This window comes from Oryza brachyantha, chromosome 11 (genome assembly GCF_000231095.2).
Source record: "Oryza brachyantha chromosome 11, ObraRS2, whole genome shotgun sequence".
NCBI lineage: Eukaryota > Viridiplantae > Streptophyta > Magnoliopsida > Poales > Poaceae > Oryza > Oryza brachyantha.
Window position 1 is genome coordinate 12999884 of NC_023173.2, and position 60948 is coordinate 13060831.

The following is a 60948-nucleotide window of genomic DNA, read 5'->3' on the forward strand; positions in this document are numbered from 1 at the left end:
TACTGATTTATTGCGCAATTATTGGAGGAGCTAACGTTAGCATGAGAGGATAGAGGAAATGCTGACGGACGAGACCCACTGGTCCGTGAGACAAGAGGGGAAGAGGGGCTGACAAGGGGGCCCACGGGGAGAGAGAAAGAGAGATGAAGGGAGCTGATGGAGCGGGCCCCACTTGGCGGAGAGAGGGGAGGGAAGGACTGACGGGCCTGGCCCACTTGACAGCGGGAGAGAGCAGAGGAGGGAGGGGGAGAGGTGAGCTCTGGCCGCGTGGCACGGGCGAGCGGTTATCGCCGGTGGCAGTGGCCAGCGGGTGGCGGCGCGGCGGCAGCGGGCGACAGTGACGACCGGCCGACCGGCGGCGACGGCCGACGGTGCCAAGTGGCGAGCGGTGGCGCAGCGCCGCGTGAGACAGAGACGGCGAGGCCGAGCGGAGGCCGCTTGGCGCGCATGCGCGCACAGCGGCGGAGTGACGGCGCGGCAAGGGGAGGCGATGGGCAGGCAGCGAAAGCCGGTGACACGGCGCCAGGGACGAACGACGCACGACCGAGGCGGTGGCTAGGCGTGGCGCACGACGGGCGGCGTGACAAGACTGGGGATTCACGGGCATCGCTAGCGACACATCAGCGACGGCGAGGCGGAGGGGATCACGCCGGGACCGTGCGTCGATAGTGAACGGCGGCGCATGCGCACGGCGGGCGGCGACGGCCGAATGGGAAGAAGAAGGAGGGAGGGGAGAAGGGGACACTCACCGGCGGCGTGGAGGGCAGCAACGAGTCGGATACGGCCGATACGGGGAGGTGGCAATGCCGGCCGAGGACGACGGCATCCGGCAGAGGGTGGCGAACGACGGCCGGCAACGACGACCGGCGGTGAGGAGGTGGAGTAGAAAACGGTGGCGGCGACACCGAGGCGATGCGCGGGGTGACCGGCGGTGGCGGCGCGGGGTGGCTCCGCGACGTTCGGCAGATGGGAGAGACGCACGGCGGGGGCAGCGTCGGTGGTGCGGCGGAAGTTAGGCGCGAGGGAGAGGCAAAGGCGGGCAGTGGCGCAGCTCAGGGAGGTTAAATAGGAGCGGGAGGCAGTGGCGCACGCGCGAATGGCGGGGAGGTGGTTGGCGGCGGGCGCGGGGAAAGCGGCGTGAGCGGCTGCGCCCAGCCGTTGCGGGTGGCACGAGGGAAGCGGCGATGCGTGGCGAGCGGCGCGGCGGGAGAAGCGGCACGAGCGTTGAGCCTGTGCGAAGAAGCGGCGGCGGTTGTGGCCGACATGCGGCGCGGCGTGGGTCAGAGCTTGTGCAGCCAGCGACACGAGGTGAACGCGGCGCATGACGAGGCGGCGCAGCATGGCTCGGGCGTGGCCGGCGCGACGCGACGGCGAGGGAGGCGTGTGGCAGCGGCGACGCGGCGAAGCAGCGCATGGTGGCACAACGCGACGGCGCTAGCGTCGCGGCGAGCGCGAGGCTGAGAGCCGGCCGGGACGCGACGGCACGGCGGCGCGGACGCGGTCAGTGGTGGCGAGGTAGAGCGTCAGCATGCGTGGGTGGAGGGCGGCCGGCGTGGCGCGAGGATGCGGCTCAGCGACCGGCGGCAAGGTAGAGCGACGGCACGGGCGCGCCATCGCAGCGGCGACGCGACACACGGCGACGGCGACGGCGAGCGTGTAGCGGTGGCAATTCGCAGCCGGCAACGTCGCGGTGCGGGTGCGAGGGCGGCCGGCAGCGAGGGAGTGGGGCAGCGGTGGCGAGCGAACGTGGCGTGGCACGATGGGCGGCGCGAGCGCGGGTGGCAGGGTGTGGCGCACAGGCGCGGCGACGGATCGCCGACGCGTGTCGGCGTAGCGGTGACGTGCTGGCGCAACGCGGCTTGGCGACGGGATGCGCGTGTGGCTCTGGCATGGCTCGGCCGGGAACGTCGTCCGGTGGCAGCAACGGAGGGCGGTCAGAGGAAGAGGATGGGGCTGACAGGTGGGGACCACCTGTCAGTGGCCCGGAGGAGGAGAGGGAGGCCGAGAGCAGGCCGAGCGGAGGGAGCGGGCTGGACGGCTGGGCCGGCGGCCTGCTAGCCTAGAGGAGAGGGAAAGGGAGGAGTGGGCCGAGGGAGATGATGGGGACTTCGAGCGCGTGTTGGGCCGTAGCTCGGGAGATTGAGAACAGAACGCGTACTCGCAAAACAGAACAAAAATGTGGACGAATCAGAGATTCGCACGATGAATCAGATCTGAAACGCGAAAACTGTGAACGGTTAGCGGAACAACGGAAGAAGTTAACGACCTATTAAATCGGGATTTAACGACTCGCTAAACTGGAAATTAAACGACTTTAACGTTAAACCAATCTACGTGTATGGAATTGAACACCGCTATAGATCAATCTCACGCTAGCTAATTAGATTGGAAAATCTAAGCAATTACACGGTAGATCAAAAATAGATTGATTCGCATGAGCAAAAGATACGCGAACCTGAGATTGGGTGGGGAGATCAGCGACGGATTGCTGTTGTTCCTTGCTGTTTGGCTAAGAAACTTAAACAATTAAACGGTGGATTAATTTAGATTGTTTCGCAAGAATAAAATATATGCGAACCTGAAGATCGGCGACAAATTAGATCGGCTTTCGCTGCTGCGAACAGGGATGCAGTAGGGCTGCTAGCGGCTTGCTGCGCAGCTGCTGGATAGAGGGCGGCACAGCTGTATCGGAGGCGCAAGAGGCGGCTGGAGGTTTACAGGAGAGAGAGATGGGGAAAAGAGGCAAGGCTGGGGGGTATTTATAGGGGGAAGCTAGAGATAAATCTAGTTATCCATCCCCTATTAACAAGGAATAGATAAGGTTTCAAAAGAGATAAGAAATAAAGTTCTAATTAATTGGAATTGATTTTTTGGTAGAGATAGAGATGGGGCTGCATGGTTTGGAGGGGAGGGAGAGGAGTGAGGCACTGCATGGGGGCAGGGGCAGGGGGGAGACATGCGACCAGGGGCAAGGGGGAGATCGCACGAGGGGAGGGGAGAAAAGGGGTTCGGCCAGGGAAAAAAAATGAAAAGAGAAAAAAGAAAAGGGAAAAAGGGAGAAAGGAAAAAAAGAAAAAAAAAGAAAAAGGAAGAGGAAAAAAAAGAAATTTGCTCCAATCATGCCGATTTTTATTAAGTTTATTTGAGCAATTTTTATTGACTGCAATTCAAATCTAAATCTCGTTAATAATTTAAAATGCTTTCGGGACATTTTAGAACATTCCGAAAAGCTTTCATTTAATTAAATTAAATTTATACACTGCTTTTCTCCCGAACTTTAATTAACAAATTATTTTTAATGTATTATTTAATTAATTCTTGTCTTGGGGAAAACTCAGGGCGTGACGGCCGCTCACCGCTGCCGCGCTCTACAAGGACCGCCCCAATCACGTCCAGATCCCATACACCACCCAGTTCTCCGGCCTGGACACTACACGTCCCGGACGGTAGACCGTTACATAGTATTTCCGAAATTTAAAATTTCAACATTAAATTTAAAGTTAATTTTAAGATTATTTTATCACGGATGTTTTTCAGTTTTTGTTTTTAGATCAATAAAAACACGTATATAGAAATTTTATTCATGAATTATTTTTCATTTGTGAATATGTTGTTTGCCTTTTATTTTCTAAATTCCAAATAATTACGCCTTGTCCTCACCCCCAAGGCATTATGTTTGCATTATGGAATATAAATAAATATTTCTAAACGATAGGGATAAGTTTAGATGGGTCTTTTTTATTTGTCATCCTACCAATTACTCCCTCCCGTTCGGTAAATTTAAGACGGATTTTGGATAAGTTTGAGAGCAGATTTTAAAAACTTTGACTATACATAAATTTTAAAATATTTACTTTATAAGAACTAAAACTGTATGTATAAACTAATCTTAAAATATATTCCTTCCGGTTTGATAATTCTCGTTGTTTTTGATAATGACATTGTCTTCTAAATCCATTTTGACCATGATTTTCTATTAAAATATAAATAAATTAAACGAATCTTTACCTTTACCAAAGTATTATATGTGCCACATAGATACATATTGTCCTAATATTTTCAAAGTAAATATTTTAAAAGTCATTAATAGACAATTTTTAAAAACTTAACCATATTCTGATCTAAAACAACCACAAGCGCTCAACATTGTCATCCCCGGTTGGTTGGCACCCTGCCACTGTGCCCTGTCACAAATGATCGTTGACACCATCCACATGTTCAGTGTCATAAGTGATATAGACGGGTTTTAAAAATTATCATATTATATTTATGCTAATATAAAATAAAACAAATGAAATACATATTTATATCTAGCATAGGCTCTAAATATTGTATGTTTATAACACTTGGGTTATAATGATATCATATATGTTTATATAGCAATATTATATAGATCGGTTCTATGTTAACACTGAATGGTATAAAAAGTTTTAAGAGGTAACAAGTAGCTCTTTTATTGATATGGCTATAAAGACATGCTCTCTCCGTCCTAAAATAATTTCAGTTTTTAGTTTTTTATATAATGCTGGACTCTTCATCTTATTTAAAATCTTTTTATGATTAATATTTATATTTTATTAGATGATAAAATATAAATAGTATTTTACGTGTGACTATTTTTTTTAGGTTTTTATGCCATAAAAAAATAAGTCTTTTTCGACGGAGTTAGCACGCTGGAAAGGTCGTCGTGGCCATCTTTGTGATCGCATTTTTGCCTTGGAGTCATATCCGTTCGCCCCCAATTGATTTCTCGTATCCTTGATCTTGCCGATCTTCTTTTCTTCTGCTCTACAATTTCTATTCACCGTTTTTTTTTTCCAATTCGACACCAATTTCTGATAGATCAAATCTTGTTTTTTTCTTTTTTGTTTTTCACCTTCTGATATACGGGTTTTTTTTTCTTTACTGTTTTTCAGCTCTCCTACCTCGGAAGGTTATATGTACCCTCTTTTTCTTGTAATAAAACTGCCTTTTCTATTTCTTCTCTGATCCTCTATAGTAGCATTGAACACCAGCGATTGTAATTTAACCGCACAGTATACAGAGAAATGGAGCGTGAGAATGACAGCATTTACATCCACGAAGATTAATTTAGTCACAATTACAGTCTGGTCGCTTAATTGCTTTATTGTTGCAGATTTTGATCGCTAAGCATATGGGTCTGTTTGGGAGAGTTTTTCTCAGAAGCTGCTTCTGACAGAATTTGTCCCAAATAGTCTACGGCTTATGAGAATCTGTAGTTTCTGAAAAATGAACTAAGAATTCAGAAACTGGAGAAGCTGAGTTTAGGAGCTTTTTGATTCTCAGAAGCTGGCTACCAAGCAACAGCTTATCAGAATCTAAAATTTCCTCAAACAAAGCCTATATGTCTTTAAAAACATTGTTTTCTCTACTACGGATGTGCTTGGAAGGAATCCTGATTTTAGGATTAGTGTTTCTGATTATGATTCTCCATGAATCAGATTTAGGATAGAATTACAATCAGTTTGTTTAGACGTTTGGCTAGAAACAATAATCTTGGATTCAAATATGAGTTTTGAAATAAATTGTACTAATGTAAACTTCCCTGGTATAGCTAGAGAGTTGAATTTTTATATATTTCTTCATGTGGCCTAATGTAAACTTATGTAATTATTATAAGTAGATATTACTATGTGTAGAATTTTGTACATTTAACTTGTGGAAATAAACTTGTACTTCGATAAGGTTAAACCAAAAAAATACTCGGATTTGTATGAAATAACATATCCATTACATTGGTCCACTCATAAAGATATAATTTTTTATGAGGGGAGGGGACGTGGGAAAGTGGGTATACCCCAGTGGTATAGTTGGATAATTTTTTATTGGAATATAGGGGTATTTTAGTATTTCGTTGGTTAAATTCATGCGAGAAACTGAGTTTTGGCTAGTTCGTGTTTCCTACGTATGAAACATAATACCGATAATATGTGTTACAGTGGGTGAAAGGGAAATAAAATGAGCCTCATAAAAGAAGAAGATAATCATATAATTCGTAGGAAATGATAAGTCAAAAAACACGATGTGAAACAAAGCTTATGATGATGAAAACTTAGGACCCGTTTGGCACAGCTCCAGCTCCCAACTCCAACTTAACTGGAGCCGAAGTTATGCCAAACGGTACAGATTCTAATTTTTTTGGAGCGGAGTTGGCGGAGCTACTCCTAAAAAATGAACTACAGGGGTGGAGTTGGGTTTTTGCTGCTCCACAGCTCCACTCCACGCTAAAAGACCCACTGCCCTTTATTATTTTATTATAATTACTTGAATCTGTCACTCATGCTACTATATATTATTAGTAAATATTTATATTGGGTTAACTATCATATAATATTTTATAACCATATAGTTGGGTTGTTGAAGTTCAAAAGAAAAATAATTAGTATTTAATTACATGAAAATAAACATAATTAAATTATGGTTTAATCATGATTACACATAATTCGCAAGGCTATTATTGTCAATCTACTTCGTACTCTCTTTTAGTAGTTCTGGAGCAAACAAAGCTAGCCAAACAGTTTTGATCTGCTCTCCGGCTCCCACAAAAGCAGCTCTCACTGGAATTAGAGTTTAGAGTTAGGATCTAGAGTTTAGAGCCGTACCAAACGGGCCCTTAGATAAATGGATCTCTCCTTATAACCGTGAGATCCTTTTCTGCGACCCCTTACTATTGAAACTATCATCTATTTGGTATTGAAAACTAGAGGCCCCTGTTAGACATTCTCCCACTAAGAAACCTCTCGACAAGCGACAACAAACCCACCGGAGAGCTTTCAAATGTTTTGTATCACACGACAAGATCGTGATATCATCATCACTTCCACAGGGCATTTAATTAATTGCCATTGGCTACAGTAGCGTGTTTAATGATTTGCCCCTATGGGTTAAGTGCCACATCCAAAAGTATCAGATCATTAAATATCTCCACTTCCACTGTGGCATTAAGGGGGTGTTTGGATACTCCCATCTTCTTTTAGTCCTTGTCACATCGAATGTTTGGACACTAATTAGAAGTATTAAATATAGACTATTAATAAAACCCACATTATATTCTAGACTATTTCATGAGACAAATCTATTGAGCCTAATTAGTCCATAATTAGCGAATATGATGCTAAAGTAAACATTTGCTAATCGTAAATATTTGTTAATCGTGGATTAATTAGGCTTAAAAAATTTGTCTAATAAAATAGCCTTTATTTATGCAATTAGTTTTGTTATCAGTCTAAATTTAATACTCTTAATTGACATTTAAATATCCGATGTGACAAGAGACTAAAAAAAAGTCCTGGATCCAAATAGCCACTAAGGCTATAATTTATATTCCAAGGTCAGTCTCAAAACCAATCATAGTTGGTTGTGGCCTTGCTCCCTCTGTGAGTAGCGATAGTACATGGTGCACTAGTCATGGATTGCAACCAATGGCAATATGCACGTGACGATGGCGACTCAGGTGGTATAGATGGTAGTGGTGAAGGTTAATCGGGCACGATATGACGAATAGATATTTACGTCAATACTTAGATCTCCTTCAATTTCATCCTGCTAACCTAACTAGTATCCACCCTAGCCTCGAGTGACTATAGTGTCCTGCTCATCTTCTCCGTCTCCGATAGCTCGCACTACTACCCTAGCCTCCTAACCACTTTAGAAATAATTCTCCTACCATCACCCCCATCTATCACCTCTTCCACCCCAATGGCTCCACCGGTAGCGTCACCTATTCATAGTCCTTCGATCTACCGCCTTCACAACTATCTCTCTAAGCCTCGAACCAAACCACGCCTTTCCTCACTCTTCTTAGGCCGCGTTCGGCAGCCGGATAAGATATATTATCTCTCGTTTTTCGCACGCACGCTTCCCGAACTGCTAAACGGTGTATTTTTTGTAAAAATTTTCTTAAAAAATTATATTAGTTTATTCCATATTTTTTTAATAATTAATAATTAATCAATCATATACTAATCTATTACTACGTTTTGCATGCCGAATAAGTTATCTTATCCCACTTTCTAACCAAGACGGCCTTATTCCAGAACTCTAATCTTATCAGGCTTGGTAATGCGACCACCCCAACATCTAACTGAAAACTTATAAACAAAATATAAATTCCACGTGGCGTCTCCTCATTGGTCAACATATGGCGCCCGCACCTGGAAGAAACCGGCCTCCTTTCCCGCGCTTTTAGCCGTTGCCTCGCCCTCCCAAATCGCTCGCTCCTTAACGGGGAGAATATCACCAGTGCGCACCTTTTTCACTCCACCCCCTACAAAAACACGTAATACCGCAAGTAGCCCCATCCGCACGGCGGCCCAGCCTGGGAGAAACGGCCAAACGGCGGTTTTCCGCAAACCCCCCTCCCGAAAAATATATTCGCATTCCAGCCCTTCTTCCTTCTCTCTCTCCTCCTCTACCCGATCCCCAAATCCCCCCCAAACCCTAGCTCGCCGGAGCAGCGGGCGACCTCGCCGCCGGGCTGCCTCCTCGCGGTCGCGGGCCCCCCTCTTTCTCTCCCGTGTGATGCCTCTGGGCGCTCGTGGGTCGGTGTAACTCTTCGCATGGCGTCGCCGCCTCCTCCCGCCGTGGAGGCGCGTCTCGCGGATCTCTGCAAGGTAGGTGGTGGCGGTGGCGGTGGTGGTGTTTGGGTTGGATCTTGGTTTTTGCCGGTGGTGGGAACTGGCCGAGCGCGTGGGGGAGTTATGGTTTCGTTTCGTGCAGGAGCTGGGAGTGGACGAAGGCGTCGCCGGGGAGGCTGCGGCGTTGCTGGAGGAGGGGAAGGGCGCGCTCCTCGCGTCGCCGTCGTTCGGGAGCAGATCGGTGAGGGGGGTGGTCTCTCGTTCTGGGGGGGGGGGGGGGGGGTGGTCCTCGCGCGGTTTGTTTTGCCTCCCCTTCCTAAGGTTAAGCTTGGGTTCTTGCAGCCGGGGGATGTTGAGAAGCTGTGCTTCGCGTTCGTGCTGTACTGCGCCTCCAAGCTGAAGGAGGCGAAGGCTGGCTCCCGCGTTAGGCTGTGGGAGATCTTGAAGGGGTGCAAGCTCAAGTGGGTGATGTTCTGCTGTAGTGGATTTTGAGATGCTGTCTAGCAAAATTTTAGGGCTTCGTTGACATTGGGTTGGGTTTTACTTCTGTTTGGTGTGCAGGTGCCATGATTTCTTAAAGGAATCGCAGCAGCTTGCTCTGAAGGTCGACCAGGTCTTGGGAAGCCGATATGGGTTGGATTGGGAAGCTCGGCTAGAGGTGGGTTCGCGCCAGGGCCCGCTTTGAACCGGTTCAGATTTTTCAGATATGCTAACTTGTTTTTTATCTGCATTGTTGTTTCAACTTGTGATTCCAGCTCAAGCAATTGGATATTTTAGTAAATCTATTGGCAGATGCAAGCAGGTAAGCAGAATTAAGTGTGTTATGCCCGGTTGCAATTTGATTACGGAACTGTTCTTTGCATTGGGATGTGAAGCCCATAAGTTCATTAAAAATTTGACACAGATGAATAGTTCATATTCTTGATATCTGTTTATTTGCTTTATATGGCATGAGAAATTTTACCCTTAATCACACAATATCCCAGGTTCTATCGCAAAGCATTTAATGAGCTATTCTTGAGCTCCAGTCCTGATCAGCAGCCTCGATTAACTACAAATATTCCTGATTATATCCGTTTTGGGTGGCTGCTCTTCTTAATGCTTCGCTCAAAATCACCTGAACTGTTTAAGGACCTGGTATCCTGCATCCATGGACTAGTTGCCATATTGGTCAGTTCTCTTTTCTCTTTATGCGTTTTGTTTTTTTTTCTTCTCCTTTCCTTTAATAACGGAAGCTTGTGTTTTTGGTTAACTGACTATTTCAACCTCTATTAGCCCATGTCCTTTATGGAGATTAACTTGTCAAAAACATTTGATTAATTACAGGCCATACTTTTAATTCATGTGCCTGCTAAATTTAGGAGCTTCACAATCGAAGGTTCTTCCCACTTAAGTAATAATTCTCAACTTATTCCAAATTATTCCTTTGACTATTTTACTTTATTTGGCATTGGTGCAGCTTATAATTACATTCCTTTTGTTTCAATTCAGTCAAACAAACTGAGAAAGGTGTAGACCTTCTTGCATCACTATGCCACAACTATCATACCTCTGAAGACCGATTGAAAGAAATGATGGGAAAATCTTACAAAGTGATAGAGGTCTTTTTGAGCAGGAAAGTATTGAGTGCTTCTGAGCTCAAAACAACAAATTTAGATAAAATAGATACAGGCATGACTCGAACACTTGTGCTCTCTCTCATGTGTGCGCATGCACATGCATGCAAACTGAGTTCTTGTTATCTGGCATACATTTAATTAGCTAATTCTTGTTTCGTTGTTATGCTAGTAGATGGCCTGATGTATTTCAAAGATCTCGTCGATGATGAGTTTTTTCCGTCAAATTTGGGAAAACTGGAGAAGCTATGTAGTACCACTGGCTGCGAAGGGGAGCTTGATCTGGAAATGTTTTTGATCAGCAATGACTATATACTCAGTGCTGAAAACCCATATGGTGGTTCCGCTAATTTAGGCTGCTCAAAGGTATCCATGATGATTCATAATCCTTTCAGTAACCTACACACTGTTTTCTTTTTGCACATTACAGATTTCCTTCTCTCTTTTGCAGCGCATCTTTGAAACACTAGCCTCTCCTACAAAGACAATAAAGAATATGTTGGCTGCACCTAGTTCCCCTTCATCACCTGCCAATGGGGGCTTAATCAAGATTGTGCAAATGACACCAGTTACTTCTGCCATGACAACTGCTAAGTGGCTACGTGATGTGATATCTTCATTGCCTGATAAACCTTCCTCTAACCTTGAACAATTCCTTTCGTCCTGCGATACGGATTTGAGAACTAATGTAATAAAAAGGGTAAGCATAATCTTGGAAGCAATTTTTCCAACCAAGTCTGTAGATCGGGGTGCTTCCATAGGCCTCAATTGTGCAAATGCATTTGATACTCCATGGGCAGAAGCAAGAAAAATGGAGGCTTCCAAGTTGTACTATAGGGTGCTGGAGGCAATCTGCAGAGCAGAGTCACAGAACAACAATAAAAATAATTTAACTCCATTGTTGTCAAATGAGCGTTTTCATCGTTGCTTGATTGCATGTTCAGCTGAACTAGTATTGGCAACACATAAGACAGTCATCATGATGTTTCCTGCTGTCCTGGAGAGTACTGGTTTAACTGCATTTGATTTGAGCAAAATAATTGAGACCTTTGTGAGACATGAAGAAACACTTCCAAGAGAATTGAAAAGGCATTTAAATTCATTAGAAGAACAACTTTTGGAAAGCATGTCGTGGGAGAAAGGTTCATCATTGTATAATTCACTGGTTGTTGCCAGGCCATCACTTGCTCAGGAAATAAACTGCATTGGTCTTTTGGCTGAACCGATGCCATCTCTTGATGGCATAGTAGCATGGCAGAATATTCACTCTGAAGGCTTGACAACTGCTCCCTCAAAAAGACGGCCTTCTGCTGGTAGGTCATCCTGTCTTAGGCTAGGTAACAGATGTTGCCTTATTTGGTTGCACAATGTGTTGCTATTGCATTTTCTTATGAATCTGGTTGCAAAATATTTTCTATTACTCACCTTAACATCATGTTAGTTGCAGACTTTTAGTCATAATTGTGTGTATTGGTAAATGTTAATCATAATTGTCATCACCAGCATCACCATTCTTGTCACCACAAGGTTTCATGAGTTCGTAGTAACTATTAGCATTGTGTCTATGAGTTTTAGGTTAGTGTGATAGTATATGCAATTCTGCTAATTGTTTTTAAGTGCAGAAAGAATCAATATGTGATGAAAAGTATTGTCAATAAAATTTTAAAAAGTTCCTATATGTTACAAAAGCTCCTTGTACCGAGGAAACCTCAGGCTCCTCTCGACTTATCAGCTGTACTATATATACATTATAGCCTAGTAACAAATTGGTCCTTGGACATAGTCATGCATCTACTAATCTTGAGCTGGAGAATACCACAAGCTCAGTTTTGCAGGCCAGCATACATCATACTTTGTTTGATATCAACTGTAGTGTGTTTGCATTGAAAGTAAAACTGATGCATTCTTGTCATGCATAAGGAATGCTCGAGACAATTTGGATAATTTAAGTGTTTACTTATGGAACTAAAAAATTTATAACCGTATGAGCTATTAGCACTTTGTTCGAAACAAGAAATTTGTATGTAAAGTATAACCTCTTTATTTGCTTGTACCTCTGCTTGGATATTTATTTCTCAAATGTATCTTTTGTAGATGTCAACTGTGATCCTCAATCACCAAAGAGATTATGCACCGAATCTAGGAACTCATTGGTAGAGCGAAATTTGCAGACGCCACCTCCAAAGCAAAGCCAAACAGGCTTAAGTAGCTTGAAAGCGAAATACCATCCTCTCCAGGCAACATTTGCAAGGTTTGATCACCTACTTCAGTTTATGCAAATGTTTGAGCATACTATTTTTTGCTAACCTGAGATTGATAATTTCTGAAGATACTGTTTCACTAACCCATATCTTTCGCAGCCCCACTGTCAGTAATCCTGTTAGTGGGAATGAAAAATGTGCTGTAGTAGGGGTACAGATCTTCTTTTCCAAAGTATGGCCCATCTTGTAATTAAAATTTAGATTTTCCATTGTTTTCTCTGTTTATCAAATATATAATTTTGGCCTAACAATGTGCAGATTTTGAAGTTGGCTGCTATTAGAATAAGAAACCTATGTGAAAGGCTCCGACATGAAGAGCTGACTGTGAGCGTCTATAATATATTTAAGCAGATTGTTGACCAACAGACAGCTTTATTTTTCAACAGACACGTTGACCAAATTATTCTTTGCTGCCTCTATGGTGTTGCAAAGGTATTAATTGTCCTTAAATTCCGATTGGAACTGAACTTTTATGTTGATTGAGGAATATGCCTATCTTTTCTGCCTCTAGGTCCTGTAGTTTCTCGTACTTATGAAACTGTAAGAAAGATAAAATAAGAGCTGAACTTTATTTCAGGCAATAAATCATTGTTGTTCCAAGATTAATCTAAAATAATATTTTTTTACTGTTCATTAATAAAACAATTAATTAAACTCATGTTTCTATAATAAACCTGTCCCCTAAAACAATCCGAGGATGCCTATTGAAAGATTATTTAGGTTTCTGAAAAGTTTGTTTGGATTACATAAGCTTCTTTTTTTCTTCCTTTTTATTTGGGTTGACCATGCCTTTTCTGGCAGGTTTCTCAATTACCCTTGACATTCAAGGAGATTGTCAATAACTATAAGAGGGAACCACAATGTAAACCTGAAGTTTTCAGAAGTGTCTTTGTTGGGAATACAAATCGCAATGGTGTATGTATTTCTTACTTCCAATATCTGGTGATTTTCTTTTTCTGATAATTCTTTCCCAAGCTTCTGATTTTAACTTTGTTTTTCTTTTCTTTTGAAATTTCGTTGATATTAACAGGGATTAGGATCACGCCATGTCGATATCATTGTTTTTTATAATCAGGTATTTGTTCCCACAGTCAAGCCTTTGCTGGTGGCTCTAATGCCTTCTGGTACTCGTCCTGAAGACAAGAAGAACACTAATAGTAGATCCTCTGCTCTTTTTCTCAGTTTGAACATGCTAATTCTTCACTTAATTCCTCGAATTGACTTATGTCTAATTATCTGATTTTTAGGCCAACTTCCTGGATCACCCAAGCCATCTCCTTTCTCAAATTTACCAGATATGTCCCCAAAGAAAGTTTCATCTTCGCATAATGTGTATGTCTCTCCTTTACGACAAACTAAGGTGTGCATTTTTCTTCTTACTCTGTACTTTGATTGCTTTGCTTTGCTTTGTCAATTCTCTTTGCTCAGTTAAATTCTTAATCAGATGATTTCTAACCAATTGTCCTTTTCTTTGTTGTCGTTGTGCATGATCTTTTATTCTTTTTAATGTATGCTTGTCTATATCAACTACAGATGGATGTGTTGCTTTCACCAAGTTCGCGGAGTTTCTATGCATGTATCGGTGAAAGCACTCAAGCTTTTCAGAGCCCGTCTAAGGATCTGGCTGCTATAAACAACCGCCTGAATTAGTATGTCAACTTCCTCTGAAAATGATGCATTGTGTCTCTCTTACAAGAAGCTATGCTCACAAGTCACAACCCTAATAGAAATCACTCAATTTCATCTCAAATTTGCAGCTCCAGCAGGAGAATCAACACACGAATAAACTTCGACATGGTGAGTGACTCAGTGGTAGCTGGTAGTCTGGGCCAACCCAATGGTGGTTCTGCCTCCTCGGATCCTGCTGCTGCATTTAGTCCCCTATCAAAGAAGAGCAAAACGGACTCTTGATTTTTAAATATAAATGGGTCCATCCTGCTGTATAGAGTTCATAATCCCACAGGTCGTTTCCTCTGTTCTTCTGAATAAGTGGATGAAGCAAAGTTCTACTCGACTGTAAATGTATAGGCTGTAGCAGTGTAAAAGGTGGCTGATTGTCTAGAATTAACTACTGGGGCGTATCATTTCTTTCCCCAGCTGATTGATGCATTAGGGTGCAAGCCCATGTAAAATGCTAACTGAACTTACTTTTCAGTGTATAATTGTGCTAATGTCTCTATAGCAGACCCTTCATTCAACTTGAGAATAGCAGGCGTTTGCACAGTATTGTTCTCAGCAAAAGAAGCACTTCCAGTTCCAGTGGGATTTCTGTCAGTTTTTGATGTATGAGAGTTGAAAATGCAGTTGGTGCATGTGGATATTGCTAGATTCTTTTAGGGCTAAATGATCATGCGCAACAGTAAGCAATTTGATACTCCCTCCATCCCAGATCCAGATTAGAAGGGATTTTAACTTTCTATTTGCAATATTTGACTACTCGTCTTATTAAAAAAAATTGAAAGTATTATTTATTTTTATTATTAAAAGTAGTTTAAGTATTACTTATAAATTTTTATATTTGCACTAAATTTTTGAATAAGACGAATGGTTAAAAATTATAAGTGAATAGTACCCGTCCATATAATCTGGACGGAGGCAGTAATACATAGCTGCATCCTGCATGTAGAACATGTTAGTCTGACCAGTAACAAGCATTTTTAATGGCCTCGCTTAAATTTTCGATGGCATCCATAATAGTCAATTTGATATTAATTTACGCATTGTTACAGTCGTTCTATAAAAGTAGGCACTATCTTTTTAAGTAATAAGCTTAGGTCTTTCCTAACCCAGAAACTATCGAAAAGTTTTGATACTTATCATATCATATAGACATTATACGTAGAAACTATGTATTCAATGAATAATATCTTCAAATTAAATTCTCATTCAATCATCTCTTTACTCTCTCCTTTTATTCACCTATTAACTTAGTTTTTGTTCTTGGTTCTGGTGTAGAGGTGATTTCTTGTATGAGAAATAGTTTTTTCATCTTTTTTTCTCTCTTCTCGTTAACTCTCTTCTCACGTAAGATTTTTGCTTATGTGGTAATATATTTAATTAATGCTATGGAAATGGCCTCTCGACTATCACTTTTTTTTCTTAAAAAGGTACTCCTTGATTCTAATCTCGAGTATTAAAACCTCAGTCAACTTTTTAAAAGCCGTTTACTTTAAACAAATCAGTCTCCATGTCCTCTCTCGTAACTTTTTACCGCTTCCATACTTAAAAGAGCTTTAGCCAACCTCGTTTGCTTGCTGCTCTATCTATCACTAGCTACATTCTCGCCGAAGATGCTTGAAGTAGTCTTTTAAGAGTATTCCCAACAACTCATCTATCTCATCCTCTTTCTTGAAATAGAGGATGAAGACTATAAATTGAGCTCCAACAGAACGGCTATCATATCATCTATTTTTGAATATCATCTATATTATGAGAGAGAAAATTCATATTTGGATGATCTCTTCATCCTCCAAATAGATATAGAGGATGTTATATATAGATGATCTGGTGAAGTACAAAGAGATATGGAGGATGAAAATATTTTAGATAATCATCCAAATGAATATATAGATGACTAAATTTAGATGAGCTATTGGGATGCTCTAAGTTTGCTTTATGTTGTTTTACAACTATATATCTTTCTCTGTGTTGACTGGCTGCACAACTCCCTATTCACACGGATAGTTCCATGTGTGATCCGACTGCTCCGTGTTTCCTTTATGAAATTTTTATTGATTTTTTTGCATGTTTTCTGAATCATTAAATTATGTTTTTTTATAAAGTTTTCATATAGAAGTCACCATCTTATATTTTTTGAACAGATTTTTAACTTTGTAGCGGTTAATTTTATTATTTATACCATTAAATAACTATTGCAAAAATTAGTTCATCTCTCAGCATGAAAAAACACAACCTAAATGTTAAATTAAATATTAGCTATTGAACATTTGGAAACAAGGGTTAGTGAAAAAAAAAAGGTCAACCCTTTACTAACTCTGCTATAAGAAGGGGTGAGGTTGAGAGTGATGGAAGAAGAAAAAAAAAGTAGAAGCTCACGCAAACGAGGCATCGTATTAGTAAATGATAAAATATATATTAGCTAATGAACACTTATAAAATAGATTAATATATTTTTAAAATAACTAGTAGACAAACATTTTTGTAAAAGAAAAACACTTTTTAACAGTTTGAGAAATGTAATTGTGATAAATGAAACCAAGAGGAGTTTTCTTTCTTTTTATTTTTTTCCATCGCCCATGAAATGGAGGCAAGCTTTCTAACTTCATGGCTACTCATCTCCCCATAACATGACATTAGAAATCCCTTCCAATTTCTGTAGTTCTCGAGTGTTTTTCCATATGGATTTGAGATGGCAAGACACTTAAATCCTATACTTTTTCTATTGATGTGTTTTAGAAAAAGTGTATTCCAAAGAAGCAATAAATGTTTCTCATGTGACAATACAATAATGGTGACATTATAAAAAAACATAGAGACATCACATATTTATATATGATAAAAGAAAATTAAATAATTGTAGTTGATGTTCTTATAAATTTAGCTCGAAGTTTAACTAAACTAGTAACGCTCCTAGATTGTAATGGGTCACGACCATAGGACTGAGATAGGCCCATAAGATTGAGCATAAATTATGAGGATTGATCAATAAGATGTCGATAGGTTGGGAGAACAAATTATGAAGAAAATTGGATACTGCAGTGGTTATGCACACGTAGGAAAGAGTGAATAGATGACGCACTAGTCATGTTGGAAGTAGCCAAGTAGGGTAGGAAGCGAGAGAGAGAAATGGGCGATTGGTAGGATGGTTTACCGAAAAAAAAAGTCAACCGATATATTTATTACTTTTTCGTCTTCATTAACCATCACTATTTTATCACTATTTTAACTTGATTATTAATAATATTTAAGTGATCAGTGATGATTAATGAAAATTATACTATTATATATTTATACGTCATATATCACCAATATAACATATTTTCGATATGCTCAATATTTTTTTCAAAAGACAAATGGTCAAAATTACCAAATGAACAGTAACTGAGTGTCAATTATTTGAAATCGCAGGAAGTAATAAAAAGAATTTTATATATATATATATATATATATATATATATTCTTAGCTATCTAGGTTAAAATATAAATTTCAGTGAAAACCTTTTTCTAATTTAAAGTAAAAAATTAAATTTTGGCTCGTAAGTATGTAAGTATAAGTACGAGTGAAACGATTAGGATGAAAAACTATGTTGCTTTTAAAAGTAGCAGACAGGCGCAGAGATATGGTAATACTTCGTGAGCATGATGCTCTTTTTAATTTTTGTTTATTCGTTAACTTTTAGACATACATATAGCTAATCATCTTATTCTTATTCATCTTATTCTTATGGTAAATTATAAGTTATCTTTTAATAATAAAATAGATTTAAAAAATAATTAATAGTTATATACTATCTTCGTTCTAAAATAAATCATTTTTTAGTTTTTGATATAGTGATTTCACTTTTTATCTTATTTAAAAAGATTTTACGATTAATAATTTTACCGATAGTACATAAAAACATATAAATAGTATTTTATGGACGTCTAACTTTATTTTTTAAAGTTTTTGATAAGACTAATGGTCACGCTTCGAACGCAAATCAAAAAATAATATAATTTTATTCGTTGTAGTACGAATGGCTACTTGCGTTTTATACTGCTCACACGTTAAAAACAGTAATGTACACCCGTCGCGCGCGTACGTGGACGAGGCGGACCCCCCCCCCATGCCACGTGTCCGGAATGATGTCTCCTTCTAGCGACTTCCAGCGCGCCCGCCTCCCGCCACGCGTCTCGCCGGCGCCACCTCGCTCCCGTCCCTTCCAGGCGCTTCGCCGCCGCGCGCCAAACGCCCCCATAAATGGCGCGCCGCCGTGTTCCGCTGGCGAACCAGAACACCCCCAACCTTCTTCTATCTCCTCTACGCTCCAAACTCACTAGCTGCTCTCTCTCTCTCTCTCTCTCTCCATGATGATGTCCTTGATGTCCTCGCGAGCCTCTGCCGCCGCCCTCCTCCGCGCGGCGCCGTCCCGCTCCGCCGCGACGTCGGCGGCGAGGGCGAGGAAGCCGGTGGGGGAATACCTGCCGGTGTACGTGGCGCTGGGGATGGTCGCGGCGTCGGTGTCGCTGGGCCTCGCCACCGCCAGGCAGCAGCTGGCGCACGCGCCCAACGTGCGCCTCGACAAGAAGAAGCGGGAGGCCGTCCCCGAGCTGTCGGCGCCCGACATGGCGCTCGACGAGGCGGAGCGCTTCGTCCGCGGCTCGCCGTTCCGCAAGGTGGCGCACGTGCAGGACGACCGCTCGCTCCGCGCCGGCGTCGCCGCCGACCCCGTCGCCGCCGCCGACCGCCCCGCCGCCAGGAAGGCCGTCACCCTCAAGGACGCCGGCGTCGAGCCGCCGGGCATCGAACGGGGGAGGGAGGAGATCCTCGAGGTCCTCGGGAAGAAGACCCGCACCGCCGCCGCCGCCGCCTGAAGCTAATTAAATAAAAGGCGTCGTTTTTCTAATCACAGTTAATTTAGTCGCTTAATTTTAGGGAAAAGCTACGAAACGGCATTCCGTTCGGACGGAGCGAACGGAACAGTTAATAAATAATTAACTTAGGTGTGCTAAGCGATGGATAATGAGCCACCGATGTCGCGTTTCTGAGTTTTTCCTAATCTATCCCGTGCACACGGTATCTTGTGCTGTAGTCTCCCTTTTATTTTATCTTTTTGGGTTTTCTCTTGCGTAATTTAGGTTTAGTTTTGTTAATTACTGGCTGCTTTTGTTAAGTGTTTTTCTGAGTCGGCTGTAGTTTTATCAGGTCGATGTGTTGTGTTTGGGATCAAAAATGTACATGTGTATCCAGAAGGGTTGTGACGAAATAAAGTAATAGTAATAATGATAATAATAATAAATGATGTAGAGCAAAAAAAATTCCTCTTACGGAAAGCCTGCTGGTTATAAATACATATATAAAAGTTTTCTTCGTAAATATATAAACTTATATAAAAAAAGCCTGAACATCTGTTAAATCCTATATCCTCAAATATGTAATTGGATTTTTGTTTGATGGCAAGTTACGTCCTCGAATCTATAATCGGATTTTAATAGCAAATTATATCCTCAAATCTATAATCGGATTTTATTTGACGATAGTTTGAAAAATCGTCATCCTCAACAGGTAGGTTGAAAACTAGTTCTAGAACGACGAAATGAAATAAATTGAGATAGTAAAATACATCCACGAATCTTAAATTGATTCGGAAATTTGTATGATTTTATATACAGATCTCCAAACTTTAAAATATAGCCATAACACTGAACTTGGGGGCGTCATATAGTTTTAAAAACACTACATGCCCCTAAACGTGGAGAGATAAGAGATTAAGTATTAGTCGTATATAAGTAAGTATCAAGTCGGCCTGTGGAGGAATATTTGATGGATTTTGGACCTACATGACACACAGAAAGTTTATGATCATGGATACATATCTTTCAAGATTAGGAATTTCAGAGTATAAAATAATACTTTTTGGTTTTTATAATTGATGACGTTAGATTTTTTATATACTTTTTACTGTTCTTCTTATCTAAAAATTAATATAATTATTAATTATTTTAAAATAACTTTAATGTGATTTCGACTGGATAAAATTTTTAAATAAGATAAATAATTAAAGATAAATTTTTTAAATAAGATAAATAATTAAACGTATGTCTAATAACTGTACAATTATAAAAGAGAGCGGATGTTTCATAGACTATCGGCTATTTTACTCAAATTTTCACATTTTTACCCAAAACTGCGCTTGTAAAGCATGCATGCGACAAAACGAGGGTTTATTCGGTTTAAGGGATTTTTAAATGAATTTTGTAAGAATTGAAACCTTAGGATTTTTTCTTGTTAATATCATTCGTTTTAGGTTTAAAGGATTTTTAAATGAATTTTGTAAGAATTGAAACCTTAGGATTTTTTTCTTGTTAATATCATTCGTTTTACAGGAATGGACCTAGTCAATTCCGATTATGTTGTGATTGTGTTGTGGTGAGTTAATTTTAAAAGATTGTTGAGGCCTTGAAATATTTTTTTATTAGAGTTGTTATGACATTTCATTCTTTATTTTTTCTATTAATCATATGGAACAAATAAGCCCTCAAAATTTGGTGGAAGACCTCCATTTGAGAAGTTTTTGGAAAATGGAAAAAAAATATCAGAGCCAGGTATCGATCCTGGGACCTGTGGGTTATGGGCCCACCACGCTTCCGCTGCGCCACTCTGATTGCATTGTTTAACGTGCTAAAGGAAACTATTTTAATCATTGCGGTTAATGCAGTGCTTAGAAAAATAAACTCCCCCGCAAAACCCTAAAATTAACTTTAAATGAGATGTTAAAGTCTAAATTTTAAAATTTTGGCTTATAAGCATAAACAGAAGTGAAAATGTGACTGTGTGTTTGACCTAATCATTTGGGAGGCACCCATTTTTTTTTGCGGGCACAATCCGAGAAATTTTCTATCCCAGCTTTTTATAGATTATAGCAAGGTCAATAAAAAAACTAATTGTTGGCTTCAAATTTCACTTTGAGCTAATATTGAGCCAACTTATATAATAGTTATATGTAAATATATACTATCTCATTAATGTATATAGTCCACCTCTTATACACGGTTGTAAATCTGTAAACCGTTTTTATTTCACCCCTTTCTTATCTGTCCTCCGCACAAGTAAAAATATGATGTGACAATTTTTACAGCTCACTTACGTCATCCGAAGAAATAACAAAATGGTACAAGAACAAGATTTTTGGTATGTAAACATTTCTTGATAAAAAAAGAAGTCAGATTATATAAAGAATGCAAGTTCATATAATAAGGAGTATAAGTCAGATAGCAAAGCATTCGGGGAACAACCAGCGTTTTAGCATAACTTGTCACGATATATAGAAATTTCAGATGAAAACAAACTTCTAAATGCCTACAGCTGTTGGCTCTTCACATAATAACTGGATCCAAGATTCAATCGCTTTGTTCGGTTTGGATAGCTCTAGAGCCAACTAACATCTTTAGTTAGAAAATGCTTTACTGTATCCATCACTTGGAAATTCCCAGGTGTGGGGATGGAGGCACATTTAATTTTTTGCCACTCTTATGAATGTTCATAATAGATTTGTCATTGGACCCACATGTCATAGTCTTATAAGGATCCACTTGTCATAGATAGCGAGTGACAGTGACAAAAAGTTAAATTTCCCAAAGTTAAATTTCCCGAGGATAGAATGTCATGCAGATAGTAATCATCTGAGTTTTCCGCTGAACTCATTACTTTTTATCGAGATAAAAATTCTAAAGCTTAGTCTAGGAAATGATTATTATAAAAGTTCAAATTTTGCTTACATTCGTAAACATAAGCAAGATGGGGCTGGAAAGGTTCAACTCAGCAATGAACTACACAAAATGATAATCGATTTGACATGCACGTATATGTGGTGTCATTTTGTATTTCTAGCCGCCTTAGGCAAGGTTAAGACACATTTTGTTCTATATACGTCCATTCAAAAAAGCTAATTAAGAAGAAAGTTTAGATTCATACCAAAATTTTCCCTTTACTGTTTAAGTGGCCCTAGTCCATAATCAATTTATCCCTTTGTTATTGCATGCAACCAGATATATCAGCACACTACCACTGCCTTAAAAGAACGTCAACGGTTCATAAAAGTTTACTTGTATATGGGTCCATATTTCGATAGGACTTTGTTGCCTCTCTTCTTTTCCTCATCCCTCAGTTCCCTTTCCCCCTATATTTTAGGGGTCCGGTTCCTCTGCAGTAATGCAGAGGAACACTGTTCATGTCAATAGCACAGTGCTTTAATGACATAAACAATGTCGAAATATCGTAGCAACAGTGATTCTTAAGCACTATTCATTTCTGTAGCAAATACTGTAGCACTAGATCTCATCCATCCATTTCGATCCAACGGTCATGAGATATACTAAATTTACGGTACTGTTACTCTTTACAGTAGCATGTTGCTGCTACAGCGGATCTCGTTCTAGTGATTTAATTCGTAGTTGGGTGTGGTTTTATACCTCTATGGTAAATGCTAAATGCTTTTTTATAAACAATCTCTTATAATTTTTTATGTCTTAGCCAAAAAGATGCATTTTTCTAATCAGCCCTTTTCTGCCTACATAAGTAATTAATAAACGTTTATCAAAACAAGTGTCTATGTAATACAGTAACTATACCTGCCACCTCGTCTCACATCTAGGGTGATAATGGAGCAAGAGCTATGGATCATTTCACAACCCAATTCAGCTCTTTTATATTTTGAGCTAAAAACATATAAATTTTATGTCACCCATCGTTAAACCCAAACCTTAAATTCAAAGGTACAAAATAGATGACCTGTTTATCAGATACCACCCATGCCACGTTACACTTACAAACCATCTGGTTGGAGGCCTTTTTTTCACACACAATGGAAATTATATTTTCTAACAAAACATTTATTTCTTTTTATAAATTTAAAATAAAAAAATTTAACTAAACATAACCCAAAAAAAAAAAACATCTCCCCCAACGGTCGAAGCAAATATCTCCTCCCGCCCCTGCACCCGGTCCACGCAAAGCCACCCAAAATTATCTCCTCCCGCTCCTCTTCTCCCCACGCAAAGCCACTATCCACTCGTCGCGGCTCCCGCTTAAACCCTCCCCTCCTCTTCCCCGGCAACCCCTCCGCCTCCGTCTCCGCCTCCATGGCCGCCCCCACCGCCTCCCCCACCGTCCCTCGCGCCGCCCCACCGCGCACGCGTAGCCCCGGCCCTCTCCTCCACCTCGTCCGCCCGCCGGCCCTGGCGCGACGACCCCGCCTCCCGCAGCTCCGCCGCGCGCGCCTCCCGGTGGCCGCGGCTGCCACCGCCGCCACCGCGGCCGCCGCGGCGTCGTCCGTCGCTCCCGATGACATCTCCCAGCTCAACCACCGCCTCCGCGCGCTCGTGCGGCGCCGCGACGCGTCGTCGGCGGCGGCGCCGTCGTCGCCGTCGTCGTCCGTCGACCCGGCCCAGGCGGAGGCGTACGTCCACATGATCCGGGAGCAGCAGCGGCTGGGGCTGCGCCAGCTGCGCGGGGACGCGGCGGGGGCGGGGGCGGAGGCGGAGGCGGAGAGCGACGGGGACGGGGACGGAGGGGGAGGAGGGAGGAGGAAGGGGGTGGCGGCGGGGAGCTCTCTGGGCCACCGGGTGGACCCGCGGGAGCTGGAGCCCGGCGAGTACGTCGTGCACAAGAAGGTCGGCGTCGGCAAGTTCGTCTGCATCAGCGCCGAGGATGGTGTCGACTACGTGTTCATACAGTACGCCGACGCCATGGCCAAGCTCGCCGTCGACCAGGCCGCGCGCATGCTCTACAGATACAACCTGTATGCCTCCACCGCTAAACCCAAACACCATTGAGTAGTAGCTATACGTCAATTTTCCCATAATTGTGTTATTTGAGATGTGTGAGAATTTTGCCGCATAATTGATTCCTGCTCTGAATGGCCGCACGAGATTTTCAGGTTTTATTCAGCTTTCAGCCCCCATTGAACGAACAAGGAAATTTGCTTATATAAATGTTGTGAAAATTGCTATGCCTCTGTTTAGAGGCATTTGGAATGTCAAATGACAAATGGCAAAAGTTTTGGTGGCAAAAGTTTTGATATTGTATTTTTGCAAGTTGGTGTTTAGAGGCATGCAAAAGTTGCCATTATTTTTGCAAAAGTAAGGGGTGATCCATGTCCCTATGCACTTTTAGCGAAATTTGCCAGTCTAGACTGCCAAATGCCAAATACAAAGTTGTCATTTTCTTACTCTAGTGTTTAGATCCATTTTGCCAAAAAGTGCTTCAAAATGGCAAAACTTTTCTCATTTTGAAGGATCTGGCCTATATCTGCGCTTGCAGTTTGATTTACTGTTTTATGTGGGCCTGCATGTTCCTCTAATTCTGATGGAAAGTAAAAATTCACGTTGACCATTTATCCAGACTGTTGTTTTCTGCAGACCTCATGAGAAGCAGAGACCACGGAATTTGAGCAAACTGAATGATCCTTCCACATGGGAGAAGAGGAGGCTGAAAGGGAAGCTTGCTGTTCAGAAGATGGTAGTCAACTTGATGGAGTTATATTTGCAAAGGATGAGGCAGAAAAGGCCTCCATACCCGAAGCCTGTGGAAATGGATCAGTTTACTGCTGAATTTCCTTATGAGCCTACTCCAGACCAAAACCAGGTCTGCTCTGAATCAAATACTGTTGTTCTTTCCTTTATTTACTTGAAAATTCTGATAGCATTTTTCAAAAGTGAAGTAGCTGCTATTCTTTCCTTGCGTAAGAATTGTTGGCAAACTGATGAACCCAGATGATTAAGTAGTCCATGCACTGCTTTACTAATACATATTATTAAAATGGCATTAATGGATTTAATTGACCTTATTCTAATAACAGGCATTTATAGATGTTGAGAAAGATCTGACTGAAAGGGAAACACCGATGGACAGATTGATCTGTGGAGATGTTGGTTTTGGTAAAACTGAAGTTGCAATGCGTGCTATATTCATTGTTATATCTGCAGGATTCCAAGCTATGGTTCTTGCTCCAACCGTAATACTAGCCAAGCAACATTATGATGTAATGTCTGAGCGTTTCTCCAATTATCCTGATATAAAGGTTGCCATGTTTAGTGGTGCTCAGGTATAGTATGGCACAAAACAGATTTACCTCAATGTGCAATTGCTTAACTACTAAGTATTACTGTATTAGTCTTTTCATTAAGTGTGCTGCTCTTACCTCAATGTGCAAAGATATATGAAGGTTCCTTTTGTTGTTAGCTATAAGCCTATAAGAAAAGAATGCTTATGAAATATATATCTTCTGTTGTACAATATGTAATAACCTTTTTTTCCTGATAGTCAATAAGGGATTCCAATACTGATCAGCATTTTTTGTTGTGATAGTGTTCATATGCGGGGTAGGTTCTTAGATAGGAAGTCATTCCTATGTTTTTAAATTTTGTTTGTTAAATGCTGGGCATCGTGTCTCTATCTTTTGCATGACTCGGTACATTTCTTCTTTACAGACCAAAGAAGAAAAAGATGAGCTAATAACAAACATAAGGAATGGTGATTTGCAAATTATTGTTGGAACTCATGCTGTTCTTACAGAGCGAATGGCATATAACAATCTTGGTCTCCTAGTCGTGGATGAAGAACAGGTGCTGTATGCCCCGCTGTATATATTAATGTTTTCTCTATTTGATGCTTTTTGGGTATATAGTTCATAACAGTGATGGTGATAATTTGGGTAATAACCATAAAAAAATAATGATTTAATTATATTAAAGCTTATATAAAAGGAATACATATAGCAAGGGAAAACCTTGTTGTTGGAGAATATATTGAATATATTAAATAAAAGACACTAGATTGTTTCAATTTTACCTTTTGTATTTTTCTAATGGTCGAAAGAATGGTTGTTGTAAAACTTAAATAGTTAAATCCGGTGCTTGTAGATTAATGCTAGGACAGCCTACCAAAAAATTACTAAAAATCTCACAATCAAAATCTACCATGTATTTGTTTTTGTTCATATAATCACACTGTTTTTTTAACAGAAGTTTGGTGTTCAACAAAAGGAGAAGATTGCATCATACAAGGCTTCTATTGATGTTCTCACACTGTCTGCAACACCAATCCCACGTACTCTGTATCTTGCCTTGACTGGTTTCCGTGATGCCAGGCAAGATGACAACAATATAACTTTTTAGTTTTTTGTTGGATGAGTTATTGCTGTCATTTATATTTGTTGAGTTCACTAGATCTAATTTATTACAAGTGCAATAATTACCACTGTTTTCTGGAGATAATTTGTGGACAATGGTTATGAGTATAACAACTAATTTCACTGGAGCTAATATAACATGCATAATAGTTACCACTGTTTTCTTCGGAGTTTGAGATGATTTGTGCACAGTGGTTATGTGTAATAAACAAGCATAAATCTTGGTGGTTGGATATTGCTATTTCATTCTAACCATGTACTACCATATCTTATAGGACTGTTGTGCATGTGGAGTTATAAAATACATCAATTTTAATATTTTTGTGTTTTTGCATGATATTTGATCAAAAGAGTGATCATAGCAAGCCCTTCAACCTTAGTCGTTGTATGGCGTTCTATATAAATCTAATTGTGATGGTACAAGGAATTTGTAGAGGACTACCTTTAGGGTTCTTTTGGGAAGACGAATTCCCATCCCATCCTCACGGATAAGCCAGGATTTTGGGTTGGGGATTCAGGTCTCCCAAAATGACCCTTCAGGATTGCAAAAGGTGGTAGGTTCTTGGTATTGTAGCAGAAAAAATGGCATACTCCCTTCGTCTAAATATGCAAGGGATTTTTGCCCCTTTGGTTTGTCCAAAAATGTAAGGGATTATAGAATTCTGAGACAATATTATATTCCATATAAATCAACTCATCAACTAGTTTATTCCTCACCCAACACCTTTTGTACTGGTTTACTCCCCCAACCATCACCTTTTGTACTTGTTTATTTCCCAAATAATAATCTTTTGTACTCTGATTTGTCCTTCTACTACTTCCTTAATTTTTGCAAAAAATGGCATAATCCCTTACATATTTGAATGGAGGATGCATTTTGCGTATATTTGTATGATTTGAGAAGTTTCGATTAGGTAGGTTAATTTCAATTGACATTTGGGGAAATATGACAGGCAATTGTCAGGGAAAAGGAAAACTTGAATTCCTGATATTGAAGCTCTGCTACCATATTCTTTTGGTATGTGGGAGTCAATGGACAAATATACTATTATAGCTTGCAAAATGTGAATACATGCAATAATTTAGGGCATATCTGGCAAGCTAGTCAACTATAGTGTGATCTCTATTCTATATATTGTTTATTCTTCAGAACTCCACTACTTTGGTCGCGTTCAATCTCTGAGTTTCTTTCATATTTTCCATGACACAAGTATATGTATGATTTCAGTTTAATGTCTACACCACCTCCTGAAAGAGTTGCTGTAAGGACCTATGTGTCGGGATTTAGCAAAGAAAGGGCTCTATCAGCTATTAAGTTTGAGTTGGCACGTGGTGGTCAAGTTTTTTATGTTGTTCCACGAATAAAAGGTTGAAACTTGGTTATCTTCATATGACTATTTGTTTCACAATATATATGCTCATGATCCATGAACCTTAAGACAGTTTTTTTTTCTCAATATTCTTTGTCTCACTTTAATATTCAGTAAGTTGGATGTGTGATTATAGATTCTTCTAACATTTAGCCTATTGTTGGATGCATCCACTAACAATTTACTACTGTCCATCTAGAAACTGCAATACCAGTCTTTTGATAATTTAGTTTGCAAATCAGCATTTATGTCTAATAATTTATTTTGTCTTGCAACAGCAATAGATGACGTGCTGCAATTTCTTAAGGATTTTCTTCCAGATGTTCCAATGGCCGTTGCTCATGGAAAGGTTCATTGACAAAATTCCAGATGTATTTAGTGTGCTATCTCATAATTCTGTATTGTAGGCTATTTTTATTCGTATACCCTGCATTGTTTTAAAAGCCAAAGTCCAACATGAGAAATTGAGAATTTCTACTAATGGAACTTTCTTATATTACTGTGATATGAATATATTTCCTTGTGTAGCTGATTACTAGTTAAACTAACTTAACAGGAAACTCTATGTGGCCCTTGTGGATGGCTTTGTTGTTCGATAGTTTATTTTGAATTTGGTTAGCTATGGCTATTTATTTTTTGTAACACTTACAATCTGCTTCAAGTGTATATCTTAAGTTACTAGTTATTACATGGAATATGTTAGGTTAACAATCAATAGCTATGTTCTATTTGCATAGTTCAATGGTCATTTTCCTCATTAATTAAATTTCTTGCCAATTCTTTTTCCCACAGAAAGTTTCAAAGAACATACAACTTGCTATGGAAAAATTTGCTTGCGGGGAAGTCAAAATTCTTGTCTGTACACACATCATTGAAAGTGGAATAGATATTCCGAATGCCAACACGATTATAGTCCAGTATGCTGAATTATTTGGGCTTGCACAGCTGTATCAGGTGGCTTTCCTTTTCTGATATGCTTTACTTTTCCTTATGGCATTTTTTAAAACAAAGGTAAACAATGTTCTTTCTTTTATTGATAAGAGATAAAATAATGCCAACCCAAGAAGGCAAGAAAGGGTAAACACCAAAACACCAGTTCAAGAAAACTACAGGCACCTTATTATGCCATATTTATTTTAACATTTACTCCTATATTTTATAATATGTGAGCATGCAAATTCAATTGATTGTTGAACTATGCCCATTTGCATATAGTTGTCTGAGCATCTTACTAGAGTTTTTCTTCTTTATAAATACAAAATCTATACTACTATAAATATTGCTAGTGGTGGTGGTGTACACCATCACCACCACCAACTCCTTGTTTTTTTTAATCTATACTCTATTTTTAAAAGAAAAAATAATGGCGGATTCCATATATATACCCGTTCTCACTAGCTCTACTTATTATGAGAAACCGTGAGATTAATAGACCCATATGTCAATAAAAAATATATGTAACAATTAAAATATGACACATGTAAAAAATATTAACAACATGTTATGATATTTTTTTAAAAATTAAATTCCGTTACAATGTACGGGCAATGTGCTAGTAATCTATAAAGAAAACAAGTATGAGCTGGCTTGTGCCTCTGTTTTGCTTTCTATGATACTATTATTGTATTTAAAAGTAATATATGCCTTAGTTATTTGTGTTGTTTCTGATGCATCTCTCTACTTCACAAGTTCACTGCTTTGTCTTTAATTCACAGTTGCGGGGTAGAGTAGGAAGATCAGGCACAGAAGGTTTTGCATATCTCTTCTACACTGATAAGTCTTTGCTCTCAAAGATTGCAACGGTGAGACTATAGTGACCCTAATTTTGTTTATTCATACCCATTTCTTATTACAGCATTCAAAGCATCCAAGGATTGATACTGAAAGCATTTTTGCAATGATATTGAATATGAATGTCTAGTTAGAAATATGACCTAGATTTCTGTTAAAGATAGTTTGTACCTATTATTTGTAATTACATAAGACCAGTTAACAGTCTTGGTGGCACCTAATAAGCAAACATTTCTGTTATCGATGACTTACATAGGAATCTATGTTATGCTTTCTAGGTTTCAACTTATTGATGCTTTCTGTGCCCTCAGTCCTGACCACCACTTGTATGACTAGCCTGATGCCATGGCCAAACGAAGCAAACTAAACTGTAGCTTTACTACTTTCACAGCACCTGATGTTTGACCTTTATGATACCTTTCTATATGGCATTTTATATAAAAAATCATAGTTTTTTAGTATCGGCATTATCATTCAATATATCTTTTGCGGATTGAGTTCAGAATCTGTGTTGTGTTTTGCTATCTTATGTCAGCCTGTCAGGTCTTAGTAAACTCTGCGCTAGTGTTAGTTTGTTATACATGCAATTTTCTGATCAGTAGGATTGCATTTCACTATTAATTCCAGAAACACTATTGCTCCCAGTTTCAATATGGAAACCAAAATAGCAACACCAAAAGTAGTATCAAACAGATGTACAGAATTTTGATGTTAGTTAGTATTTAAAACAACTAAAAAATATATCTGAAAGAACCTTTGGATTATTGGTGGCAAAGATTATTCGTGACTCTGTAATCTGTACATTACTTATGCTCATCTTGTCTAGCCCAGTTGTAGGCTTGTAGCTTCAGCCTTTCTTTGTTGAATTCCAGATGAACTGATTTAACCATTTTCCTTCCCTGCCCTATCTTGAGTGTTGCCTGAAACACCATATTTCCAGATCATGAAAAGGAATTAATTGTTGCTATTTTGTATATGGGACAATCTGCAGTTCCAATCTGTTTATCTTGCATAGCCAGGAAAGCTCTTGCAAATCTACTAGTATTATTTTTTCAATAAGAATACCCACTGGAGTACTGGACATTAGTTATTTTTTTCAGAACCTACATTCAGGAAGGATATTTATTTATAAAATAACTACAGATGTCCATCTTGCTGGAACCTGATCGCAGTGTCCTATTTATATGGACAATGGAGATCCACCTCCCGTTTACCCCAAAGATGGCTTGCAGCTTGCTTACCCATGAAAACTATGTGTGCTTTGCTCCCTTATCCAACTTATCTTTTCAGTTCTTCATCTGCAGTTCAATATTTCCATGTGCAGGATAGACTTGGAGCTATTGAGGAGCATTCAGATCTCGGTCAAGGTTTCCATGTTGCAGAGAAGGATATGGGTATTAGGGGGTTTGGAAGCTTGTTTGGTGAGCAACAATCTGGAGATGTTGCAAATGTTGGCATTGACCTATTCTTTGATATGCTTTTTGATAGCTTGTCAAAGGTATGCACACCAATCACACCTATCCACTCATGATATATTTTTCTTTCTTTTATTCAAGTATCCACTTTTTTTATGGTTCTGCAGCAGCCATTCTTATATCCTTTATTTGGTAGTGGTTATCTCATCAATTATACATATCCTCTCATGATATATTTTTTTATTTCTTTTATTCAAGTATTCACTTTTTTTTTCTTTTTGCTCTGCATTTGTCATTCTTATATGCTATATATTTTGTACCATTGGTTATCTAACATCATTTTGAAGCAGATACAGTTCTATTTTAATATTCTAACAATTTGATACCAATCGTACTGTTATTCTATTTTTAATTTTGTACATCCTATAATGAGCCAAATAACCTTCTGCAATTATTGCATAGTGTTATTAATTATTTCCTGTGATTATTTTGACAAGACTGTTTTCTATCTTTTTTAGGTTGATCAATTTTGTCTTGTTCCTGTTCCTTACAAAGATGTTCAGGTGGGCATGGAATTTATTTTCTTTGCTGCTATAGCTTTCTTATGCAGTGATGAATAATTTCATCCAGATAATCTGCCATTTGAAATTCACAAACTTTGTGTCTTTGGACAGCTGGATATAAACATTTCTTCACGCCTCTCCTCTGAATACATAAGTTATCTTGAAAATCCAGTGGAATTGCTTAATGAAGCCACAAAAGCTGCAGAGAAGGACCTATGGACCTTAATGCAATTCACAGAAGATCTTCGCCGACAATATGGAAAGGAGCCTCGTGATATGGAGGTTTGCTATTGCTAAGATTCGTACGAACATGACCAGAGTTGAAGAAGTTGAAGTTTGATTGCTTCATAATGTCTTCCTTTTTTTTCCTCACAGCTGCTATTGAAAAAGCTCTATGTAAGGCGGATGGCAGCGGATCTTGGTATCAGTAGGATATATTCATCTGGCAAAACGATCATCATGAAAACAAACATGAACAAGAAGGTATTTCGGCTCATGAGAGAAGCAATGTCTTTGGAGACACATCGAAATTCCCTATCATTCACTGGGAAGGAAATTAAGGTAAGTATCAATGTATCCCCATGTATAGTTTCCTGGAGAAAACAAAAATGTTAAAAGGTATTTTTGCAAATATTTTTCCAAAACGAGTAACTAAAAGATATTGCTGGAATATACATGCATGAATATTGAAAAGTGAATTGGTGTTACCTTGTTCAGCTTCCTATCATTAAATATTCAATTTCCTACATGCAGGGAATATTATTTTTCTTTTAAAAATTTGCCTTTTTGTAGGGTGAACTACTTGTCAATTTGCCGGACAGTCTACTCCTAAATTGGCTTTTTCATTGCTTAGCAGACTGCTATGCTGTAATACCGGCACTCGTGAAGTACTAGAACTTGTTTGTGAAAATTGCTTAGCAGACTGCTATGCTGTCATACCTGAGAACATGACACAGTTTGTGAGAAGGCAGACTTGGCTATCTAGATGGTCAGCGACAGATCGTTCTCCGTTGTATGGATTATTTGCACACACGCATAGCAAGTCAAGGGCTGGCAATCATACACAATATTATTTTCTTATACGGATAGCAAGGTGTTGGCACAGATGGACTAACCCATACACAAACTGGTAACATTTGAATACTTCACGGTAATGCTATTTTTACTTCTTTAACGACTCTTTTCATATCTGAAATCTCCTACTAATTTTTTGCAGGAAGATGGTGCAGTGAAGAGCTAGCAAACATTATGTTAGATAGCAATGGATTATTGATAATGCTAGTCATTAACTCAGACTCAGCACGGCACTCTAAACAAATTGGAAGGCTTGAAAACTCAGTTAAAATTCTTCCTGACATAATAGGTTACTTTCAAATATCTTCGAGGATTAATTTTTAACAGAACCTCCAAGATTTTCATATATTGTTTGACTAGCACGTATATAAGTCATGTCTTGCATTGACCCATTTTCACCATACACCAAGGTGTTTGATCAAGAAAGTGTAAGCCAGTCGATTGATATATTGTGTTGGACACCTTTTGTCCAACCAGATGGTGATAGTTTAGTTTAGTGCAGCAAAGTTGGATTTTTTAAGAGCTATACTTCACATTCAATTCTTGTATCATAACGCAGATAAACTGGAGATACATGTATAACAATGAAGATGAACTCTTTTTTGTTGAAATGTACAAATTCGCTTGGTAAAATTACATAGCCTTAGGGCATGCACAATGAAGTGATGTAGGCCGTCTGAAATATTTGCTGTGAACACCATCACCATGTAAGATTGGAGTAATGTGGGTGAGAGCGGAGGGTATCGTCTGTTCATTGATAAAACCGTTGTATAGAGTAAGTTATGAATTCTATGAATCCATTGCAGATAACTAAGTAAATGAACAAAGGTTAAAGTGTGATGTATTCGTTCCGTTTTACAATCTAAGAGTTTTCATATTTTCCTAGATTAATATAAATGTTAATAAATCTAGATACATATAAACTATATATACTGATAACAGCTATCTGTGCATTGCATAATCCCCATATACATATACATTTTGTTTGATATTCTGGCATAACTGACACGTGAGACCATCCTCACGAGCCTATATGCACGTTGCTTTTAACTTTACGTTAGAGTATTTGATTATGTCTAGTCTAAAGTAGAAATACAACATCCGATAAACAATAGTGCTCTCTTGCACATCTTGTTACAATTAGTGCTCAGGATGATCGACCAACTAATCATTTCTCAATTACAGTATGGAGAACATGCAAGAAATAAATTCAACAGCGCTGTACTATCCTTGAATACCATTTTTATAACACAAAATATGCAAGGAAATTGATCAATGTGTTACTCCTTAAATACCATCTTGCTAAAAAGATATATGACGTGTGTTCCTAACGATGCTCGATGGGAGCGTCACACCTTTTCCTCCATTGAAATGTCAAAAACATACTCCAACCCCTGAACAAAGACGAAAGATGTCAGACATTAATAGTTCCTGTTCAACTCGTGCGGTCCACGAAACGCCAAGAGAATTACACAATATTTTTTTAAAAAAGAATTTCGTAAGCACATGTAGATACTCCCCAATGGCTGCCTGCACTAGTAGGCGGAAGATGTGTGCAATAAATAATAGGGAAATTTGCAACCATGCCATTATAATATGACTGCATATATTTCGGCCAGGTAAAATACCCCTTATGTAAAAAATGTGCAATAAATAATATTTTAATCGATTGGAGTCACATTATTTTTCTCGTACATACTCACTTTGTTTCATATTCTAAATCTTTTAAGTTATGCATAGATTTACCTATTGACTAATGTATATTATTTGTATATATATTTTATATTCATTATTTATTAATATCTATATAATCTAAGCAATGCTCGAAAGTCTTACTTTGAGAAATGGAGATGGTTAAAATCACGGTCTGCTATACACTTTGATCGGATTATTTATAGAAGAAATCTAAATAGTATACAATTTTTCCTTTTTTTTCTTAATTTTCACATTTTTTCTGCCTCAATTTCAAATTTCGTGGACCAAACGTGCAAATGGGTCTTCGCAGGCCTACGTGCCACAGATAGCCCGTGCCGACACGGCCCGGCCCGCTACAGAGTTCCTGCCTAACGGGCCGCGCCCATCCTTCCCATGCCGGCCGGATGGCCCATGTAGCCATGACCGGGCCCACCTCCCTCCGCCGCGTTCGTCGGAATTTTTTAAATTTTGAATTTTATTAGATAATTTATAAATTTAATTTTGCATCTCAAAAAATTACAAAACTAATCTCCTGCCGTCCTCTAGGAGAACGGAAAGGTGACGTGGCAAACGACTGCTCGGTCGCGACGAACGGCCGGAAACGGCGACACGACAAATTTTACATTTAGATCCAAATCTCTCTTCTATTTAGGAGACCCAAGGTCAAATCCTCACAAGAGCATATTTTCATCCTATTTGGTCTCCTAGAAAGAAGAGTGGGACAATGACCACTAAGCTATAACCGCAGTTCGATCAAAAAATTCTCGTTTTAATAGAAAAACTCCCAGGTAGCACGTCAAATTTTGCTTTTAGGCTACCTAAATGCAAAATTTACGGTACCACCGTTTCGGACCGTTCGTTGCGACCGAGTGGCCGTTTGCCATCGTCACTTTTTCGCGCTCCTATAGGGCGGCAGGAAGTTAGTTTTGTGATTTTTTAAAATACAAAATTAAATTGGTAAATTATTTAATAAATAAAATTAAAAATTCCAAAAATTCACGTTCGTCGCCCCTCTCCCACCGTCACCGTCGACGAGAGGGGCTTTTAACTTTTTGCCACTCTTACGAATTTTTATAATAGATTTGCCACTGGACCTATCTGTCATAGACTCATGATGACCCATATATGTCATAGACTAACGGTAGCAAATCTGTTTTGGTCGCTCGTAAGAGTGAAAAAAAAAATTAAATTTCTCTCGACGAGAAGCCATTCTCCGCTCCTTCCCTCCTCGGAAACCGCGCTCCACTCCTCCTCTCCTCTCCAATGGCGGACTTCCTCCTCCTCGCCTGCCACCTCCTCCTCTCCCTCGCCCTCCTCGCCGCCTCCCTCTCCCACCTCCTCCTCGCCGCCGTCTCCCACTCCCCCCACCTCCACCTCCCCCTCCTCCGCTCCCTCCGCCACCCGCTCCTCCGCCTCCTCCCCGCCCTCCTCGCCCTCCCCTTCCCCTTCCTCCCCGTGGGCCCCACCGGCCTCCTCCTCCTCCCCCCTCTCCTCCTCCCTCTCCCGCTCCCCTTCCTCCCCCACCTCCTCCTCCCGCTCCGCCCGCTCCTCCTCTCCCTCCCGCTCCTCCTCCTCGCCCGCGCCGCCGCGCTCCTCGCGGGATCGTTCCCGCCCTCCGACCTCCAGGCCCACGCGCTCTCCGTCGCGGCGCTGCTCCTCCTCGCCGCCGCGGTGGCCTCGCTCGCCGCCGCGCTGGCCCCGCCGGGGACGGCCCACCACCTCCTCGCCGAGACGGCGCTCGCCTGCGCCGGCGCCGTGGGGGCGCTCTGGGCGGCCTACAGCGGCCTCGTCCTCTACGTCGACTCCTGCGTCCCCGCCGGGTGCCACCGCCTGATGGACGCCGCGGCGGCGCCCGCCACGCGCTGCGACGTCGAGGTGGCCAGGCTGCGGGCCGTGGCGCTCATGGACCTCGCGCTTTCCGTGCATTGCGTGCTCGTGGCGGCCGTCGCGGTGGGGGTGTACCTCGGGGTGGCGAGGTGGTGCGGGGTGGACGGCGGCGGGGGCGCCGGGGTGGGGATGGGGAGGAGACATAACGGCGTCGGTGGATCATACGATGCGCTGCCCACTGTTACGTCTGCCGGCGCAATTGCGGAGATGGAGCATTTGCCGATGAAGGCCGTCGTCGGCAAGAGCGTGGCGCAGGAATAAAGAATGCGATGTGCTTGATTAACTAGGTACATTTTGATCTCTCAAGTAATGTGATTTGTTCACATGCTGAATCTCTGATGCCTATGGGGCGTTTTGGGATGAAATGGTAGATGTCTTTACTAGGTGCTATCAGATCTAGCGAGCGCAGTGGTGATTGGCCAATGAAGCCAAATCTAGTGTAGGAAACTTGTTGTAACCCATCGAATGGTCTATTTTATCATGAAACGTTTACTGCTGTGAAGTATTTTCCTGTTTATTGACTCACTCCAAGCATGCAAAGACCAAAGAAATTCGTTTGCAGGTTTTGTGTAAAAGCCGTGCTCTGCTTCAAAGCTTCCAACGTTCTATCTGATGTTCTAATTTTCTTGGAAACCTTCATACTCATACACATGCGTATTCAATGCCTAAGATATTATGCTCAGCCACTCTTTGTCAGTAAGGCAGTAACCTTCATTATAGATTTCAAACTTTACCACGATGCATACTGTTAATAGTTTAAGTCAAATATAAGCTGCAATTTTCTTACTGTTTGATACTGATTGGCATTTGTTTTATGGCTTTTTCTTGATGTGCTGAAATGCAATATTTTTCTTTTGCGAACTTGTTGCAAATATATAAAATTTGCATGCCAGTTGTTATGTTCTGATGCTATGACTTTAGGTCTTCCATTTAATTCCCATAGGCATTTTTAATCTAATTTTGCTGCTGTCTTTGGGTGATTCGGACTTAATTATTTACATCCCGAAACAGTTATGTTCATCATTTGGAATTTCAGGTTTGAAACTATTTTCATCAAATGTGCACAATGTGCCACCGCTATCCAACTGATATATGGATCTAGGGTCCACGTCAGCCTAACAATGTGTGGCATATTGTTGATATGGATGAAATTCAATTGCTTGAACGGAGTATTTTTGACAAAAGGCAGAATAAGTCAAATGCTATGCCGGTGACTCATGATGATACTAGGTGTATGAACTCACAAGTGCTACAAAATAAGCCTGATGAAATTCTACTGATTAGAAGGACAGGAACTTAGAATGGCTCTGAAAGAAAGGATTATTTAGAATATCACACCATAACGGTAATGCAGCTAGATTCCTGTTTACCTATTTCCTAATTTGGTAGCATTGCCTTTGTAATATTCAATTAGAATTTAGAGGGAGAAGCAACTAAATGGAAACTAATATGTTACAGCTTTGACAAGAACCATATTGAGTTTGAATCAGTTGTATTTTGTATGGCTCACAAACTTCTTACTAATGCAAGCAAGTTTTCCTGCTAGCTCTATGCGTCTCTAGTTTAATTTTATTTGATGCCCTTCTCTAAACCTTATCAACAGGTTTCAGATTATGATGTACTCTGTGCGTATGTATGTGTTTAAAATGGCGAAGTATAGTCATCATATTCTTTTTTGTTCTAAACTTCCATCCTTTTAGTTACACGCAAGTGCTTTTACCTGGTTGAGAAATAAAGCTACTGTGTTGGTGGTGTGCCCCTTTCTTATTCTTTCCTATGTTATTATACCACTATAAATTTTCCTTTTCAGCTGCAGGGATCTGCTATACGCTTCTCAAAGATATGGCAGACAGCAAAAGAAACCCTCAAGAGATAATGACACTGACAAGTAACCACTAATCGTACTAATTGTGCTCCAAATCTTAGCATTTTAAGGATCTATCACTTAGTGCTACTTTGTATTGAATGAAGCCTTTGGCTTCTCTTGTGTCCAAAGGGTCACTTGTAACTGTAATGTGATGATAGATCGATATTTTGGTAAGATTATATTGTCAATTGTTGTACCAAAATATGGAGTTCTCCCTTGATTGAACACTGTTAGCGCATTTCTATGTGGTTAGATTTTTGCAGGCAAGATGGTCAAACTACGCTAGGTTTAATATAACAGTGTAACCGCACCAGTGCATGAACTGTATAATTTTCTTACTTTATAATGTCCTGTGTGGTGACTTGTAAGAACTGGGAACATCATCTTTTTTTTTTTTAGTGTTGCATCTCCCATAAGGTTAGCCGCAGTACTCCACTGTCCACTCAACATGTAAGAACTTGTGCTGACATGCAAATTGTCTTATATATGGTTGACCTATTTGTTATTTAAAACATGTAACAATTATACACATCGTTACAAATCTGTTAACTAGTGTGTAACATTCTTATAGGTGACATTTGTTTATTGGCATTACTGCTGATGTTTATAATTGCAGGTGGGAATCAATTGTAACCATGAGTTGGACCGATTGTTAGGCACAGTCACAAACCATTGCCCAAAAACTCATGAAGGAAAGATACAATTGTACTATATGTAAGTTTTTTTACAAATAATGGAGGCAAAGCTCACCTATACTCATGGCCTAATGTCTCCTGCTGCTTTCTAGGCAGTTGAGTCTATTGTTCATTAATTACCTTATCACTCCACACTAAAATTATCTTCCTTTATTTAGTGTTGGATTCTGCTGCTCCTTTTAGTTCGGTCTCATTTATTTTATGAATGTATAGTTGCTTTCTGGACACTATATATACTGCCACAACCTTAGATTCCAGTCATGAGCTTTGCAGATACATATTCATTTATGTGGTCTGCACATACATATTTCTGCATCAGTTAGTAGTTGCTACTTACTACAACTCAAAGTGATGTTAAGCGGCACGGCTTGCTTGGATCTCTCTCTCCCTTGAAGGCTATCTTGTGGAAGTTTCACCTACACCAGTGTCGACTCCTAAGAAAGCCTTCGGGGAGGAGAGAAGCCTAGCAAGCCATAGTGTCCAAATTTGCATCCATGCATGAGCTGGAAAGCAGCAAGTGATTTTGCATGGCCACTGGAGTTAAGCAACATGCATGCTTTGTTAATTGGGTGTTGGAATTTTAATTTTCAAATATGTAGATTAACTCGTTACTTCTGTTTGAGTAATATGGTAAGTTCAATCTACATATAGACGGATTAATTTCCTTGGAGTGCAGTTAAGCAATGCCTAGCTAAGACCAACATTCGTCGAATTATTTTGAGTATATTATAACACCCATAAAATCTACCAATTGTTAGACATGCATATTGAATGGATGCTATTAACTATCTCCCTTGTAATTGAGCAGGTAGAACTATCGTTACACAGGAGGGCCAACAGGTACCCAAGTTTTGCTGCTCATGGATCTGCATGGCATTGCACCAAGTAGCTCTGCTTTCTTCTGTTAGAAAGTTGATCATGATCAGTATCAATGGTAGGTGCATTACAGTACCATTGTGTCAGTTTGCTAATTAGTGCTAAGATTTCTAGCCAAAATGCATTAGAACTTAGTCATTCAGCCCAGCTTAATTTGTACATACATATGGGTGCTTGCTGAACTGCATGCCAGCAAGCATACTTCGAACTTATCATTGGATAAATAAACAAATTGTGCAGGCAACAACTCTATTAGTTATTTATTTTTAGTCCATAACCCAGCGAAGTGTTTTCTTGGTTCATGTTGTCTCTTGTTTTGGGCTTTTTGCTATGTGTATTCAAAGATGTGGAAATGTAAGTTGAAGTGGCACATCAGGATTATGTATCTATGTCAACTGAGGTCAATTTAAGTGTAAATTAAAATGTTCTTTGGAGCTGTCATATGCTTACTCCTACATCCGTTGAAAAATTTAAAGGATTTTGCCAATACCGTATAATTTGGGATGGAGATAGTACCTCTTTTTTTTTGAATTTCGTGAAGAATGTGATTTACCACATTTCTCCTAGTGAAACAGTTACTGTCTCCGTTTTATATTGTAAGATTTTTTAATCTTATCTAAATTTATCAATTGATAAATGTATATCGGAGGAGGGAGTATTTGTTTGCCAGGCAACACATTCCTTTTGCTGTCCTCATTTTCTTTCATACACAACACCAGGACCTCATAGGTTTTTTTAACAGGAATCAAACTCTTGTGTTCTAAAGAAGGCCTACCTACCAAAGATAATTTTTGGACAACTTATGACATTGTTTATACATATACACAGTCCTAAACAAAATTAAACCCATGCGTGTGCAGGTTTGTGTGTGTAGTACATCACCTTCACTAAATTAAGCTAACAAAAGTAGTGGTGGAATGCTATGAAAACCACTACTCCCATCAGCAAACATAAGGAAGCTGATCAACCAAAGCTACTTTCTTACCCAAACACACGAGTAGGAGGGGCAAAAAAAAAAAAAAAAGAAGCAAAATTTCGCTACATGAATTGATTAGCTTTTGCGTTGCATGGAGCTCCCAACAATGGCGGCCGCGGCGGCGTCACACCGGGTCGAACTCCCTCCCGCGAGGCCGGCCGGCGGCGGCGCCGTAGTGGCCGAACTCCGCCGGGACGTCGTCGGCCTTCCTGCTGATGCTCGTGCTCGTCCTCCCGCCGCCGTCGCCGAAGATGGAGTGCCGCGGCTGCTGCTCGCCGGCGCCGCCGTAGATGTCGCCGAAGTCGGAGGAGGAGGAGGAGACGTCGACGCTGGTGCGCTTGGCGGAGTAGCCGCCGCCGCCGCGGAGGTCGAAGCTGGCCTTGGCCATGTCGAAGCTGAGGCTCCCCCGGGTGTTGAAGCTGGCCTTGGACTCCGACGAGAGCGGGCCGATGGAGTAGGAGTAGTAGTACTGCCCCGACTGCGCGCCGGGGCCGGCCGCGGCGGCGTAGTAGTGCTCGACGGCGACCCTCGCCCGGAAGTCGTTCTTGCTCGCCGGGATCGGCGACAGGAAGATCTCGGCGACGTTCGCCGCCACGCCGCGGTTGTGCGGGTTCGCCTTGCGCTCGTACCGGTACCGGAAGTTCTCGTACGTGGTCTGGTTGGTGCAGACGAGGTAGGAGTGGAACGCGGTGAGGCCGCCGACGAACCACGCCGTGACGAAGGTGTAGGCGATGAGGAGCCCCGACACCGGCGACTCCACGACGGCGCGCCCCAGGCCGGACCCGTTCTTCCTCCCGATCAGCACCAGGTTCACCCAGCAGAAGCCGAACACGTACAGGCACAGGAACGTCGTCGACGAGATGAACATGAAGAAGAACCTGTAGTTCCTCTGCACGCACGCAAATGGAGAGATTCTCGTCGGAGAAGATGCGTATGCAATGCAAGCTCAGCGCGCTCCTCGCCGGAGACGGAGACGGAGACGGAGAGGGAGGTAGCTAGTAGCTGCGTACCTTGCCGATGCACTGGCCGACCCAGGGGCAGTGGTGGTCGAAGCGCTCGACGCAGTTGTTGCAGACGGAGCAGTGGGAGCAGCGCGGCGGGCGGTAGAGGAGGCAGGTGTGGCAGTACTTCACCTTCACCACCACGCCGTTCACGTACACGTCGCGCGTCGGCGGGAGCGACCCGCCGCCGCCGCCCGCCGCCGGGGAGCCGGTGTCGTCGGGCTCCGGCGGCCGCAGGTTCCGCGGGATGATCCCCGGGTCCCGCCCCGACGTCAGCAACAGCACGATCACGTCCTGCATGCGATTCGGTTCGTTCCATTGCTCGATACTTGCTCAAAGAGAAGTAGAAAAAAATGGTGGCGCGACGGCCGGGGGGACGGGGACTCACGAACACGCCGACGGCGATGGCGACCGCCGGGACGAGCTGGCCAAGCGGCTTCCCAATGAGGTCGGCGAGGCGGAAGGAGACGAAGGCGACGAAGAGAGCGAGCGGCGTCATGATGAGCGACACGGTGAGCACGATGGAGTTGGCGTCCGGGCCGAAGATGAGCCGCCCGCCGCACAGGAATCTCTTCACAGATCAAAACACAATGCTTGGTTTCGCATTTTGTTCTCCGAGCTATTGCATATCGTCTAAATAGTTTTAGAAAATTACATAAATTCAACAAGATACATTAATGTGTGATATGTCACTCCACAAATATACAGGTTCAAGTTTGGTTTTTATATATTGCAAAAGTAAAAAAACAAATATGACGAATATGTGTATACTACTTAGAGTTCATTATGTTGTAACTTTGTAGATGTTGAATTTGAATTTTTCATGTTTTAAGAATGACATATCACTTGTTGAACTTTTTTTTTCACAACTATTTGCACCCCATATAAAAATGAGAGGACATTCTCTTGAGAGATTAGCATCCACATGCAAAAATGACTGGGGAAGGTAAGGCAAACCTACGTTCCTGCCCCTCCAGACTTGATAGAGGCGGTGGGTGGTGACGGCGATGGCAGCGGCTGAAGTGGTGGAGGACGCGTCGGAGACGTTGCTCCGAGGGAGATGGTTCTTCTTGTTGAACGGCGGCCACCTCCCCTTCATCATCTCCGATATGATCCGCCGGTGATCACCGCCTCAGCCGCATGCATGCATGGGCATGGCCCCCTCCCGTGCCTCCTTGGAATTCGTGGGACGGGGCCAGGCCAGGGTTAGGGTGAGGTGGAACAAGGGGGAGGAAGGGGCGACAATGGAGGAACACTGTGCTATCCATAGAAGGCACTATTGCATAGTATTGTGGTTGTTGTTGAGGTTGGTACGTGCAAAGAAAGGATGAGGAGGCGATGTGTATATCTAAAAATAGACTACAAACAATCATTTCAAAGTAAGGGTGAAACTGACGATGATAGTTTAATTTTGAATTTTCATCTTTTTTTGATAACGGATTAAAACACTGCATCCAAACTGGACTTACACAACCAATAAAATTTCATCTCTAATTGCTTGTCTGTTAGATTGATGATATGCTTATACCAGCTTAGAGCAAAAACTATAAGCCTATTAACACAAATTCCAAGATGCCATGGAAGATTAAATGGTGAGGTAAAGTATAGAAGAGGGGAGAGAAAATAAGCCACCACTCATGCATGGGATAAACTCTACACAATCACCAAGAGAAAAAAATTTAAAAAATAGGTTGGCTGATCAATAATTGAAATCAGTGTGCTAGAGGTATTGTAGAGGTGATGTGTTGTATGTCTGACCTCTTAATTAATAAATTACTTATATGGATAAAATTAAAGGTGATATCCATCTATATTATAAAACTTGCTGTAAGAACCACCACCATCCTAAGTTTGTAGGCAACGCGAAATTAAACCATGTCACATGTGGATTATCCATGGCCCCTTCCTCGTCCTCTTCTACGAGCCGATGCTCGATTGAGAGTAGTGATGACATTTTGTCCAGGCATTAAATCTTGTTAGCCTTGACTAAATTCATCTTTCTAGTTTTATCGAAATTTATCAATTAATGAATGTATATAATTTATATATATGTCTAGATTTATTATCATACATATGAATCTAAGCAAGACTAGAAAGTCTTACACTATGAAACATGGAGAGTACAATAGAGAGGTAGATGTCACCCCTAATTTTATTCATGTAATCAATTTATTAATTAACAGATGACATATATGACACATCACTTCTACCCTACCTCTACCATATTAATTTTAACCATTGATTAGTCAATCTACCTTTTCTATTTCTCTTTTTCTTTTTTGAGATAGTGTATAGGTTACGTCTTACATGAGGTGTGACTCGTTTCCTCTCTCCTCCATTCACCATTTAATCCTACATGTTATCTTGGGGTTTATGTTAATCCGGACATTACACATGCAATGAAGATTCATGTCCATCTCACCATTTAATTCTATGTTTGGACGTAACAAGTCAAGACCGTCATATAAGCAGAAACTAACCTCGAAAACCGCCTAGGTGCGCCGGTTTTGATAGTTGTGGTAGTTGTTATATCCAACATTATGGTTTTAAGGGCATGAATCAGATTAGAGTCATAGTTGACAGAGTTAAAGTATATATATTTTTTGATTCAATACCATAATTTTAGTGTGTGGATTTATATGGCCCCACTTCCAGGCTTTCCATTCATTGGCAACCCAAGGTCATTATACTCTCTCTAGGGTGTCTCTGGGCTGGTCCAGAGCCAAATTTATATGTACCGCTACCATGATCATTTGAGTGACTTAAAAAAAAGACCAAACAACATATTTGCAGACGAAAGGTAATATGTTAATAAAACTTTTATATATGTATTCTTAGTAATCTAAAGAGCCATAATCTAAAAGCCAAGGCTAAAAATAAACTACAATAAAAAATCTTAAAATCTACTCTAAATTTAGGTTAAAAATTTAAAAATTTTGGAAACAATAGAAAGAAGCGAAAAGATAGGGCTGTCATATTTCTTACTGTCATGATTCTATAAGTATTGTGTTTATGTCCAAGTTGGAGTTGGATCGAGCGTAGACTATAACATAAGATGTTTTTTACCATCCTTAAACAACATCTCAAGATACTAAAAATTTATACTAAAATTTTTGGTACCTCAATATCTTTTTAAAGATTGAAAATAGTAAAAAACTTATAATATAAACAGTCACACTAGGCCTGTTCGATATAAATACGAAGGTTTGGCTTACCACTGTAGCATCACGCAGTTATGTATGAATAGCGGCAGATTCAGCTCCCGGACAGATTCTGTGGCCATTCGGGGTTCATAGTTAAACCATCGTTATTGTTAAAAACATTTAGTTGATCATAAAAAATACTGTTAGTCACTCATAAATGACGGTGTTATTGGCTATGCCAATGAAGATTTTTGCTGTGTTTCCGTGCTAGATTGGGTTCCATTCCAACTCCACCGATTTGTTAGCAAGATATCTTTCTGTTTTTATTGGCCAATGTCTCTTGTACATACCAGCGTAAGCGTATGTATGGTGGCCTCTCACAGTCACAAAAGAATACTATATCTGTTTTATAATGATAATGTAAGATGCTTAATTTTTTTGTTAAAACATTTCACCATTCATCTTATTTAAAAATTTAGTATAAATATAAAAAATAATAAGTCGTGCTTAAACTTCTTTCGATAATAAAGTAAGTCACAAGAAAAATGAATGATATTTTCATAATTTTTGAATAAGACAAATGGTTAAACATTGCAAGAAAAAAATCAAACATTTTATATTATGAAATAGAAGAAGTACCGAACATCAAATTAGTGTGGAATTAGTCAAAAGGGGAAAGAGACAAGTTGGTGCAATGACCAAAGGAAGAAGAAAGTTAGACGAACTAAATGCATTATTAGCCAATTTTCTTGTTTTGTGGGGGGCCACGATGCTACTGGAGAAACTTGATTTTTCTGAGAAAGACTGCACATTTTTAGTGTTTCTTTTAATATCACACACACACAATCACACACAGTTGTCTGTATATTGTATCCAGAACTGAAATTAAAAAAATATTGAGAAATAGTTAAAATCAGGCAGCCAAGAACACTGTAACAGAATATACTATGTTCTCCAAGGGCACAAGCATCCACATAATCTCATCACCAATTAATTGCACACCTAAGTTCCAAAGAATCCAAGAACATATTAATCGTTAAGACAGCCAGATCCATCAGCATAGCCAAAGGCCACAGATTGATAGAGCAGCAAGCTCCAAGTCCAATTCTTTCCAGGAAAGATTTTTTCTTTTCTTTTCTTGGAGAAAGCCGGCCATGTCGTCCGCCGGCGCCGGCGGCCGGCGCGTCACCGTGAGGTCCATCTCCTGCAGGGGCGTCAAGGCCTTTGTGCCGTTCCAGAAGCCGCCGCTCTACGTGGCCGTGTCCCTCGCCGGCCGCCGGGAGAAGACGAACGCCGACCCCGACGGCGGGGAGAACCCGGACTGGGACGGCGCCGTCTTCGCCTTCGACCTCGTCGACGGCGGCGGCGCGGGGGAGGGGGGCGGTATGCTGCTGTTCGAGGTGAAGGCGCAGGTGCCCCTCCTCGGGAACAAGGTCGTCGGGAGGGTGTCCGTGCCGCGGGACGACCTCGCCGGCGGCGACGGCATGGCGCCGCGGCATGTGAGCTACCAGGTGTGCGCCGCCGACGGCAAGGCGAACGGCAAGCTCAGCTTCACCTACGCCATCACCGGCGGCGCCGCGTACCAGCAGCCGAAGCCGCAGCTGCACCAGGCTACGAACGGCGCTCGACCGGAGCAAGATCCACCCTCTTGCTGCGCTGCTCTTCCTCCGCCGCCGTCGGGTGCGCCGTACCCAGCTCCGGCGACGGCGAGCTATCTGCCGCCGCCATCGCTGTCAGCTCCGCTGTACCCGCCGCCGCCGAGCAGCTACCCTCCTCCACCACCACACTTCCCGCCGCAAAGTTTCCCACCAAACAGCAGCTACCCACCGCCGCCGCCGACGGCGACGCCACCAACACTATACCCGCCGCTGCCGCCGTCCTGCACAGCCTGCCCACCGGCCCCTCCTCCGTCGCAGTACATCAGCAGCTACCCGCCACCAAGCAACTACTACCCACCGCCGCCGCCACCGCCACCGCCGGCCGGTTACCCTCCACCGACGAGCACCTACCCACCGCCGCCGGAGCCAGGCTCGCATGAGTACCCACCACGGCCAAGATCGGCGGCATGCTCTGATTGCTCCGCGGACCGTGCGCCGCTCCCCTACATGTCGCCGCCGCTGCACGACGCGGCCGTCACCTACCCGCCGCTCTCCGCCGCGCCGTGCTACCCGCCGCCGGCGACGTGGCAGCCCGGAGATGCGCCGTACAGCAGCTACTACCCTCAACCTGGGACTCGCTACCTGTAGCTTCGTAGAGGATGAATTCTGCAAAACAAAAAAAATGATTCGGAGCTAGCTTAATTAGCCTGAATTGCACCAAAAAAAATCACAAAATCAAATTGGATCCTGCGAATCCATTGTGAATGCTTTGATCTGCAGGACGCCAAGATTGACATTGCGATCTGATCAGCATGCTGTGATTTTGTATGTTAAGATGTAAATCTCTTCTGCAAGGGGAAAAAATGATCTCTTTTGATGCTCCCTGTGGGCGAGAACGCCTCAAATTGTATCCACTGATAACCAAAAAATTTGACATGAATCAGCAAAGACAAATAACATGTCAATATGTACTCTGTTACTACTATTTTTTTTTGTCGAGGGAATGATCATTTGTTGCGATGCGACATGTACAGAACTTTTTTTTCTCCAACGAAAAGTACGTCGTATTGGAGGAATTAGCCATATGTTATATGCTGAAAGTTATACTTCCTCTGTTCTTAAAAATGATATCACGAAATGAAGAAGTTGTGTGAAATTTTGATGTGAGCTCATCTGCTCATGTGAATTTAAACTTATAGGAGGTATACAGTGTCATGTCAAACCCTGCAATCGCTGCACATAGTGTCATCTTTTCGCTTTTTCGAGAAAAAAAAAATCAAATGACATATTAGTAAATAGAAAATAATTTATGAATAAAATATTTATATACGTGTTTATAGTGATCTAAAAACTAATGCTAAAAAATAAAGTACGATGAAAATAAGGTTAAAAATTTAAATTTTGACTTATAATCATAAACAAAAGTCAAAAGATGGGGCGGATATGTTAAATGTGGGGGCGAAGCAAATGTAAGTCTTTCGAGTACTCATTTTATTAATTACCAATCAATTTAACCCAAAAGCTTGAAAATAAGAAAAAGCTACTTAATTACATGCACCAACCAACCAAAAATTTTATGTTGTTGAGAAAATGAGGACAACTCACTTGTATTTCAAAATTCCACCTCATGTGAAGCCATCTCAAGACTTAAGCGTGAAATAGAAGTAGGGTTGTATCCTTTTACTTAATTGCACGCCAGCCATAATTCAAACTTGATATCTCTAATAGCATACTGAATGGTATGCATGACCTAGTTCAACAAAACCATAAACTGATAAAAGAAGTACAGTTTACTTGTACTCAGCATATTAAAATGGAATCCTAACCACTCATAACTAGGCTGTTCTTGGTTGAGCTAATCACCATTCATGTGAGCTTTATTAACAACACCAAGCTGTTGGTGCCCAATTTATCCATAAGTACTTCCTAATAATATTAGGGCTACGGTGGCTGGGTTTCTATGTGCGATAACATACATGAAAACCATGTGGCTGGGTTTCTATGTGCGATAACATACATGAAAACCATGTTGGAAGTGGTGGCTACCAAATCCAATCGTGCAGGAGCTAACGAAGACGGCTAATAGTATAGCCTGTTGTTGGCTTTAAAAGTGAACACATCGTATTATAGCCAAAAGCCAAAAACTAATAAATACAATAATGAATTGCATATACATCTCTACATACTTTCCATAGCTAGCTTTGAATTTTCTAACTTCACTTAAGTGCTGCCATTGGCTGAGAGCAGCTGCTAAGATGCATGTATGAGAAAAAGGTTGAGATGCAATGTTGGGAGCAGCGTATAGCCGGGCTATAAATTAGTCGCACGTTGTCTTCTCTCTTCTCTTCTCTTCTCTCCCCTCTGGATAGGAATAAGATGATGTAGGATAGTTTTATACCTCGTTAAGTCAGCTTATTTTACTTGTTCTCGTAGGGCATTTTTACTCTAATTCTATTGGATGACGTCAGCAAGCGAAGACACTTGGGGCCAAGAGCTGCCGGATCTGGACCTAATTGATTTGGCTGAAGGTACGGGTAATGTGACAATTGAGCCATTCAAAGGTGGATAGAACGTGAATTAAGGGGTGCAGGAGTTCAGATCATGGTTTCCGTTACCGTGGTAACCGGCCTTACCGTGGAGGCACGGTACGATATGTACTGCGGTCTTAAGTTTAAACTTAAGGAGAATTTAAAATTTTTGAGAAAATATAATGGAAAAAATATATGTTGTATATGTTGATATTCTATAGTTTTGTCAAAGAAATTCATGAAAAAGTGTATTTTCGGCGTAAATAAAAATCATAACAGAAAATTTTGGAGGAAAAATTAAAAAATAGCCTATTGCAAATAATATTTCGAAGAAGATGGTTAATAGTATTTTGTTGTTAAGTAATTATTAATTTGCACTAGATACACATTCTCCATGATGTTGAAATACAAATTACAACGATGGATATAGGGAAAATATGTATGGAGGAAAATTATTTGTGCATGTTAGTACATTTGTTCGTAACAATGGGTAGTAGGCATATTTGTGACGCAACAATTAAAATAAATTTGTTATTACTCGTTATTGATGTAAATTATTTGGTGAAGGGTGATATAACGGTGTATGTTTGTATGTTGCAATGTCAAGGAATTTAGAAAAGGTCATGTCAAAATTTTCTTGTTTTTCCTATAACATGTCCTAAATGCCACAAATATAGTCACAAAATATTTTTCTTATTTTTTTGTATTTTTTCAGATTTTTTAATGTTTTTTTTTCATTTGACATCTCACAAATTTCTTGTTTTCAAATCTTCTTCTCCACGAGGTTTCCTCGCGGTAATCGCGGTTTTCGCAACCAAAACTGCGCGGTTTTGCACGGTTTCCGCCGTTCTCATACACTGTTTCAACAAGTACTAGCCACGGTTACCGTGCGAAACCGCGCGGTAACTGCGCAAAACCGTACGGTAACCTTGAATATCACACAGTTTTGAATTCAAATTTTTATTTTCAAATTCATCGTGGTTTTTACGGCATCTGTGGTTACCGTGCTGTAATCGCGCAAAACCATGCGGTAACCGTGAATATCACATAGTTTTGAATTCAAATTTTTATTTTTAAATTCATTGTGGTTTTTACGCCATCCATGGTTACCGTGCGGTAACCGCGCTAACGGTTACCAGGTAGGGACGGTAGAAACGGGAAGTGGAACCCTGGTTCAGATTGCATATCAGGATAGACTCGTAGGTAGTAGAAATTCGAAAGTTAGTTTTATAGTTTTTATTTTTATTTTGTTATTTCCGAGTTATGTGACCTGAAAATTCCTTCAACCTTTACCTATGCTTGTGGATATAGATGCTAGGTTTCTATACATTTTCCCATTTTTTCGATTAAAAGAAGTGCTTTTAATTAGGGGTGGACAGAAAGCTCGTGGCTCGTTAGCTCGCTTGACTCGTGACAAACTCGGCTCGGCTCGACTCGGCTCGTTTCATTTTTCTAACGAGCCGAGCTAGCATTTTAGCTCGTTAGAGATAACGAGTCAGCTCGAGCTGGCTCGTGAGCTGCTCGCGAGCCTAACGAGCAAGACCAAAGACACGCGATTCACCGGCGTTCATTGATTACACCCTAGAATACATGTGTTTAGTATTTCATAGGTCCACCATGTGATTTGTTGATTCAAACTTTAATATTTAAATATAATTTCATATGATTTACATGTTTGAAATGAAAATTTGCTTGAATAACCTATTAAAAAATTGTTTAGATTAACTTTTCACGTATAGCTCATGAGCCTAACGAGTCAGCTCAAGCTTTATAACGAGCCGAGCCGAGCTAAATTTTTAGCTCATACGATAACGAGCCGAGCCGAGCCAACTCGTTATCCTAACGAGCTGGACCAAGCCGAGCCCTACTTCTACGTATGAAGGTTCCCGTCGACATTTCTTCTTCGTTAATCGTCAGAGGTCCTGCTACACGGTAAAAAAAAAAAGGAAACTGAACTATTTTTTGCCCTAGTTTTATTATCTCGGCTGAAATTGTACACACCTGCAGAGGCATGCACCTGCCTTTGTGCAAAGCAAAAGTATTTATGTCTAATCGTAGAAACATCGAAGCCTTGCGATGTTTCATGCAATAAACCTTGTACATCTATCTTCTTGTTGGTCAGAATCTTGCCGGATAATATGCAACTTGTGAAATTTTCTTCCAAATTATGACCTTTTTGAGAGGAAGATGCATTGCGAGATATCAAGAGTTGTCTGCCAACTCGTGTTGCCAATAATCTGCAGGTTGCAGTCCCTGCACTTCTAACTTATGAGCAGTTGGGCGAAAAATAGATTTTTTTTCATATTTGTAAACGGTAATTATTGGAGTAATATCGTTTACCGACAAGATGGTAGTAGATAGTAAAACCATTTTCAATACATCCCGTTTATCGTTTTCATCGAGTCATTTTCGTTTTCTCGTAATTTTTGGAAACGATAGAGGGTAGGTCGGGAATTTCTGCGACCGCTTTCACCCCTAGTTGAAGAGATGATGAGCGCTTTGTCACGACAACTGGGCTCCTTACTGGGCCGAGGTGGAGATGTGGCCCAGCCCAAAATGATCTGACCCGGTCTTGGTGAGGGTAGGCCCATTCTGGCCCAGTAACCATCGGCTCCTTTTATTGCCTCTTGAGGCCCATGATTAGGTGACCGTGCGTGTGTTTGCCAACTATACTGAGGGCTTGTTCACTTTGTTATCAAAATTAACTTTTTAATAAAACTAGCAAACTACCCATGCTTTCCAACGGTACATCAAATGTTTTATAGATGTTTTTGAGAGGGGTAAACTTATATTCTGAAGATGACATAAGATATTAATAACATGTATAAAAATTAATTTTTAACACTAAAAGATATAAAGTAGTTGTTAAAAAAACAAGATAGGTGGTGGGGTGACACATTCACTGCCAGCACCATTGCCTTCTTTTTAAAGTACTATAGATAATTGATATGACCAAATTTTGGCACACTTTGGTGATATAAATTTTGGTAGCATTGAATGTGTTCAGTCTGGGGCATTTCCAAATATTGTCTCCCCATCTTTTCGTTTATGCTTATACTTATAAGTTAAAATTTAGATTTTCAATCTTAAATTTTGATTTAATTTTGGGTTTTCCACCATAGTTAATTTTCTAGTCTTTACTTTTAGATAGCTTAGTGCAGTTATACAAAAGTTTTATTCATAAATTATTTTTTATTTACGAATATGCCATCACCCCCTCTGATCCTAGTAGTAGCAGCAGCATTTATCTGAAGTAGATCAATTAAGTTTAGAACCGTAATTGTGTTGTTAATTAATGAGTTGGTCTCGGTCAACGATGGCACAGGCGCATGCTGCAGCTATAGCAAACACTAGTAAGTAGGTCGCTGGAGCTGATCATGTAGAGTTGCATTGCATTGCATTTGCACCCAATGTGGGGAGCAGCAGGTGCACCCACGCTTAACATAAAGTAAGGGGTAGTTTAGTTTGCAAAAAAAATTTATAAAAATATCATATCAAAACTTTAAACACATATTTGAAATATTAAACTTAGTCTAATTACAAAACAAATTTCAGATTCCGCTTGAAAACCGCGAGACGAATTTTTTGAGTCTAATTAATCCATCATTAGCACATGTTGGTTACTGTAGCACTTATGGCTAATCATGTCTTAATTAGACTCAAAAGATTCGTCTCACTGTTTCCTCCATAACTGTGTAATTAGTTTTAATGTTTATATATATTTAATACTTTATTTAGATATCTAAAATTTCGATGTGATGTTTTTACGAAAAATTTTTGAAAACTAAACGGGGCCAGAAGCACTAGTGTATTCGGTGGCGGAGGCATCTCCCGGTCAGGTCGGACGACTGTCTGTGCTTGTCACCGGCGTTCTCATGGTATAGATGTCACCAGTTGAGATCCGGTGCAGTCAGTCCTACGACTGCCAACTGCATGGATGATCAACATCCCACATGTATCGCTACAGTAATTTTGGTAAGATACCGTATTTTTCCTACGGTGTTTTGAACGGTGCATGTATATATTTTATTCGTCCGATCTCCATCAAGACTGATGGCACCAAGTATATAAGTTGCAGTTATAATATTGACCGCAGCTAATCCGAATCCGTCACCAGTTGAAAATTATATCTCGCTCGTCCACGCACTTAGTCGCTCGGACTATATACGACGTCAGTGGCTCCGATACTGATCATGTATTTTCGTGATCATGTTTTTAATCCGACAAGCGATAGTTTGTGCAAAATTCTTCTATATATAAGTTTCTGATTCAACATTTATAGAACAATACTTTTACCTTTTTATACCTCAAATAAGTATTAGAAAACAGATAAATCATTTAATCATGTATCATCCATACGCGAATGCATATCTACGGTACATGGTCCATGTGTAGATGGTCCATGTGTAGTATATGATCTATCCATAAGAAGTATCCATATGCAGACGGAGGTAATAAACTTATTTTTTTATATAGATTTTTGAATTAAATTTTTTTAAGAATTAAATAAGGTCACAAAAGAACTCACGGCCCATTAACACTCCCACGTATACGTATATAGTATATACCGATCTTGCGATTGATCGATCTCCCGTGAAATAATCCACCAAGCAAGATCAAGATAACACTCGCCGCACGTGTAGCACGCGCGCCGGGTACTCCTCCGTCCATAAGACCAAAGGTTTGTTCAGGAACCCGGTAATTCTACTAGATTATTTTTCATCAAAAATTAAGTTTAATCCTACTGGCTACAAATAAATTAACTACTGCCTCCATCTATATTAAGCTCATTTTTCAGATTTTAGATATAATGTTTTGAAATATTTTTGTGATTAATATTTTTATTGTTACTAGATGGCAAAATATGAATAGTATTTTATACGCTAATTTTTTTAAAGTTTTTTTTATAAATTTTTGGAATAAGACGAATGGTCAAAATGTTGAACACAGAAATCGAAAAATAAAGTTATTCTGGGACTAAGGTAGTATTATAAAATTTAAAAATCAAATTTGAAACCTAAAATCATAAGATACTTGTTATTTTAGAGTACTACTTATTATATCAATCACCTATCATTTTAATTTTTTCCTACTATATTCCTAACTACCCACTCATTCCTAACCGTACCATATTTAATAAGGGGTTATTATAGTTTTTTCTTCTTAAAACTTATTATATGCTAAACAATCTGGGAATACAAGACTTAGTGGGATGGAGGAAGTAAGAAATTCCACCCTAGGATTGAAGTAGAGAGAAAAACACCACGGAGTGTTACCATCCAAAAACTACAGGCAAAAAAACATAAATATAGACATGTATATTTGGCAAATTTATTGGTAAATCTGTACTTCTGCAACACTGAGGCTTACAGTTTTACTGAAGTGCAGTTTTATGAAATTTACTTAATATCAGCCGATTTTATTGGAGAGAGCTCCTAAACAGTCACACAGAGTACTCTGTCCGCTCTAAAATGTAAGTCATAACTACTATTTTGTCGTTTAATATAAATCATGAAGGCAAGTATATATTAACTGGTACATCTCTTTCCTCCAAATTTGATTTATTTTAAAATTCTTCTCATCTTCGAAACAACCAACCACATTGCATACATGTATACATATATACAGCAAGACAATCGTTTTCTTATTCTTTGTATCGGCAGTAGTTACGTCTTGTACATGTGGGATGGAGGGGGTATTATTTACCCTTTGGTCATGGAGAATAGTCCAACAAGTCATTGTTACCGGCATTGTTGTCTAGAGATATCAGGGCATCCAGAAAAAGACTGCATGCATGCAAAGCTGCTGCTGATTGCAAGCGACTCGTAGTCCTGCATAACTCCATACCAGTGGTCAATCTGAGGATAAATAACCAATAATCATTCAGTTCGTCAGGAATAATCCCAGCATTATTATTATCCCATCCATAGTTCTGACTGAACCCATTATACCATTGCAACTAACCTGGAGACTTTTAATTAGAAAAGAGATAGAGAGATCTAGAGAGAGACAGAGGGAGTTGCAAGCTTTGAAACGGAGTCCAAAGCACATGCCATGGACCAAGGAGGAAGAAGAAGACCAAAAGTTGGAATAACAGAACGGGATGAATCTACTGCTTACTTTCAGCCGTATCTATCTTTTTCGTTTCTGATTATATTTATTGACAAAATTTAAATTTTTAATCTTAAATTTATAATAGATATTGGAACTTTTATCGTGATTTATTTTTTTAACTTAGCTTTTATATCAATACGAACATGTATATAAAAAATTTATTTATAATATATTGTTTGATTTTTTCCATGAAAACTCAAACAGTCACACCTATGTACTCTTCTAGCAGCCGATACAACCTTCCAGAGTGGCACAGATGCATTATGACCTCTCGTTCGATATATCAGTGTATCACTGGTGTCATGATCTTAATTCTTTTCAGCACATTTACTAAATTATTGTCACGGCTATAAACATCTAAAAATAGGCACGTCTTTTTTCCTAAACAGCCTTCTTCTATTCTTCTCTTCTTAGGCTGAGTTGGAGACAAGGGCAGTAAATGGTATAGAGAGAAAACATCTCTCATTTTCCCTTAGCACGTTTTTTTTTCAAAACAATCTGTTTTTTTAAAAAATATAATCTATAGAAATGCTGCTTTAAAATCCTATCGATCCATTAATTAATTTTCAAGTACAAAATAATTGATATTTAATTTATCATACGCTAATGACCCACCTTATTTTACATGTCCTTAATTTATCCTCTTCTCTCTTCTTTTAAACTCACCCTCATCCTTCGGATGTCCTTGTTACTTCTTTTTCTTTTTATTTTTCTTGACACATTGACCTATAAAAATAGGTTTGATCTTCGTCATATTTAAGTCATGTGCAAATATATAAAATTGATATCTAAATTCTCTGTAGAAAATGATGATTACATATCTTAAATATTTTTTAAATTAGTGGCATCAAATATAAAAAACTAGAATGAGTACTTGCTAAGTTTATTTCTTAAGATATTTTATTTATCACTATAATTAACTACTCCATTCCTCCTCACATCTTAAAGTATAGCTATAATTTTAGTTCAAATAAAACAAAATGAGAGTTATCTCTACCACTTAAAATATCCTTGTCTTTCTCCCCTCCTCTCACGGCAACCATCGACTCCCTAATAAGCTTGAAATAAGCTATTGTTTGAAATTCTCTATAGACATAATATAGGGCTATCCTTAATTATCTGGACCATTATTGCATATTAATACTATTTTAAAATTTTCAAGAAAATATAAAAAAATTAGTCACACATAAAGTACTATTCACGATTTATCATCTAACAAAAATAAAAATATTAATCGTAAATTTTTTAAATAAGACAAACAGTCGGACGCTATAGATAAAAAAAATGAAAGATTAATTTATTTTTGGACGGGAGTAGAGAGCAGGTAATGCACGAGTGAATAATAATCTGTTTCAAACATCCCCGTACGACTGAGATGTCAGTGCCGTCCGACGTAGCATGGGCGGCCGGAATAGTATGCAATATGCAACATTTTCATGGCCATGGAATGGAATGGAATCGAGTCGAGTCATTGACTGCATGCTGCGTGCGTTAATAAACTGCCGTCCTTTGACCACGCTGTTCCCTGAGCTGCTTGTAATTGAGGCCTCGTTTAGTATCTAAAATTTTTTTCTAAAAATATCACATCGAATTTTTGGACATCTAAATAAAGCATTAAACATAGATGAACCAAAAAACTAATTATATAGTTATAGAAGAAATCTTGAGACAAATCTTTTAAGCCTAATTAGCCCATGATTAGCCATAAGTGCTACAGTAACCAACATATGGTAATGACGGATTAATTAGGCTCAAAAGATTCGTCTCGCGGTTTCTAGGCTAGCCGTGAAATTTTTTTTTCATTCATATCCGAAAACCTTTTCTGACATCTGATCAAACATTTGACGTGACACTTCTTTAAAAAAAAAATTTCAATCAAGACACCACCTGACTCCAACGATTGGTTTGGCTGATCACTAGTACCCTAGCTTCGCTGCCACTTTCTGTGTGCTTGTATCACTAGATCACTGTGGCCGGCGATCTGTGCTTACTCTTTGTGTGTGTGTGTTTCTCGTTGCATTTCGTGTTGCTTCTCGAATTAATCTGACTGTGATTTGCCAAAAAAAAATGGTATCAGGGTTGTGTGGTAGCTTTGTGTGGCTAAGCAAAGCGCCGGGATCAAAGAGGAAGAGCGAAAAGGAGAGGACTGCAGCTGTCGTCCGGCGTAGCACGATTATTCTGGTTTTTTCGTGATTTTTGATGGTTTATTGCCATGATAATCATGGTTTATGTGGCCGGCATTCCGTCAGTTTCAGCGACACAGGCTTGTCTTCCATTATCTCTTTCAATTCATGGGAATATTTTGTACGCATATGTAGTATATTCACTCATATTATTTTCTGTCCCTCAGCCAATAATACAATTTCATCTTTTCGCTTTCGCTTATATTTATAACCCAAAATTTAAAATTCAACATTAACCTTAGACTAGATTTTGAAGTTTTTCATTATAGTTTATTTTTTAATCTTACATTTTAGATCGCTAAGAACACGTATATAAAAATTTATTTATAAAGTACTTTTTATTTGTAAATATGACAGTTATCATTTCCCTACATAAGCTAAACAATCACCCCATAGTTAATGATATGGTTTTCTCCTCTTTCTAAAAAAACAAGGAGGTGAATCAGGGAACAAGATCTTCTAATGTTAAGTCAGATGACACTGTCATCTGACTTAACGTGAATCGGCCACCTGCGCATCACCAATTCCTCGAAATTGGAACATTGTTAGAGTTGGCAATGGGTGGGGCGGCGGTGGAGAGTGCTGGAACGCCCCTAGCCTCGGCCCTGAAATGGATCCCCGGCCTCGAAACGGAGTTCGGGAGGGACTCTGGGTCCCCGCCCCCGAACGGTGCACCGAATTCCCCAAAACCAAGTGATATGTCAATACAATTAGCACAAGATTATATACAATAATACTTAAAAATATGACCACAATTCTAAAATTATAAATAAAAGCAACTAGAACATCAATAAATATCTAAGAAAAGGACACAAGGTTCTTTTTTTTTAAAAAAAAACTTTGTTATTATTTCAGGGCCCCGTGGGGATCCCTGCGAGTAAAAATATCCTTTGGCCTAGCCCCAACTCCTCGCAAGACAAAATTTGCTTCCGGCCCCAGCCCTGTTGGGTCAGGTCCCCGCCAGGGCCCACCCCTGGCAGGGATTTTGCTATCCCTAAAGAGAAATATTTAATGATTTGTCAGTTTTATATGTGGCACTTAATCTATTTATATATGACACGTGGATCCTAAACCCACATGTCGGACCATCGCCTATTCTCTCCCTCAAACCAAATGTACAGTAGAATAGTAAAAGTCACGAACAGACACTGAAACTCCCAGCCGTAATCATCTTAATTTGTACGCTAATAATAAATGAAAGCTTCATGTAATAAGAGTGAAAGCTTGGAAAGCGAGAACTTCTAATTAATTCTAAAATTGAGCTTTTAAGCTCCAAAATGATTCACTCTAAACAATATGCCGATGTGATTTTTTAAATTCCGTACATTTTGCCACTAATTGAATGGTCTGCAACTCAACTATTTTTGGCTATATACGGCTACGTGGTAATCTTGTAGATTATTCCACAATGACGGTTTCTATTTGTTGTTTCTTTGTACCTTATTAGGCGATTAGTTCGATGCTTAGACTACCGGAACACGACGGGCATGCGCATCTCGATTTTTTTTATTTTTTAAACTTTTTAATAAATGATTTTATTACTAAACCTTGGAACCTTGGAACCTTTTAGCCACGACAATATTGATGGCGTGGCAAGACAACGCTACGTGACAAGCCTGCCACGTTAAAAACTCTACGTGACAATATTGTTTTGCCATGTCAATGTTGGTGACATGGTCAAAAAGTTTATACGGTGAAAATTATTTATTAAAAAGATTTAAAAATTAAAAAAATTGCGCATCTCTAGCTAGTAGTATATATGTCTTACTATTAACCTAGAAGCGCTTGTATATTTCATCCCAATATTTTTTTCGAATACTACCTTCCAACCTATAACTGAATATTACCCCTCCATATTTTTTTACATAACATCATTTATTTTTAATATACGTTTGACCGCTCATTTTATTCAAAATTTATATCTAATATGTAAAATTATAAGGCATACTTAAAATTTCCATCATAATAACTTATATTAGAACAAAATAATTATATTTTTTAATAAGACGAATGGTTCAAAATAGATTTAAAAGTCAATTGTGTCATATTTAAAAATATAGAAAGAATATTTGAATAGGCAAACAAACGAGAAGGTTCTCTCTATAAAATGAGCTACTCCATCCCTAATAAAGTATACTCCTTGAGACCCCTTCCATCTCGTAATATCATAGATTTTGTCCTCTCTAATTTGTAAAATAAATTGTTGTACTGATTATCTTATCAATCAATCCTATTTAAAATTATTCCTATATCCTCCCTTCCGGCCCGACTACCCTCCCACCCATTTATTATAGATATAATTGTATTTTCTCTTCAACTTAATTTCTGAAATAAAAATGACATAGTCATCTTAAGCAACAAATGGGGGGGTGTATTTTCACATAGATTAACTAGACAGATAAGAAAATTATATTGTCATTTTTAATTCTCCTAAATGGTAGGAGGTGGGTGGGACCGTGGGGATCATGCATATTTTAGATATTTAAGGTCGTTCTCGGATGCAAGATTTTAGATCATCGAAACATATTTGAGTGGAAGAATGAAACAAGTGCTTTTAATATAAAATTCCGCTTCACGGTTTTATAGCTAACATATCACTTAAATGTGGTATCTAAGTGACCAATAAGAGTTGATTAAATATGAAGAAATAAATCGAATAACTTTCATTGGAGTTTTCAATCCAGTTGCATGGGCTTATAAAACTCAAATCATTTCTCTCGTCATAAATTATATACCCATCACTTTTTTTACTTATGTTGCATGTCATTTAATAAGATAAAAACGTATATGAAACCCTCACTGAAAGTAGTCTAATCATCAGAAATAACCAACCCCCCCTAGCTTTAGTTGTATTTAGAATGAATTTAAAACATCGGAAGTAATTATATTTTAGAACGAATCTTTTTTCATTTTCATTTTACAGCCTCAAACATACACGATGTACCTCATGAAAATTGTAAAGACACAAAAAATAGTCTATGCGTGCTCTCTCGATTCTAAATAAAAGCACTCCTACCTCCATCCTCTAAAAAACTTTATTTTTGATTTCTGTACCCAATGTTTGAATATCTGTCTCATTTGAAATTTTTATATAAAAAACTTTAAAAAATTAGTTACACATAAAGTATTAGTTATGTTTTATCATCTAATGACAATAAAAATATTAATAAAAAAATTTTAATAAGATGTTGTGTCAAACATTATATCAAAAACTAAAAAATAAATTTATTTTAGGACTGAGGAAGTACTTACCGTTTCAAGGAAGGCTATAAGAGAATGACGTAGGACCAAAATACACATTATTAATATAAAATTAGTATTGTTGGATAGTATGCAGGGGGTATTAAACAGATAATTTTTTTTACTTTGTAGACTGAGCATAGTTAAGTATATAGAAGTTGGTTTATATCACAATAATGTGGTAATCTACGAGTTGTTTTATTTTGGTGCGAGTGAGTATAATATGGCCCTGTTTATATCCATCAAAATAGCAAAAGTTTTACTATTTTGAAGCATTTTTTGATAAAATAGATATAAACACTAGGATAAGAAAATAACAACTTTGCATTTAACATTTGGAAGTCTAGAGTAGCAAATTTTACCAAAAGTGTATATAGACACGGATCACCTCTCACTTTTGCCTAAAAAATAGCAACTTTTTATATAACTTGAAACACCAATTTAAAAAATACAATACCAAAACTTTTGCTATTTGATATTTCAAATGCCTCTAAAGAGGGTCTAGATAAAGCTGAAGACCAACTAGCTAGCCAGCTAGTGGCGCTTGTTATCTGTGCAAAGAATTCTCTGTCTAGGGCCTATCCCCTATCTTATCCCAATAGGTCATC

The 60948-nt window shown here is 39.9% G+C and overlaps 6 protein-coding genes and 1 non-coding gene across 11 annotated transcripts; 5 read left to right on the plus strand and 2 right to left on the minus strand.

Moving 5' to 3' along the window:
- The first annotated feature begins 8256 nt into the window (after positions 1-8256).
- On the plus strand, positions 8257-14763 carry LOC102707627 (retinoblastoma-related protein 2). 2 transcript variants are annotated; one of them, XM_006663430.3, is made up of 18 exons: positions 8257-8633; positions 8740-8838; positions 8940-9058; positions 9159-9255; positions 9353-9399; positions 9584-9767; positions 9924-9990; positions 10089-10268; positions 10389-10579; positions 10665-11526; positions 12308-12464; positions 12574-12646; positions 12733-12906; positions 13276-13389; positions 13505-13631; positions 13722-13834; positions 14008-14123; positions 14232-14763. In XM_006663430.3, the coding sequence occupies exons 1-18, from the start codon at positions 8580-8582 to the stop codon at positions 14383-14385; spliced, it is 2928 nt and encodes a 975-aa protein (XP_006663493.1). In that variant the 5' UTR covers positions 8257-8579; the 3' UTR covers positions 14386-14763. The 2 variants fall into 2 exon arrangements, with proteins under 2 accessions (XP_006663493.1, XP_015698098.1); XM_015842612.2 differs by having other exon boundaries at positions 14202-14291.
- A 3565-nt stretch (positions 14764-18328) lies between these two features.
- Positions 18329-19440, plus strand: LOC121055805. The gene has a single exon (XM_040529095.1). It carries the CDS (start codon positions 18502-18504, stop codon positions 19006-19008), a length of 507 nt encoding a protein of 168 aa, XP_040385029.1. The 5' UTR covers positions 18329-18501; the 3' UTR covers positions 19009-19440.
- A 1287-nt stretch (positions 19441-20727) lies between these two features.
- Positions 20728-20799, minus strand: TRNAM-CAU. The gene has a single exon. It is a non-coding gene; the product is annotated as a tRNA-Met (tRNA).
- A 2941-nt stretch (positions 20800-23740) lies between these two features.
- On the plus strand, positions 23741-33206 carry LOC102707911 (ATP-dependent DNA helicase At3g02060, chloroplastic). The gene is made up of 15 exons (XM_040528935.1): positions 23741-23933; positions 24536-24778; positions 24993-25238; positions 25624-25758; positions 26158-26282; positions 27553-27692; positions 27973-28043; positions 28487-28648; positions 29410-29496; positions 30810-30983; positions 31419-31463; positions 31575-31745; positions 31839-32024; positions 32256-32592; positions 32680-33206. Exons 2-14 carry the CDS (start codon positions 24650-24652, stop codon positions 32355-32357), a joined length of 1773 nt encoding a protein of 590 aa, XP_040384869.1. The 5' UTR covers positions 23741-23933; positions 24536-24649; the 3' UTR covers positions 32358-32592; positions 32680-33206.
- A 2289-nt stretch (positions 33207-35495) lies between these two features.
- LOC121055767 lies at positions 35496-39952 on the plus strand. Of its 4 annotated transcripts, none has more exons than XR_005812779.1 (4): positions 35496-36406; positions 37156-37464; positions 37930-38700; positions 39490-39952. XR_005812779.1 is itself a non-coding variant. In XM_040528926.1 (2 exons), exon 1 carries the CDS (start codon positions 35496-35498, stop codon positions 36378-36380), a length of 885 nt encoding a protein of 294 aa, XP_040384860.1. In that variant the 3' UTR covers positions 36381-36406; positions 37156-37903. The 4 variants fall into 4 exon arrangements, 1 of the variants encoding a protein (XP_040384860.1); XR_005812780.1 differs by having other exon boundaries at positions 37936-38700; XR_005812781.1 differs by lacking the exon at positions 37156-37464.
- A 277-nt stretch (positions 39953-40229) lies between these two features.
- On the minus strand, positions 40230-42772 carry LOC102708194 (probable protein S-acyltransferase 6). The gene is made up of 4 exons (XM_040529020.1): positions 42496-42772; positions 41923-42105; positions 41544-41828; positions 40230-41422 (listed from the first exon to the last, which is right to left on the minus strand). Exons 1-4 carry the CDS (start codon positions 42634-42636, stop codon positions 40658-40660), a joined length of 1374 nt encoding a protein of 457 aa, XP_040384954.1. The 5' UTR covers positions 42637-42772; the 3' UTR covers positions 40230-40657.
- A 2874-nt stretch (positions 42773-45646) lies between these two features.
- Positions 45647-47306, plus strand: LOC102708479 (leucine-rich repeat extensin-like protein 3). The gene has a single exon (XM_040528946.1). It carries the CDS (start codon positions 45832-45834, stop codon positions 46921-46923), a length of 1092 nt encoding a protein of 363 aa, XP_040384880.1. The 5' UTR covers positions 45647-45831; the 3' UTR covers positions 46924-47306.
- Positions 47307-60948: the final 13642 nt, after the last annotated feature.

Bases quoted from the DNA above. Each gene is read 5' to 3' on its own strand.
- LOC102708479 (XM_040528946.1), top strand. From the start codon at position 45,832: ATGTCGTCCGCCGGCGCCGGCGGCCGGCGCGTCACCGTGAGGTCCATC.
- LOC102707911 (XM_040528935.1), top strand. From the start codon at position 24,650: ATGGTAGTCAACTTGATGGAGTTATATTTGCAAAGGATGAGGCAGAAA. The intron at 27,693-27,972 runs GTTGAAACTTGG...GTCTTGCAACAG, and splicing joins TGTTGTTCCACGAATAAAAG to CAATAGATGACGTGCTGCAA. The intron at 32,025-32,255 runs GTAAGTATCAAT...GCCTTTTTGTAG, and splicing joins TCACTGGGAAGGAAATTAAG to GGTGAACTACTTGTCAATTT.
- LOC121055767 (XM_040528926.1), top strand. From the start codon at position 35,496: ATGGCGGACTTCCTCCTCCTCGCCTGCCACCTCCTCCTCTCCCTCGCC.
- LOC121055805 (XM_040529095.1), top strand. From the start codon at position 18,502: ATGATGATGTCCTTGATGTCCTCGCGAGCCTCTGCCGCCGCCCTCCTC.
- LOC102707627 (XM_006663430.3), top strand. From the start codon at position 8,580: ATGGCGTCGCCGCCTCCTCCCGCCGTGGAGGCGCGTCTCGCGGATCTC. The intron at 12,465-12,573 runs GTTTGATCACCT...TATCTTTCGCAG, and splicing joins CTCCAGGCAACATTTGCAAG to CCCCACTGTCAGTAATCCTG. The intron at 13,835-14,007 runs GTGTGCATTTTT...TATCAACTACAG, and splicing joins CTCCTTTACGACAAACTAAG to ATGGATGTGTTGCTTTCACC.
- LOC102708194 (XM_040529020.1), bottom strand. From the start codon at position 42,636: ATGATGAAGGGGAGGTGGCCGCCGTTCAACAAGAAGAACCATCTCCCT. The intron at 41,829-41,922 runs GTGAGTCCCCGT...AATCGCATGCAG, and splicing joins CCATCGCCGTCGGCGTGTTC to GACGTGATCGTGCTGTTGCT. The intron at 41,423-41,543 runs GTACGCAGCTAC...GCGTGCGTGCAG, and splicing joins TCGGCCAGTGCATCGGCAAG to AGGAACTACAGGTTCTTCTT.